Consider the following 72,089-nt stretch of genomic DNA (forward strand, 5'->3'; position numbering starts at 1 on the left):
TACATTTAGCCAGTAGTTTAGTCATGAGGAGAAAGTGATATATGATGAAACCTGGGAGAAGATCACTGCAAGTACATGTTGCATGGGGAAAAAGAAGAAAGAAAATGAGAGAAAGAGAATGAGACAGAAATGAAATCAAGAATTAAAAGGGCTGAAAGTAGAGCTGAAGAAAACTGGTGGCCATAGAAGGCTTTTTGCTAACAATGGAGCCAATGACCTGCACTTCAGACCATGTTCCCCTGCAGAATCTACAGCAACTTCTGTGAAGGTGCTTACATAACCAGGGGCAGACACACACAATAAAATAATATTGTCTTTTCAAGACTACTCTCTCACCCTAAGATTCCTTCCCTTACCTTGAGTCCCAGAGGGAAAGGACCAGGTCCTGAGATCTGGGAATCACTTTTCTTGTTGGGGGGGGGGGGGAGGGAGAGGTATGATATGAACTTAAATGACATGATTTTAAGATTATGCAGCTTGACAGTGCTGGGTCCTTTCCTAGGCTTGACAACTTTTGGTTAACATCATAAAACAATCACTACCCTGAAAATAATGAGGTCTAAAAGATCCCAGTGAAGGCTAGAGCCAGGATGGATTACATGATGTGTTATGTGCAGAGTGTTGAAGAATATAGAATACAATCTTAAATAAAAAATAAATAAGAACCCTCTAAAGTAATGGTTATGTGACAAGGCTCAATTTTGCCAGTTCCTCATGCCAGTCTCCATTACTCAGTACATATATTTGCCTCTGGTTGTTTTTGACTTACTGTTTTTCCAGTACTGCTGCCCATATAGTTCTTTTATGTCAGCAGGCACTTTGCTCCATAAAGTGCTGAAGAAATTGTTTGCCTCTTTATTTATTCCCGTGTAAAAGCTGCCCGGTTCAATGATGCTGACACTGACACCAAAAGGACGTAATTCACGCCTAAGAGGAAAATAAGTGATAAAAGAGAGAGTATGTCCTTGTGTCCTCCTTTCTCCAACTTGCCAGTTGCCTATCATTGCCCTCTTTGTGGTAATAATACGTCTTTCACATGAATGAGCCAGAACAACAGAACTGTTGGATACACTAACTAGGTTGTACCTTGTCTGGGGAAACATGATTTTACTAGGGAAAAAGCCATAAGATTGGGGTCAACCTGACGATAGGATGGGTTGTTAATGGGTCAGCCATGGTTAGGGATGCCATAACCCGGCTGCAGGCGTGCCACACCCGCTTTTGGGGTTGCTGGCACGGTCACGGTCCGGTTTCCTGCCAAAAGCGGGTCTGCCCCGCCTGCAGCCACTTCTGCCCCCGCACACGCCTTCCTTATGGTCGTGGCTGCTCATGCAGCCGGCCGGCCACCCACTTCCGCGTCGGCCTCCTCCTCCTCTGCCTCCTCCTTCTCCTCCGCCCCCTGCGCGCTCCCTCTGGCCACCAGCCACCCTTCTCCAGCCTCCTCCTCCCCCAGCACATCCCCCTGGCCTGCAGGGCTGTGCGCGGCTGGCTGGCTGGCTGGCCGGCCACCCACCTCCTCCTCTGCCTCCTCCGTGACCGCGCCGAGCAGTTGCCCAGGCGCAGCCGGCGGAAGCGCGCAATTGGCCCACTTGCCTGCCTGGGCCCTGGCCGCACACCGGCCTCAAAAGGGAGCTGGTCCCTTTAAGGAGGCAGAGCCTCAGAAGGGGAGGGAGGAGGAGGCGGAGCCGCAGGTAGGGCTAATGAGGAGGACTTCCTCCTCCTCCTGAGTCTGGGGCTGAACAGCCCACCCCTTCTCCAGGCTGGAGCCTGTGAGAGCTGGCAGGGGGCGGGGCTGTCCCAGCCCCAGTCTGCCCCCATTGGCCAGCCAGGCTCAGGAGGAGGAGCTCCTCCTCTGTTGGGCCGGGCTGCAGCCAGAAAGGGCAATTTCCTTTGCCCTTTTTTGGCGCGGAGGAGGAGGAGGTGATTGGCCATGCTTTTTATTTTTAAAGTGCATTTTTCCCAAGTGCCTTTTCTGTGTGTTTTTGGTGCTTGTAATGCTAACAAGTCTCCCTTGTTTTGTCAATGATAGTGTGGTGATGATGATGATGCAATAAGCCTCTGAAATATGCAAGAGGCCGTGTTAAGTAAAGCCACGTGAAATGCCCAAATGTGCTGTTGTGTGTGTTTTGCAATGGAGGGGGGTGATTTGGCCAGAAAGAGGAGTACATTTCTGCCATCTGTCCTCCATTTTGATCATGCCTAAGAAACATGCATTTATATTAACATTTTTTTAAAAATCATCAAATTTTTTCACATGTCCTCCATTTTTTAAAAGTCCTACATTTGAAACTTTTGTCCTACATTTGTCCCGGTTTTGAGGTCTTCATTTATGGCAACCCTAGCCATGGTTAATACTTGTATGGGAGACTGCCAATGAATACCAGGTGTAGTAGGCCATATTTCAGAGAGGAACTGATAAAATTATCTCTCTCTGCCTTGAAAAATCTATGAAATTCATGAGGTTGCTGTATGTTGACAAGCAGCTTGAACAATGATTGTGGATGAAATTATATGAATAGTGCAATATCATTTGTGTAACAACAAACTCTGCATTAAAAACAAAAATAACAACAAACAAAAATCCACAATATTTGATGATAATTTGCAGGCAGCCTCTGCTAGAGCCTGTGAATCTAATGGGTAGAGAAATCAGAGGCTGCCAATCCCTCATTTTGAATTTATTGTGGGCCAAAGCATCTCTGAAAGAGTCATAATCCTGTGATTTAGGATTTTTCTATTTTTAAATCTGCATTAGTGTTTGACCTACCTGGACTGTGTAATTAGAAGACAACATCTACTCTGGTTAGAATGCTTTACTAGTACTACTATTAAAAAAAGTTCATGTTTCCCAGTATCTGCTTTAGGAAACAGTTAGAACAGTCTACTCTCTGTATCCACAAAATTTATGTCCATGTATTTAATCATCTCCAGCTTGAAAATATTCCCCCAACAAAAAATTAAAATAATTCCCAAAAGCAAACTTGATTTTGCCATTTTATATAAGGGACACCATATATAGTGGGACTTGAGCATCCACGGATTTTGGTATCCATGGAAGGTCCTGAGACAAAACCTCCCAGATACCAAGGGTCTCCTATATATTAAAATGTGGTTCTAAAGGTGCTTGATGGCCAGGTGCTCCCAGCTCCTTATCCCTTTCCTTTTGGTAACATTAGAAGCAGAATGGAGATGATGTCTGTCCGGGGAAGGGATTTACCTGAGACTGTCAGAGAATGCTTCCAAGGCAAATTTTGAAGGACTATAGCCTCCTCCACTAAACGCAAACCTTCCAGCCATACTGCTCACATTGATCACCCTTCCTTGAGCTTTCCTCACTAAAGGCAGCAAGTGCAGTGTTACGTCGACCACTCCAAGCAGGTTGACCTCCAGGACCTTTGCAAAGTCAGCCTTGTTCAACCACTCGTTGGGGGCCAGTGGGCATGCGATCCCTGCATTGTTCACCAAGCCCCAGAGCCCTGTGGAGAAAGACCCATTTCCTCTCTTGAATAGAATGTTTCTTGAATGAGTTACAGTATTTCTTCTCATATCAGAATAACAATTGCTATTCATGCCAAAGGTATCTGTTACAGACCATGTCCTGGGGAAAATTTAGCTTAGCAGTTGCTTTTCCCTTGTGCAAAAGTGATAGGCCCATTCAACTGGTCCATCCTTAGGGACTTGGAATTTGGTGGATTATTGAGTGATCTGGAGAATTTCCTGGTTGACATGACAGGCATTCTTTTTGAAACCTGGACCTCACTATGGTTAGATGGAAAAGACCGCTGACATAGCCCATCCCAAGCACCCTCTCCAGCAACATAAAGCCCTTCAAGCTTCTGGGTTGATCACAGAGCTGAGGAGATGAAATGAGGAGGATGTCTAGAACCCAGGCGGTTGAAGTCTCATCACAACTATGAGCATACAGAAATAAAGCACATTCAGGGGACTAACTTAGGGTGATGAAGCTAATAAGGCATATTTATTTTTCTGCTGTTGTTATCACTTCTTCAGGGAGCCATTCAGCTGGTCTTTTCTTTGTAGTGAGCTGAAAGTGCGGTTCTTGATCTTCTCAAGATTTGTTTGACGGACTCTTTTCTGACACCCGCAAAAGTGCACTTCTTCCCCTGGGTGCTTCCAGGAGAAGTAAGAGCCTGTACAGACTAGCCTGTACAGGTTGGTGGAGTCTGGGCGTAGCATTTCAACAATGCATGTCATGGCTCTGCCACCAGGACACCATGATGCTGGGTGCCGCACCGCATGGTGCACCTGTCATGGTGCTCCTCCAGCGCTGCGTCCACACGATGCAGCACTGGAGTACGTATAGCCATGGGGACATGGCTATCATGCCATTTCCAGGGTGCAAAAGGAGCTGCTTTTTGCAGCTTCTTTTTGCGCCCTGGAAAGGCCAGATCAGGGCCGTGGCATGCAGTTGCCGCAGCACCAATCTAGCTGAAAAAAGAGTGGCTGGAGGCTGTTTGCACAGTCCCTAAGTTACCTTTGGAAAAGATTTGAATCAGCTGTTGGAAAAGTGTCATCTGCAAGTTACATTAGCTCCCCCCCAAGGGAGGGGGGACTTTATTTTGGTGTCCTTGGGTTACTTCGTGTTGTAACAAAGGCCTCTTTTGGCCTAACCTGAAAGCCTCTGTCTGAGCTTAGGGTTAATGAACTGAGACAGAATCCTGTAGTGGATGAAATCTGGAAAACCAACATTTTTGGAGTACTCCCAGGCTTCCTCGTGGGTACAATGGCAATGCAGGCTGGGGCCTCATGAGATTAATATCCCTCAGAAGTAACTTTCCAACCTCTTGGCTCATTCATAACTAATATGTAGTTCCAACAGCTACATGGAAGCTGTAAGTACAGACAGAATGCACATCTTTCTGAAGAGAAAGAGAGGAGACCTATTTATGCTTTGCTTATGCTATTCCCATAGTTGGACTAAATGGGCCAGTGGTGGCCTCTAACAGAGATTGGATGAAATGTAGAAACGTACAGTACCTAAATCCCACTGTGGCTAAATATCTACTCTGAGTGTCAGCAATCTATTGCCTACTTGCGCCACAATACCACCAGATGTTTCCCCTACCCATCTTGCACTCACTACGTTTGCAAGTGAGTGCTACAGTTACTGCTACCACTGCTACCACCAACAACAACCACGCTTCTTCCTTCCATGTTCTAGAATGACTTTGGGCATAATGTAGACACAGGATTTTTTTAAGAGGTAAGGAAAAAGGCAGGGCAGCTGGATTTTTGAGACTCTGTAGTCAGACCAAACTGAAAGGAGAGAAAAGGAGGAGACCTCAGAGATATCATGAACCACATGTTGACTCTTGCTTGTGGAAAAATGTGGGGTTTTCCCCCCTTTTGCGTACGTTTATAGTGGAAACATCACTGTACCTTTCTTGTCAATGCATTCTTTCACCCACTTCGTCACTGCTGCCACACTTTCTGTGCTGGTGACATCCAAAATGGTGGTTTTCAGCCGCTCTGATGTGACATTCTCTAACTGTTCTGCCCCTTTCTGGTTGAAACAAGCTGCCAACACTTGCATCCCCCGGGCATCTAGCTGCCTGGCAAGCTGGTTCCCAAAGCCAGAGTCACAGCCAGTGATGAAGACATATTTCTCTGTCAGGTTCTCCACAGTTTGTCTCTCCTGGTACCATCGGCGGAGGAAGTAAAGCCCCAGGAGGGCAGCCAGATAGAGCCACATGGCAAAAGCTTACAAAGAAGAAAATGAACAATGTGAAGGGAAATAAGAAAAATATCTCTGATCAGTTTTCTTAAATGTTTAAAAGATTCTAACACAGAGAATAAGCATTCACAATATGAGATCTAGTGTCAAATAAAACAGAAAGAACCATTATAATCTATACTGTTTACGGCTCTGTGGTACCCTTACAAGAGGTATGTTATTTTCTCCAGGAATGTACTCAATGTGATGCTGGTGTTTTATTTGTAACTATGAGTTTTATACAGAAAAGAACATTCTGATATGTGTATTTGAGCAAAAACATTTTTTGGAAACTACTCTTGTTATCCTGAAAGAATGCCTGCCAATGGCATTGGTCAAGTTCAGTTGTGGCTCTCCTTATGATCCTTCAAGAAAACTCACATACTCTTCACTGCAAAACTTATATATCTCTGTTTATTATGCAATATCAATAGTAGTGTTCTGTTTCACTTTAGAATCCTTGGGTCATCAGTTGCATACGACAGGATGCTCTTTGTATCTGTGTTTTGGTGATGCTTGGTTCTGCCCTCTTGAGCAACCCATTTTGATCTCAGTTGCCATACGAATGTTGTGACATGAAGCCTTGTTGCCTGAGTTTGCTTATGAAGATGTTTTCATGTCATTTTGCTGCTTGAGGTGGAACAACAAATGTCCCCAATCCCCAGTCAAAGGGCATTCTAGCCACTCTAGCAGAGTTTTTTTTTTTAAAAAGCAATGCAATAAATTAAATAACGAAGAACTTGCTGACCTTTTATGATGCCCTGTCATGACATTTCATTCCGACTGCAGCATCAGAATTACCTAATATAGTCTATTACAGTTTAACAGTCAGTATTGGAATGCTTAGCACTGGCAGAACAGTTACTGCTTTGTTACTTCTTTCAGTACCGTTAGATCTCAATCAAAACAGCCCTCTCTAATGCCCAAACTGGAAGGAGTTAATCAAGAATGCAAAAGCAGAGGTGGATTATTGCCATGATAAACCATGAGCTGGTAGGCTGTGGTGGGTCCCCACTCCACACCCAACACTCAACTCACGCATGACATTTGTATGTGCAGCCTGCAGAACTACACTGAGAAGTTTCCCTATGGAAAACTGAGAGCTGCACAGCAGGTTCTGCTCCTCATCTGAATGCATTCTGCACACTGCTACACCACACTCATCTATTTTCTATATGTGGGTGCATATTTGTGTTGTTTAGAGTCAGATTTTATGACATCTGGAAGCATATACAGTATAGGAGAAAAGACCTGGATATGTGACAAGTCTCATGCAGAAAACAGGCAAAGACTTTGGATGTGAAGACTTTTACACATTGCTGTTTTGACTTCTGGTAAGCTTCTGCAAAGAGAAATCAGACAATCCTTTCACATTACTGCAGTTTGCCTGGGACTGCAAATTGAAAGTTTCAAGAAAGTTTCAGTTCGATTCACTCTACCTTGGCTTGATATGTAATAGTAATTAAATGTAAATATAAATATAAATTAAATTATTTATTAATTAGTAAATTAGTGGTATCTAATAGTCATATTAAGTAGGCAAGTAATAGTAATTAATTAATTAATTAGTAATTAATCAATGTTGAATTGATTATGAACACATCCTAAGAAGGGGGTTTGGCAGACATATAAAACATAGCACTTTATAAAGATAGTAGAAAAATAACCCTTTAAATATTCTTTGACAAGATTAAAGAAAGCTTAGCAGCATTATATATGACTTCCTTACCTTTCTTTCAATTTTTTTCAAGTTCCAGTGGCTAGTGCTGTTTAAGTTTCAAAAGATTTTGATGAACTTTGAACATTTAAGTCACAATTTGAAGAAGGTGTTTTCTCATTGGCTTGATGACCTGGAGGGAGTTCACTTTTGTTCTCTGCTGGTTTGTTTAGATTCTGTAGCTGATGTGAGAGGGAACAGATTTATTTGGGGATTGTACACTGTCTCAGGAAACAGGAGGCAAGACACAGGTGATGCGCTTATCTCAGGCTCACTTTGTTCAGCTATTTTTGTGATCCCCTATCCTGCACTGGATCATTCTCTAGTATGGAATATGGATGAAGTCAGAGGTCTCTGTGACACTAACTCTGACCACAATTCCCCTCAAGCCTTAAGGTTGAAAGAAAGACATGTCCAGAACTGGCCCCAAAGGGGAGAGGTGTCCCCAGCACCTGAGTATCATAGAACTCAATCTGCCAGCCCAACAACCACCCTGAACCCAAAGATGCTTTATAGATGCTCACATAGGTGGATTTTTCACTTCCAGCTTTCATCAATGCCAACCATAGACAAGGACAAGAACCAGGGCTAATGACCTGCATCTTTGAGACAGAACGACATGAGGTCAGGGGAAACACAGGCCTTTGGGCTCATGCACATAGGCCCATTGAAATCGAAACTATAAATTGATCAGAACAGCTCTCTTAACCCTTATCCTAACCTTAAAGCAAAGTTTACTCCTTGTTGCAAAATTGGAGAAATATATCCCAAATGTTATGTTTACTCTGTCCCATAAGATGAAAAAAAAAAAAAAAACACATATGCCAAATGTGATCTTAACCCTAGACCCTTGATTATTTTTTATTTTTTGGTTATATTTACTGTATTTTCTGGCATATAAGACTACTTTTTAAACCAGGAAAATCTTCTCAAAAGTCGGGGGTTGTCTTATACAGCAGGTTTCGTCTTATAGGGCGGGTGCTGAAACTTCAGAGCCGGACTGGAGAATCTGCGGGCTTTGTATACAATCCAGCCAAGCAGGCTTTGTATACAACAAGTTTTCCTGCTAAATACCTGCATGTCATAAGCATTTGAATTAAAATTACCTGATGCTTTTTAAATTTTTATTTGGTGTGCACTGGAAGAGAGGTAGTCTTATATGGTGAGTATATCCCAAACTCTATATTTTAACTGGAAAATTTGGGAGTCAATGTATTCTTAAATATGGTATATTTATTTCTTATTTCCTACATTTTATATTTTATATTTATATATGTTATATAATATAACAATATTATTGTTATTGATATGCTATATTTATGTTCCTTCCAGCATGGGAGAAAACCTCAGTGAAGCCATGCTCTGGGGCTAATCCCCAGAGCAGGATAACCCCCAGTGAGCTGTCAACTCCATTGCTGCTCATAATTTTTTTTGTCACCCACCTGTGAATCAATCACACATGCACATGTGCATCACCCCATTGCACACTGGTAAGTCAGCAACAATTGTTGTTGTTGTTGTGTGCTTTCTGACTTAAGATGACCTTAAGGTGTACCTATCATGGGGTTTTCTTGGCAAGATTTGTTTAGAGGAGGTTTGCTATTACCTTCCTCTGAGGCTAAGGCATGTGATGTGCCTGAGGTAACCCAGTGGTTTCCATGACTCAGTTGGGAATCCAACCCTGGTCTTCAGAGTCATAGTCCAACACTCAAACCTCTATGCCACACTGAATCTCCAGAAACAATACAATGAATTAAATATTAACATAAACAAACTGGCTAGTCCAACAAGAAGCCAGGGGGGAAGGGGGGGAAGGGGGGAAGGGGGGGAAGGGGACATGTACAGGGGGCCTTCATCCTGTGCCAATGTGTCACTGGGTGTACTAGCATACCAGTAGCCCATCAGTCATGTGATCATGCCATTGAAGAGGAGGCTGGTAGGTGGCGTCCAATAAGGTGCCGGCTGGTTGGGACAAGGGAGGGAACTGGTGACTGTTCACAGGGCATCCATGTGTGCACATAGACATGTGCTTTCATCAGAAGAGAAAAGAAATTATTACCATGGCAGAATTTTATGCCATGCTTGATTCATTTTGATGGATCCATCCCTGTAGTGGGAGGGGGGAGGTGCGGACTGCCTGTCAGTTTTTGTCCCATTTTGGGAGCAGTCCATGCAGTCAGTGAGTTCTCTCTAAGGATTGGGAAAACATAGGGGTGAACTTATTTTTCCCCTCCATCTCAGTGCCGCAGTTATGCCCCAGATATTTTTTTTTTATAAATAGGCACAGGGATGTAATTGTCCCCTCTTTTCCCATTGCAACAACACTTTGCTCCACGCTGTGTCATTCACATTCACCTGCACCAGAGACAGATGGGTAGCATCAGGGTGTTTCAAAATTGATTCAGCGCTAAACAGTTTTTTCAAGATTCTCAGAGGTCAACTGGCATTCCACAGGCCATTTGAAGTTGATGCTGGGCTTAGTTACATTGGAATTTATTTTCTTTTTTGCTTCCAACAAATCAGTGAAAGGTAGTTCACTGAGCAAAGTTATGAATAAACTGTCTATAGAAGTTAGCAAAACCCAGGAAGCTTTGCCATTGCTTCCAGGTCTTGGGAGGTTCTCAATTCAGAACTGCGGACTCCTTTTCCAGATTCATTTCTGTGCCATCTATGGCTGTACAATTCCCCAGGTAGTCTAGTTTTTGTTTATGGAATTCATACTTTGACAGTTTGACATACAGTTGATTGTACAGAATTTTTTTACTACCTTTCTAACTAATTTGACATGAGTGCCCATATCCTAGGAGTACATCTAAAAATCCCAGCAAAGATTATACAAAGAGTCATGGAGAGTTTCATTTATCAAATGCATAAACACTTCAGGAGACTCTACCAGTCCAAAAGGCATCAACAAATATTCAAAAGCCTCCAAAGGGCAGTGAAAAGAGGTTTTGTAGTCATTTCCTTCTTGTATTCTTACTTGGAAGTAAGTATTTCTCAAGTCATCAGCCTGTGCTTAGCTCTTGGAGCCAGCTGCCCAAGCCTTTTCATTTCTTTATGATGCAGAGCATCACCAATGCCATTTTCAATCCCAGAGGCATGTTGCATCCAGAAGAAGGCAATACAGGCTGGATGCCTTAATAAAGGATAAGAGGATAAGAGTCTTTTGAATGCAGTTTGTGTTGTACCTTCTCACATTCAGAGTCAAATTGCAGAGGACTTTAGGAACAGAAAATCTATATTCTCAGTCAAGAAGTGGCTTGAGGTCCAGAATCTGCAACCAGAATCTGGAAGTAAATTTTTTTAAAGGCGAGGAATCTAAAGTAGTAATGGGACTCATTAAAATCAGATGAGTATGTAATAGTTTGGAAGTCAAATCTCATTTGTTGAGGCTGGGATGAAACAGTTGAGCCAAATAAAGCGGCTTCCAGACACTTTGAAGATCGGGCATTTATATGGGGCTAAAAACTGAAGAAAAAACAAGCAGGGATACTCCAACTTAGTCCAGGAAATGTGCATCTTTGCACCTGCATATAAAGGGCCCAATGTAAGTATGGAGCTGTGGCAAAGCAAAGAAATGAATGTATGGTAACTCCAATGGATGTAATTACAACATAGACAAAACAGATGGTCCAAGAGCAGGGCATGGGGTGAAGGGGGTTGCAGGGGCATGTATGGGGAGCCTCCACGATTGTGATTTGCCAATGTATCACTTGCACACTAATGTAACGGCCATGCAGTGAGATGGCATCTGGGTGGATGTGGGAGGTAATTGCAGATTGCAGGCAGTGTGTTGGTGCAATGGTGTGCATGCATGGTGAGCATGCAACAAAAAAAATTACACAGTGGCATGGCTTGATGCTGCACTCGCGCCATGGAGTTTATATGCAGCTGTGAAGATTTCCCACCTTGAGTTGGACTAGCCAGCTTCTGTTTGTTCTGGGTTTTAGCCCTGGACTGCATCTTTGGTCCAGTTTTTACTCACCTTCGAGGTATGCATAATCTAAATGCCCCACCTTCAAAGTGGCTGGAAACTGCTTTATTTTGTCCATCTGTTTCACCTCAAAGATGCTAGAACACCATGATGTGATAAAGTTCTCATTCACTGCCCTCGAAGAGCATTTTTCAATCAGTGAGTAGACCCTTTTTTGGGGCTACTGCCCCTTTTCCTCTGGGGTGACAATCCTAGCACCCCACAATGTGTATTTCTTGATACTGAGTTGACTGTTATATTGTACATTCAAAGCAACCAATCTCTGGCTTCCTCCTGCACCCCACTCCTGATGGTGGGGCTGTTGTATTTGGGGGCTTGAGCAGATGGCCAAGGAGAGCCATGCTATCGTGGTACTGGTCCTCACCCAGGTTAGTCCTTGTGTTGATGCAGGGGCAGGCAAGTGTTTCCATATCCATCTCCTGCTGATCCAGGACCTGGGACCAGTGCACCACTGACCTTTCTAGTGGGTCATCCATCTGAGAAGCTCCCCAGCCCTCCCACCAAAAAAGGAAAAAAAGAAAAGAAATAAAACTCAGTGGAAAAACAGGGCATAAAAATAAAATAACACATTAAGTAAAATATGAGATATGAAATAAAATATTAACAAAATTAAATGAAATGAAACAAAAAATAAAAATAAAATTAAATACAATAATATAAACATAAAATTAAAATAAAGTAAAAATAAAATGAAAAATAAAACAAAAAATAAAACATAAAAATGAATTATAACATATTATATAAGATAAAATATAAAACAAAAAAATGAAATGAAAAATAAAGTCAAATAAAATAAAAAATAAAATAAAAATAAAGTAAAACAAAAATGAAATTAAATAAAAATGAAATGAAAAGAAATGAAAAATAAAATAATATACAAAATAAAATGATAAATAAATAAATTCAAATAAAAAGAAAATAAAGTAAAATGAATAAAATACAACAGAAAAACAATAAAGTAAAAGAAAATTAAAAAATAAAGTAAATATAAATTAAAACAGAATAAAGAATAAAAGAAAAATTAATAATTAAATTTAATTAAAATAAAGTATAATGAAATAAAATAATAAAATTGAAAAAGAAATAAATGTAAAATAAAATACTAAATAAATACATATATAAAAGTAAAATGAAAGATAACAAAAAATAAAATAGAAAATATGCAGGAATGTGAGATACCACATTGTAGCTGCAACAGGGGAACCCTAAAGAACAAGCCAGTGGACTGGGACCTTCAACCAAGGTAAAACAATTTTTTTCTTCTTAAATTTGGACTGGATTAGTGTGTTTTACCTTTACACTTACCACATTACGTCTCCATGTAACAGGCCTGTGACCTTACAGGAATGGAGATATGCAAATGGATTTTTAATTTCTTGGACTCTGAAAAACTCCCAATGGCCAGAAGGAGGAGGAGCCAGTCTGCAAAATTTACTCTCCTCATACCATCTTAACTAAGGACAGAAACAATAAAATGCAGGCATGTTACTAACATCTCCAATTTTTCTCCTGTTTGATTTGTATCATCTTGCCTAATGAAGAAGCCGGTGGAGCTTAAAAAATCTTATAAGAAGTATATTGTACATTTTGTTTGTCCAATAAAGATATCACTGTTTGGAGGATTTTTGTTTTGAAAAATAAAATAAAATGAAAATAAAATAAAATCTGAAAATAAATAAAATATTAAATCTATAATTTCCTGTATTGCTATGTACTTTATATGTATTAGCCTACTAGCCCCACCACCTTTCCCTTCTCCTTTTATGTCATGTCTTTTTAGATTGTAAGCCTGAGGGCAGGGAAACGTCTAATTAAAAAAATTGTATGTACAGCGCTGTGTACATTTACAGCGCTTTATAAATAAAGGTTAATAATAATAATAATAATCAACTAAAATGTAACCTAAAGCAAAAATTAAAAAAATTAAAAATATAACAATATTAAAATTTTAATTAAATAACAATATTACATAAAATATAAAATAGAAATAAATAAAATAAAGTAAAAATAAAATAAAATGAAATGAAATAAAAAGTAAAATAAAAATAATTTAAAATGTAAAATCTAAAATATAACAAAATATAAAAATTACAATACAATACAAAAAACAAAAATAAAATGAACTATAAAACAAAAAAGCAAAAAACAAAAACTAGAATAAAAATGAAAAATAAAATATAAATTCAAAATAAAATTCAAAATAAAAATAAAGTTAAAATTAAATATAAAATGTAATAAAATATGAAAAAATAAGTAAAATAAAAAGTAAAATAAAACAAAAATGAAATAAAAATGAAACAATTAAAATGAAATAAAGTTAAATATTTAATATTAAATAAAAACAAAAATAAAAAATGAAATAAAATAATTAAATTCAAAGTAAATTAAAATGAAATAGAAATGATATATGGAATTAAATGAATTTAAATATAAATTAAATATAATAAATATAAATTAAAGTGAAATAAAATAAAATAAAAATGAAATATAGTATTAATTTAGTAAAAATAATTTTACTTTAAAAATATAAATACAATTTTCCATAAAATGAAAGTAAAATAAAAAATAAGTCAAAATCAAAATAGAATAAAATTAGAAATATAATTAAATAAAAATATTTAATTTATTATTTCAAATAAAATGAAACAATATAAAAATAGAATAAAATTTAAGTAAAATAAAAATGAAATGAAATGTAAAATGAAATGGCAAAATAAAATAAAAAACGAAATAAAATGTAAAATATAAAATTAAAAAATTAAAATGAATCAAAATTGTCTTGTATCACTACCATCCAAATTTTGATATTCAGTGACATGTCTTTATGGGGTGAAGCAAAAAGGAGCCAATGAAATCTGGCCCTTGGTGGTGGCCACCTTGGGACTGTGTGTAATTCTTTCATAGGTGTCCTTTCAAGTCCTTTTTTTTATAGCTGTTTTCATGACTGAAGTCTCCATTCTGATTAATGATCAAGCCAAGGTATAAAAAATCTTGAAGTATTTTCATGTCTTTATTGTCTACATTAAATTTATCTCAATCATCAGTGGTCATTATTTTTGTTTTCTTAATGTTGAGCTGTAAACATGCCTTTGCACTTTCTTCCTTGATTTTCTTCAATAAGTGTTCTAAGTCTTTGCTATTTTCTGGTAATATTTTGATATCATCGGCATATGGTGTCATCTGCTTTGAAGGCAGGGCGTTTAGACAATGATGCACGAGGTGAAAACAGGTGTAAAGTAGAATGAAGCTGCACTCTGGGGCTAAAAACAGGAGCAAAAAGAAGCACTGACATTCCAACTTAACATGGAAAATGCACATCTTCGTGACAGTATGTAAACAGCCCAGTGCCAGTACAGGGCTGCAGCAAAGCAATAAAATGAAAGTGCGACAGCTACAATGGATGTAATTACAACAAACACAAACCAAGGTGGCATGGAGTGAAGGGAGACACAGGGGGCATGTATGGGGTGCCTTCATGATTGTATTTGCGAATTTGCATATCGATGTACTGATGCATGCACCAATACTCTCTACTGGCAGTGCTTTGCATCTGTGACTGTGTGGCCAATCAGACAGTCAATGGAATGGCATCTGGGCAGACATGGGAGGTACTTGGAGGTCGCAGGTGGTATGTGAGTTGTTTTTTTGCGACAGTGCACATGCATGGTGGAAAGGCGACACAAGGGAAACAAAACAGCAGTGTGGCCTTATGCCGCACTGTGTTGACTGCCTGTGGGTGTTGGACCCGCCCTGGGAGCGGGCCATGTGGACAGAGGGGTTTCAATCCACTTTTGGAAAATGCAGGATCGATCCACGTTTTCCTGCCTGGCTGCTCCAGCCCTCAGTTAGCAGTAATAAAAATACATCTGGAAAGAACGTAGCTATTCATGTGTGTAATATTCAAACTGGAGACAACACACCAAATAAAGTGCAGTTTGTAAGTGTAATCCCACTCTCTTGCTTTTTGGTCACCTTGCAGACATGGACTATGAGGAGCATTCAGCCTCTGGGTCCTTAGTGGCTGTGAGAGAAGAGTAGAAAAATTCCTACTTCTTAGCCGACTAGGAATGGAGCTGCGTTCACTGCATAACTACTCTCTTCTTATGTGTGCAGGGCTGCCCTCTGCTGCTGACTATATTTTCTGTCTATCATTTCAGCAGGGTGTGCAAACTGAGGTTACAATATGCATCTATGCAAAGATTCTTGAAGCACTGACTGTAGCTAAACTCCTGATTTTTGCTAAATGCTCATAGGACTTGCCAGGTTAACTCTCTTGGTTTCTAAACCACCCAGGCTTGGGACAATGCCATCCTTCCTGCAGGCCTCCTGAAAGGGGGCTGTGGAGGGCTTCTCAGATCTCCAGAGTAGGTTTTTGGTACATGGGAAGTGAATGCAGTAAGGAGAGAGCATCCACCTTCTGATTCCATTGGAGTATGTAGCTCTACCAGTCCAGTGCTTGATCCTGCCCATTATCTTCTGCACAGCTTCATAAAATTAATATCTGAGGGCGAAGCAGATGTTCTGGAAGGAGTGGCCTTTGGCCATTCTGGCCTCGATTGGGTCGGGACTATGGTGACTGCATGGTCCTGAAGCGGGCTGCTGCCATAGTCCTAAATGGGCTGCCAACAGGAGTAGATTTAATCCACTCTTTTTGGGGCCAGCTGTTGCAGCTTCTGGCTACTTTGGGGGCATGTGCCATGTAAATGCCACACCAATGAAGTGGCCAGAAGCTGCTTTATTTGGCCTGTCTTTTTCAGACCTACAAAGCCTAAACTTTGAATCTCATCATCTCCCATGCTATTTGTGGATTTGCATCCTAAATAGGGCTACCCTTGTGCCAAGTTCAGAAACTTCAACTTGTACAAAATATGGCAGCCAGGTTAATTACAGGTACTCGTCGTACCGATCACATAACACCGGTTTTGAAATCCCTTCACTGGCTGCCAATTAGTTTCCAGGCAAGGTACAAGGTGTTGGTGATTACCTTCAAAGCCCTACATGGCTTGGGTCCAGAATACTTAAGAGATCGCCTCCTTCCATACTGTCCGTCCCGCACTCTAAGGTCCTCGGGGAAGAATCTACTTCAGCCAATATAATCTAGGCTAACTTCAGTCACCCAGAGGGCCTTTTCCATTGCAGCTCCGAAGCTATGGAATGACCTGCTGAAGGAGATCCGTGACATTTCTACTCTTACAGCCTTTAAGAAGGCTCTTAAGACGGATCTCTTCCGGCAGGCCTTCCCTACCTAGTTCCACTCCCCATTTACTGTGACTTACGTCACTCTGTCCACCAATTCTTCTCTTAAATTTAATGAGAAGAATTACATTAAAATTAATTAAAATAAAATCCTTGCCTCAAGAAGAAGAGCCCTCCCTCCATGACATCACCATCAGACCTGGGAGGAAATTAAAAAGAGAGGCCCAACATCAGGCCTAACTGTGAATGTACTCACTTCGCTCTCTTTAATTTTATTGTATTTTATTTATTTATTGTATTTTATTTTATTATCTTTATTTTTACTGTTGTAACCCTCCTGGATTCCTTGTGATTGGGCGGGCTATAAATAAATTATTATTATTATTATTATTATTATTATTATTATTATTAGAAAATAAACATAAACATAATTTTTTTGGTACTTATTGGAGGTACAAAAATAGGAGCCAGGCTTATGACTATTACTTTGACTTTAGCCTTGACCAACTTGGTATGGATTTGGTTTCCATCTCATTTTTTTGGACTGTGACTAAACCAATACATATTTTAAATTGTGTAGCTGTTTAAATTATGTGTTATATATGGTCTTTTGGTAGGGCCTATATACATGGAATCACCAGATCCTGCCTGTTTGTGGAAGCTAAGCAGGGTCAGGCTTGGTTTGTAAGTGGATGGGAGATTGTCAAGGAATACTAGGTGCTGTGGGCTGAATTTCAGCAGAAGAAACTGGCAAAACCAACTCTGAGTATTCCTTGCCTAAGAAAACCCTATGAATTACCATAATAGGGTTGCCATAAATCAACAAACAACATGAAGGTGCACACACACACACACACACAGAGTCTTTTGGTAGCTGTAATGATCCTGAGAAAGACATGAAACTGAAGCTATAATAAAGGAGCTTGTAGCTTCACAAAGGACAGAGGCAACTTGGATCTCAAGAAGGACATCTCTTTTTTTTTGGTCTTGCTAATGGAACTTTTTATTTCATGGAATGCCCGCACGGCCAGAAAGAGAAGGGTCCTCTTGCATGAATGTCCCTTGAATGCCACTTGAACTGAAAACAGCCACATCTTGACAAAATAGTCAGGCTTGTGACTAACATTGTTATAATATTTTTCTCCTGTATGATTTTCAGCATTTTTGCCTGATGAAGAAGCCAGTGGAGCTTTGAAAGCTTGCAGCATGTATTTTGTGCCATTGGTCCAACAAAGGTATTGCTGTTCTGTGGATTTTGGATGTTATTGTGCTTTGCTACAGCTATCGCTGGATCTGTTTTCTAAGTCTAGTCTTAGTTACAAGGTGTGGGAGGTGCTTACATTGTGCACAGAACATTATAGCATAGCCTAAACTAAACTAAATAAATAATAAAACTTTTATTTATACCCCACTTTTTGTAATAAAACAATCAAAGCGGCTTACATAGTTAAAAACATCCAACACCCAATACTTAATATTACAATACCTGCCAAGTTACAATTAGAATTAGTTTTAAAATAAACTATTAATATCAAATAAACAATGGGCAGAATGGTAGGATGATACATGGTGCGTATGAAAGTGTTATTTTACACTTAAAATACACAACATTGTAGCTAGGACTCAATGAACTATTCACCCTGCTATAGCATTTCAACAAATGCACACTGGATGCACATTTGAGTGTGGGAATCATTTCACTGCACTGAGTTATCTTCATGCATGTGCACATTTGGATAGGCTTCCCAGCATGAAGGCACATTCACCAAGTTGCCTTATCAGTCGTACTGACTTCCTTTCCCATCTGTCTGAGCAACAGGAAACTGGAAAACAGTGGTTGCAAACAGGCACTGCATGCAGTCTGAACTGAGACCATTCTCCCGAGCACCTCAACCTGCTGCATATGTAGTAGATGTGGTCTCACAACACAACTGCCTCAAGAGAGAATCACAGTCCATCCAGTTTTATTGTACACTCTCAGACCAGTTCACAGAATCATAGCCTGAGAGTAAAAGCTACTCCTTTGACCTACCATCAGGGTACTAAAACAGGGTGGGAGAAAAGAGGCCAAATAACTGCTCGCTATATTGCAAATGATCACAAGCACAATGGAAATCTTGAAGGGTTTTCCACCCTGAAGCAAACTAATCAAGGATGTCCATTTTTAATGAAACCACAGTGGTAGGACTAAGAACAGGCAATGAGTGTTTATACTTGTTAATATTTTTATTTCATTCCGTTCATGGCCCTGACAATATAACTGGAAAACATTTTTTTAAAAAAGCCATCAAACCAGTCCAAAATGCAATGTAACAAATACAGTTATCACTATTATCAGTAAATATAGAAACAGTTTAAACTGCTGAATTGAAAAGTTATTTCTTTACATTTTCCCCCAAGGCAACAAGAGTGGGAACTGATGCGAATGCTTCAGTTATCCCTTCACATTTGTGGCTTTAACATTTGCAGGTTTGATTATTTGTGGTTTTGATTAATATGACCTGTCTAGGAATCTCTAGGTCCTCCAGCACAACTCTGCCAGAAGCTGACCATAGAGTTGTGCTAGAGAGGCTAGAAGTTCATAGAGAAAACACTTCTCTAGGCATTTGTAGGTCCTCCAGCATGATTCTATTATCAATTTTTGGCAGATGTTGATCATAGAGCTGCACTGGAAGATCTGGAGATTCGTAGAGGGGTGTTCTCTTAGGTAAAAAAAAAGTGTTTTTTTTTTTCATTTGTGTTTTTTCCACATTCATGGGGGTCCTTCACTCTAACTACAGTGAATGTGGAAGGACTATTGTACATTATTCCACAATCTGAGAGCATCATAGAAGGAAATCCTCCCATATATGCCTGTCAGGTGGCCCTGTACAAATGGTGGTTTTCTCCTGGTATTTTTTTTTCTGACATGGAAGGTCTGTGTTAAATACTAGCCCTGCTCACTTTTGCCCCATATCCACCCAAGCCATCAGAGAAAGGTAGAAGGCAACAAGTACACTTGCTATCCATCTGTTAAAGGGATGAAAACAGACAACAGAATCAAGATGCCTTGCAATAATAATTCCTTGTGGTCATAATTCCTTGTGGCATTTGAGGAAATTTCTTTGTGCAGCATCTACAATCCAGAGAGAACTCCTGCTGGTCTTGGAAAATAAGAAATGGCAAAATAGTCTCCAAAGGAGGCTGGCAAAAATGAGAGAGGGATGAAGAAATATTTGGCATCCCAGCCTACAGCATAGCGGGTGCGGGGATAGCAGGAAATCAGTGCATGCTCCATGGCATTCGTAACTGGGTAGTAGTTGTTCGTGTGTGTTTTGTTATTCGTGAACATCTTCATAACTACATAAGGAAGGAAGGAAGGAAGGAAGGAAGGAAGGAAGGAAAAAAGGAAAAGTCAGCTGGTGACGTCAACTCCTGGTAGAATTTGCTTTTTGTTCAAAAGAGCTGAATATACCACCAAGCTGGTGAGTGGTCAGATGCATTGCTCCCTACTGTTGCCCCTTTCTTTTCCATCCAGGTCATGGGAGGTAGAATTGAGGGTATTTGGGGGGGGGGGGGGAAGGGAGGGATGAATTTTATTGGCTAAAGGCAAAGCTACACTTGCCTGCTTTCTGTATTTCTTGGTGGCCATTTCCCTGGTGGCACAGTGGCTAAATGCTGCAGCCGCAAAGTTCTATGTTCACAGTGTTGTAAGTTCGATCCTAGAGGGCTCCAGGGTCGACTCAGCCTTCCATCTTTTCATAGGTCGGTAAAATGAGTACTGTACTCAGCTTGTTGGGGAGAGTTGGCTTACATCTTATAAACCACTCAGAGTCTGCTTAGTTCGGTATGAAGCGGTATAGAAATGTAAATGCTATTCCTATCACTATAGATTGTTTGTGGTGAGGATTGCCATTTGTCTGCCATTCTACAACATCCTGAATGTCACTTTGTTCTAGGCCAGGGGAGGGTAGCTGCCAGGGGTGGGGAGCCCATTGCAAACTCCCACAGGCCATTGGAGCGCCACACCCCATGGCCTACACCCATCTACCCTCTGGATTGTTTTATGTATTTTCTATAAAAATGGTAAAAATGCATTCAACATACTCAGCAAATGTGTCTCTCTATGTGTGGGACAGCAGTCATTTTAGTAAACAAATAAAGAAGTGGGAAAAGCATACTTGCTAGGGCTTCTTACCATTCAGACACATCAATGTATTTCTATGGGGATGCTCGAAAAAGCAGCGGTGGTAGCTCTCAGTTTACAGCAACTGTTTCTTGTCCTAATCACCATAATGATCATGATCATGATCAAAGTCATGGTGATGATGATCATCCTAGATCTCTGGATGGATCCAGGCAGCTGGGAGCTGAAGGACTGAGTTAAGATGTGTTGTGCTTTCTCAGGAGCAGAATCACATGCATCAGAGCAGAGCTGGGAAAGTAAAGGTGCATCTACATTGTAGAAATATTGCAGTTTAAGTGCTGTAGCTCAAACCTACGGAATTCTGGGATATGTACTTTAAAAAGACACTGGCCTTCTTTACCAAAGAGTGCTGATGCCTCACAAAACTGCAAATGCTTTTCACACAGGAGGCAAGTGTCATTAAAATGTGATTAAATCGTGCTAATAGCATGGTCGGGGGGGGGGATTATCACACTCCTGTGCTCTTCTCCTGTTTGTGTCCCGTACATAAACTGTAATGGACTGGAGTTTCTGTTATTACCCAATGACACATCCATTACAGTTTATGCACAGGACACGAATGAGAGAAGCAGGCATGGGTGTGATCATTCCCCCGCCCCCCCCGCACCGATCACGCTATTAGCATGATTTACTCATGTTTTAATAATGCTTTCCTCCTCCATGTGAAAGAGCCCTTTGTAGTATAGAACCATGGCAGTTACAAGTGGTATCAAACTGCATTGTTTTTACAGTGTAGATGCATCCTCAGTCCATTTAGACTATGACTTTTTATGATTCCCCAGCAGACGTATTCCACTGTGGACTAGAAACAGAATCTGGAAAACTGTAGCATCCAGTAGCTTTACATACTATAACACTGACTTCTCAAAAGAGTTTTGCTTGTTAGCCAAGAACAGTCTTTCCAGTTTCACCATCCCAGGCTCAATGTATTTGCCCCCTTGCTTAAAAAAATATAATAATACTCACAGGCCTTGAAGTACTTTTCTCCATAGATTGCTTTCACCTCATCAGGCAGCCTGCTCCATAGCATTTTGAGGGAGTCAGGTACAGGAGCACCAATTCCTGTTTTAAAACCACCTGGCTCAATGATGCTGACTTTAACGCCGAATGGATATAGTTCACGCCTAGAATAAAAATCAGCAGTTGAAGAAGGAACAGTCTTTCCTGAGGTAGAATCTCTCCCTCCACCTCAGCACAGACACCCTATCAGAGCACTTTTAAATCAAGGGAACTGAAATATAATCCTAAATCTTGTTGTTGTTGTTGTGCTTTCATGTCATTTTTGACTTATGGCGACCCTAAGGTGAACCTATCATGGAGTTTTCTTGGCAAATTTCTTCAGGGTAGGTTTGCCATAGTCATCTTCTGAGGCTGAGAGAGACTGATTTGCCCAAGATCATCCAATGGGTTTTCATGGCCAAGTCAAGATCCAAACCCTGTTCTCCAGAGTCGTAGTCCAACACTCAAACCATTACACCAAGCTTCTAAACTAGGGAGAACTAAACTGGGCCAACCAAAGGAAGACATCCGCTGGCCTAACCTTTTCCCACACATGATGTTTAATGAGTTCTCTGCACTACTGCAAAGTCTGCAACTGGAATCTACTATTGAAAACAAATTATATGGGCTAGAGTGCAGACACATAATATGATGACCTTCTTAGACAAAAAGCAGTCTGAAAAGGATGGACACAGCCATGGGCTGAGATAGAAGGAAAATGGCAGACCTCTCTCACTCCTTATCAGCAGCAGGATTGGCAATGGTAGAAACAGAAAGAAGGGAGTGCTAAGAGGCATCAGAGCAAGAACAACTTCACTCTCTGTGGAGCTGGGTCACATGTTGAACCATGAGATGGATGGTTTAGAATAGTGAGTCCCAACATCCTCCATATATTTTGGACTTCAGTTTCCAGAATTCTTGACTGTTGACCGAACTGGCTAATGCTTCTTGGAGTTGAAGTCCAAAAACCTGGAGAGCCACAATAGACCAATGGTTAAGAACTACTGGTCTACAGTGAGAATAGGGACATCAGAGAGCTCTAAGGCTTTTACGCACACTTTTCTGGACTTGCAGCAGATCGCACCAGCTCTTCTAGCAAACCCCAAAGTGATCAGGGTATCACTTACAGTTTTTTAAAACTTGTTTTGTTTTGTGAAGGGCTTTCATGGCCAGCATCCATAATTTTTTGTGGGTTTTTCGGCCTATGTAGCCATGTTCTAGAAAAAATTGTTTCTGATGTTTCACCAGCATCTGTGGCTGGCATCTTCAGAGGATGCTGGCATGGAAGTGAGTGGTGTGTGTGTGTGTGTGTATGATGCTGGGTTGGGAGGAGTGATTTCCATGTAAGTCTGTGTACTCTTCTAGAACATGGCCACATAGCCCAAAAAACCCACAAAAACTATTGTTTTGTTTTATTTTTGCTAAAACAAGTGATGTACATATCTCATACTTTATTTTAGAAGAAAAGTCCACTCCCCCCTCCTTGAAAGTTATGGAAGAATTATCTCCCTTTACTCTTTGGATTTTGTTTTGGGGAAGAAGATATGGGTCTTTGGGTGCTGCATGCATAGGCTGGATGATTCCTATGTCTAGAATGAAGTGTTCTCTGATTCTAAACCAGTTCTGCTCACGAAAGTTGATCAAAATAGGAAATAAATGCCTTTAAAAAAAGAAAAATTGAAAAACCATAAAATTGTTCAGTTAGGGGTCTTCCTGAACAACAACAATCTTGCTGACTCTCACATAGTTTGGCTTTGGTGTCTAACTTTGTTCCTCAGCTCTGAGCCCTGAAATAAACTGTGTGATTTACCTGAGACTGTCAGAGAATGCCTCCATGGCAAATTTTGAAGGACTGTAGCCTCCGCCACCAAAAACAAGTCTTCCAGCCATGCTGCTCACATTGACCAGCCTTCCTTGGCCTTTCCTCAGAAGAGGCAGCAAGTGCAGTGTCACGTCGACTGCTCCAAGCAGATTGACCTCCAGGACCTTTGCAAAGTCAGCCTTGTTCAACCATTCATTGGGGGCCAGTGGGCATGCAATCCCTGCATTATTCACCAAGCCCCAGAGTCCTGTGGAGAAAAACAAGTCTTTAGGGATATCTACTCCTCAACCATCCATTTTCTTATAGTGAAGGAGGCTCTGTTTCATTTAAGAATCTAATTAGGCCTTTTTAAACTTGGCGCATGTAACTTTGCATTGTTTTCTAAACAAACAGGAGACACATCTCTGGATGCTTAAAACAAACAAACAAACAAACAAACAAACAGTCTTTTATTGGCTAAAAGGTCCAGTGAATTCCAGCCCACAGTAGCTCTTAAGGCCCTTTTCAGGTGTATATATAGAAAAATCACGCAAAGATACAAGTTCAAAACATGATACCTACTTGCATGAACATGGATACATTTGTACATCACTCACAGCCTATACCTATCCCCTTGAGATCAAAGCTACAGAAACCTCTGAGCTAGGAACTCCAAAACCATTTACTGGCAGAGTGAAAGTATGTGAATAGGTAGGGAGAAAATAGCGATCATGTTCAAGGGCACATAGATATATCTGGTCTAAAAGGAAATAAACTGTCTGAAAACTCTCTCTGAAAGATTTTAAATTACTGGGAGATTTCATCGGAAAGTGAAAAAAAATGGAAGTTTGGGGAAGTTTTATGAAAATAAATAATGTTAAATTCTGAAAATTTTTATAAGAGTGGAAGATCACCCACTTCTTCATTTGAGATTAATCGGGCCAAAGGTTTTAATTTCAAGAACCATTCCTCTTTTTTCAGCAGAACCCTTTCATCAATAGCATTCACTTTCGCCATTGCCCCAAATCACATGTCCATTGATTATGTTAGATGTGTAATTCCTACATTGTTCATTAAGCCACAGAGTCTGTGGAGAAAGATGCAGTGATTGTTTAGAAACACCTTCTTCTTAACCATCTCTCTGACTTCCCATGCTGATGGAGACCCGGCTTAATTTATGACTCTGCCTTATACCGGAACTACAAAGGATCTGTTCTGTTGTCTGTAAAACAGGAGCTTTCCAATTAGAAGACTTTTTTCGAACACTACTTCAATATGAATTTGGGAACTCCTGTGTGTAAAACATGTACTCATCCAGGACAGTATCACACTACTCTGTTATAGCACTATTATTCCAAGGTAATTGCTGTGGCTGCCTCCTGTGGAATTCTGGATTTTGTAGTTTAGTGAGACCTCTGGCTGAGAATTTTAAGTGTCCCTCCCTAAACTGCTGATCCCAGGATTCCACAGGAGGCAGCCATAGCAGTGGAATATTATTCCAAGTGGAATAATAACACTATGATAATGTAGTGAAAGAGGAAAAAGAACAAAGAGCTCTGTGGGACATTAAAACCAAACAAGTGTTATATGCCCAAGTTTTTGTGGCCCACAGCTCACTTCATCAGATGCATCAAATGAAGTCTATGAAAGCTTCTACCTAACAAAATGTCTTAGACTTTAAACTCCAAAACTGTTTGCTGGCAAAAGACTTAACATAGCTACCTCACTGGGCTTACAGTCATGGGTGTGCTTGTGGGGAAGGATTTTCAGGGGCAGGAGAAATTCATGGGCCTGGACCTGGAGGGATGACCACAGGGTTAATAGTAGTTGGAAAAGGTAAACTGATTGCTGACAGATAGCTGAATATGAAACAACTTGGGATGCTAAGATTTTGTGTTGGAATCAGATGCAAGATAGAAGGTCTTTTGCCTTGTAGTAGGCCAGTTTATTCTCTGTTTAGTCTCTGCTTACATATGCACATTCATTTGTGCTCACCTTGTGAGTGATGCCCTGACTGTATTGCCTAGGTTTTGATGACACTTTGTTAATCATGGCTTTGTGGATGTAGAATGGCTCTTGGATTTTACTACCTGAGGCAGGTGGAGATGGGTGTGGTGTTTTATGTTTTTATTTTAGAGTTAAAGTTAGATTGCTATACATATAACATGATAAAGCATACATATTTGATATGTGGAAAAACATAAGAAATATTTAGGGATACCTTCTTCTCAACTATCAGTCTTCCCATAGTGAAGGAGGCCCTGTTTCATTTAAGAATCTAATTAGGGCTGCTTAAATGTGGTCCATATAGTCACTGGATGCTTAAAACAAACAAAGTGTCTATAGTTTTTTGGGGGTTTCAGGCTTCAGAGAAGATGCTGGAGAAACGTCAGGAAGAAACTCTTCCAGAAAACAGCCTCATAGCCTGAAAAACCCACAAAAAATTATGGACGCCGGCCATGCAAGCCTTCAAAGAGTCTTTTACCAAGTGTAGCACCTCACCCACCTCCACCAAAATAGTAACATGATTTTATTGAATAAATAAAAGTACTGAAAGAAATGATTCTGTAAATAAAACAAAAACACTACATATCATCATGTTCTCTCATTTAAAGGAAAATAGTTTTGGAAGCACTGTCCTTGAAATCATTGTCCCTGGTCTCCAGAGTCATAGTCCAACACACAAACCACTATACCATGCTAGCTCATAGAACATGGACAACAATATTATTGTTTAGGGAACTGATGCTGTGATGATTTTCAGTGATGTGTCATAAAGTGCTCGCTGAGATGGTCTTACTCTAACCACAAGTTGCTTTAGGGTGTTTTTTTAAAATTAATTCACCAATCCATATACCTTTTTTGCCATGTAATATGTTGAAAACCAGTTGGCACCCTGAGGTTGTTGGGCTTTAACTATGTATAAATAAATGAAACAGGGAAGGGGAGAGAGATGTTTCTATTACTACCACCCCCCACCCCCAGACAGATGCATAAATATGATCTTTACAACTTTGGGGTGAAAAATATCCCAGTGTTTAAAAATGCTAAACTGGAGGGAGTTGTGAGGCTTTGGGGAGGCTGAGAAAAAACTGAGGGGGTGCAAAATAGTATTGGAGGAGAAACATGCAGCCCACCCTTGTATGATTCCTACTCCTTCTTTAAAGAAAGATTTCCCCAACCAGCTGCATTCTAGATATGCTGGATTTCCAGCCAACAATATAATTGTGGGATTTGTGAATACCTAGGAAGTGACAGGTTTGGAAGGCATTTTTAAGTGCGCTTTGTACAAGGCAACAACAACATATGGCATGCATGGGCAAGGGTGTCAACCAGAGCATTACATGTCATTCTCTCTGTCGCTCTTATAATTTCAAACATTTAAGTTTTTAGGAATTCAGCATGTTAAAACTTTCTCCATCCAACACCATCACCAATGGTTATCAAAACATGCCAAGCCATTTTCACTGATTTTCCAGAATCTGGTTGAGAGAACAATATTTGGACTGTACCTTCATCCCCTACTTGTTGTTTCACCCACTCAGTGGCTGCTGCCACACTTTCTGTGCTGGTGACATCCAAAATGGTGGTTTTCACCCGTTCTGATGTGGTATTCTCCAGCTGCTCTGCCCCCTTCTGAGTGAGACAAGCTGCTAATACCTGCAGGCCCCGAGCATCCAGCTGCCTGGCAAGCTGGTTTCCAAAGCCAGAGTCACAGCCCGTGATGAAGACATATTTCTTTGCCATGTTCTCTATGATCTGTCTCTCCCGATACCATCGGCTCAGGACGTAAACCACTAGCAGAGCAGCCAAGTAGATCCACATGGCTAAAACCTATAAGAAAGAAAAAATAATAGTGGAATTTAGAATTGGATTATTATGTATTCATCAGGGCCATGTTGATTATGAGATTCTCAAAATTTAAACTAATGATTGTAAACAAGTTTCAAAGAGTATAAAGTGAGCCTGAGAAAGGGTTTGCTGGTCCTGTGGACAAATCCTGTTTCTCCCAGTGTAGGATCACCACCCTACTAACCCACCAGGAGGAATATAATTGGTAAAGGATGTATTAAATAAAGAAAATGGTCAGGTGACCACCCCTGCTGTAAATGATGTCTGAACTAATCTAGAAAAAGTGCTTTGTGTACTCAAAGAATTTTTTGAAATACTAAGGATAATCATAAGATATAATACCATATCAGCCTAACTAAGCAATCCCTCTGATATTCTCCAGAGTCCCATTCATCTGAGAAAGTAACTGCCTTCTGTTTTAAAAAATGGACCCAAGGACAAATAATATCTGAACATGTGAGGAATACTTTCCACCTTTGACATAAATCTTGGTTGAACACTGTTTTTGACATAGCCTGGACATGTACTATGCTCCTTATCAGCAGAATGAAGCTAAACGAGTAGATCAAGTTAAGCAAGCAGAATAATGTGTGCTTACAAACTGATACTAGGCCACTGAGTGCAAAAAGTAATGACAACCAGAGAGGCTTCCTTTGTATTTATAGATGTGGATAAATGGATTGATATTCAGAGGAAAGGTCTGTGTGCATGTTTCTGGGGCCATCTTTTAATCTGAAGAGAATGCACCAAATCACAACTGCATCTAGTCTCCCTAAATGTAGATGGATAAACAAGGAGGGCTGGGGCACTGATAGGACTGATCTAATTGTAACCAAAAATGGAGTAAGCCTTTGAAAGAGAGGAGCAAATTCATGATGAGCAAAGTGGAGATGAAACTGCATTAATTTTAAACATGAATGGGTAAAAATGTGCATAAGTGAAGGAAAAAACCTTACAAATCCAATTTGTCAATGGGGAAATGACTTTATTAGCTAAAATGTTAAATACATGCATGTACAGTGGGCCCTTGGTATCCGCTGGAGTTTGGTCCCAGACTCCCAGGATAGTCTGTGGATGCCAAAATCCATGGATGCTCAAGTCCTATTGTATACAATTGCCTATTGAAATGGTGTCCCTGGTATAAAATATCAAAATTGAGGTTTGCTTTCTGGAATTTATATATTTTTAAAATATTTTCTAGCCATGGATTGTTAAATATGTGGATAAAGAATCCATTGGTATGAAGGGCTGACTGTATTAGTAAAAACCTCTCAAACAAAAATTTGTATGCGTTTCCATGTGAAACCCCACACCAATATCTTGGAAGAAGATAAAAAGCAAGGATGGGAACAAAATGCAGAAACTGAAAGATTCTCATATCTTTAACTTCAGCAGTTGTTAGTTATTGTGACTTGGGTCCCAAACACACTGCAGAAATAATCCAGTTTGGGACTGCTTTAACTGCCCCAGCTCAGTGCTAGGGAATCCTGAAAACTGTAGTTTATTGTGATACCAGACCTCTCTGAAAGAGAAGGCTAAATGTCTCACATAACTACAGTTCCCAGAATTCACTACCATTGAGCCAGGCCAGTTAAAGCAGTCTCAGAAGGGATTATTTCTGCAGTGTGTTTTGGACCTAACATGTGGAGTGTCAAACAGACTTATTTGGAGTTAAATCCCACTGACATTCTGAGGGTTCTTTGGGCTTTGTGTATATCCCCACTCTTTCCAGAAATATTTATATGTCAAAATAAACCTATACACAAAGATATGCAGAACTTATACTTATTGTATTAATATAAGTGTATAAGTATCATCTTATGATACCTGGTTGCTGGCAACAGGTGGAAATTCCTTGCCCCTTAACACAGTGGAAAAGGAGATACATTTAAAGGGTAACAATGAGAAGTTAAAGAATTCCATTTTTCCCTTACCTCTCCTGTAAAGTCTTCAGCTCCTGGTGGTGGATTTGTTTTAGTCAGCTCTACCAGCTTTAGATGGGTTCTGACACTGAAGCCTGGCTTGGTCATTGAACCCTTGATTTGTAGGGGCTGAGTGGAGTTTATCATTTCCTTATGGTCTCAGGTTTCTTCTCTGTTGCTTTTTTTGAGGCTCTGTAGATGGTGCAAGCTGAACAGGAAACCTGCCAGTCCAGAATAATAATAATAACTTTATTACGGCCAATTGGCCAGCACGGCCAGTCCAGAATTTATCTGGGTAATAGAAAAAAGAAAAGAAAAAAGAAAAGAAAAAATGTTTTAGATTTGGTACTGAACATCAGAGGAAGCATTTATGGATGCCTTCTCCATTCTGCTTCTAATGCTGCCAAAGAGAAAGGCAGAAAGGCTGGCAGCACTTGGCCATCAAGTATCTTTAGAACCATATATTAATATGCATTTTTATCATTTCCTAAAGCAGGTGCTGGAAACACTGATTTATTTTTTTAAAATTAGTAGCATATTCTAATTCTAGTCAGAGTAGGTGTTGTGTTCTAATTACACAACCTAGGAAGGTCAAACACAAATGCAGGATTACAAATGGAAAAATCTTAAACCAGAGGATGGCTTCTCTTTCAGAGAACCCTTAGCCCACCATAATTTCAAAATGAGGGAATGGCAGCTTCTGGCTTCCCAATATTCACAGGCTCTAGCAGAGTCTGTCCTGCAAATTATCAACTATTTTGGATGTTTGTTTGTTCTTATTTTAATTTTAATATACAGTTTGTTGTTATACAAATGCCATTGCACTATTCATATAATTTAATCCACAGTAATTGTATATGTACCTTCAAGTTGCCTATTGATTTATGTTATTCTATGAATTTCATAGGATTTTCTTAGGCAAGGAAGACTCAAGAGAGATTTACCAGTTCCTTCCTCTGAAACACAGTCTACAGCACTCGGGATTTATTGGCAGTCTCCCATCCCAGTGCTAACCAGGGCTGGCTCATTAACAATAACACACTCATTGCTGAACAGTGAGATCAGAATAATACTCCATTTATTCATTTTTAATTTTCATACTTTCCATAAACACTAAAGTGATGTGGTTGGCACCTACTCCTTAGCCTGGGTGACCCTGATCCATATGGCTTTTACCCTACTAAAATCCTGTTTCACTTGACAAGTTACAACCAGGGAAATGTGTCTTATAGTTCATTCACAGGAAAGATCATGGGACTAACTGCATGCACCAAAAGGCACATGTTCCTCCCAACTTGGTGTCATTCTGTATGGACAATGGAGACCAATAGTCCCAGGCTGGGATTTGCCACTCTGGATGCCAATCTGGTGGTTCCAAACTGACCCCAGCCCAAAGGACCCTTAACATGGTCTAAAAAGACCAGCTGTTTGCAATGGAGATTCCAGGAGACAACATGGCAGACTGCATGTCCCCGTACACCCCTTAACTGCTACAGCTGTTGCATCCACTCTAAAGGCCCCCACCATGGCCTGTGATGTTGGAAGGGGCTGCCTGGGCACATGGGTATAGCCAGGCACTCCATTTCAACCTTTACAGGCCATGGTAGGGGCCTTCAGAGCAGAAGTGACGGCAGCGGCAGGTAAGGGGTGCACAGCTCCACAGCTTTTCTGCCTGGGAATCGAACCGGGTCAGATTACCATGGTCTCGTGCGCCTGTGTGCTCAAATGAAAAAAAGTATGACAATCAATAGTGCCGGCAGTTGCATCTCACAGATTCCAGGGTGCATGTGCCAGGCTGCTTCCATACACTGCCTGGGCTTTACCACATTCCTGCACTCATGCCATTCTGCTTATATTCTGTGCTTATATTCTGGTGTGATGATACACATTTTCCACATTAAAGCAGAGTGTCAGGGCTTCTTTTTGCTCTGGTTTTTAGCCACAGAGCATGACTTTGTGTTGGTTTCCTCCTTGTTTGGCCCTGTGCATCATACAAACTGGTAGGCATCAAGATGGTTTGAAGCTGCTTTATTTCCCCCAAAAACTTCATATCCTATATTTAGCCTATCTAACATGATGGAGTGCAGTACAACAGCCTAGATAACTATGGCTAAACATCCATGGATAATATCTAGGGATGGAAAATTTTCTGCAGAAAAAAATTCTCCTCATATCTCTAGAAAGCATAATGCCATTTGCTGTTTCATATGATGGGCTGGTGGATCCCTACAGAAGGTGCAGATAGGATTAAAATGTACCCTGGAAAATGGACTAGTTTCTCCCAGAGCATTAAAAAGCTACCATGCGAGATGTCATATAGGACACATCTTTCCACAACAACCACTAAGAGTCTGTCTGCATGGGTCAAAAGGCCCATCTCTCCACTGGTCTCGCATTGTCCTATTTGGACAATGCAGACCAAAATCTTTGGCCTGCATTGGGCTTGATCCTGAGCTGGCTCCTGGCAGACTGAACATGGATCCTGGGCTGGATCCTGACAAATTGAACATACACTGGATTCAGCCTGATCCCAGGGAATTCAGCCCTCAATGTGGGTCAAGTTGACCCCTGGCTTGCAGTGGAGTTTCCTGGAAACTCTGCAGCAAACCCTGGCTGTTTAAATGGCTGCTACACAGTCATTGCCTTTTTGCACCATTGCTCCTACTAGGAAACCCCTGTTGCTGCGTCTGATGTGGAAACAGGGCACCTGCCCATGTGGTTGCAATCAGTGCTCCATTTCTGTGTGAAACACGGCAACGAGGAGCTTCTCAGCAGTGGTGTCGTGGATTATGGTGCGAGGTGGTTTGGGGCTACTGAGCAGGGCAAGGTCAGGGCTTCAGAACTGGAAGGGGTGGGCCTTCAGAAATGGAAGGGGCATGGCTTCCACAAGGAGGTGGGGGCAGGGGCAGCCAGGCCAAGAAGCTGAGAATGTGTCCTCCTACCCCTCCTTGCCGCAGCTTGGTTTTCCTCAGGAGAACCAGACCATGGCAAGGAGCTGGTCTGTGCGTGTGCAACCTCCTGCTCCTCCTTGCTGCAGCTCAGTTTTCCTCAAAGAACTAGATCATGGCAAGGAGGGGTGGGAGTTGCATGTGCACTTGACCTGACTCCTTGCTGCAGCCCGGTTCTCCCCTGAGAAAAACTGGGCTGTGGTGAAGAGATGGGTTGAGCATGTGCCGCGCCCCAACCCTAATTACTGCGGCAAGAAGGGGCTGGGGGCATGCCTGCACTTGACTCGGCTACTTGCTGCAGATGGACTTTCCCAAGGAAAACTGGTAAGGGCCCAACTGAGTGTCATCCCCTCTGTGATGCCACCCAGTGCGGTCCACACCCATGCACCCTGTCAGTGTTTCTCAATAGGATCAAAGGTGCAGAAAGGTACTGGGCAGATGTCCGTAGCAGGTCCCTGGGCCAGCCTAAGGACAGGTTTTTGGATACCTACCCTTTCCCGTGCCAGCCGGGGGACTTACCCAGGTGAGCACCTGGGCCAGAAAAGCATGGGCTCAGCCTGTGCTTTCCTGGCCCATCTGCTCTGGGCCTAAGTCTGTTGGAATTGATTCCTGGACACTTGTGATCTATGCCGATGTGATAGCCACTCACATATTTGCCTCTCTAGAAACCTGATTCTTTTCCCCTCGAGGGATAACTACTGGGGCTCTTTCCACTGTTCCACACAAGGACCTTTGAACCTATTTCCTGTAGTAATCTGCTTCCCCTATGATCTTACCTCAGGCCTTCCCTTTTACCCTCATCTCTCTATAAGGAAAATGTATCAGTTCAGTTGGCTCTAAGGCAATCTATAATCTAATGGTACAGGTTGGTGCAGACAGAGGAATGTTCTAGAATGACATGGGCTTTATTATCCAAGCCTTTAAAGCCCAAACTACTATCAAAGGGTACAAACAAAGCTTGTTCAAGATGAACCTAGAAATGCATTCTTCCAGAGAGCTATAATGCCACAGGAAGAAGATGGCAGTTTTTATGACACCTTATAATTAACAAATTTTATTTAGCATAAGCACACTTAAAAAAAAAAAAGATTAACCTGTTAAAGTATCTTCTTATACTAACATAATTTTATTATATGGATCAAATAATTTTAAGAGTTAGTACATTTTTTAATGAGTACGAATGTATAATTTTAAGAATGAGTAAATAAAATAAATACATCATTTCCAAGGCTCTCTTACCTGAAGGAAAATAAAATTAGAAGCACTAATTCTGTTACCACTTCAGGAAGAGTATGCCATTAAAATAAAATAAAAAAATCCAAAGAAATGATATTCAGGGATGCCCCATAGTATTTTCTCAGAGTGGGCCATTTTATTATACATAATAGTAGGCTCTCCACATTTGCCAGAGTCACTAAATGAGATGGAAATGAGGACCTGAGCAGATGGGCCAGGAAGCACAGGTTTGTGCCTATTATTATTATTATTATTATTATTATTATTATTATTTATAAAGCACTGTACATAAAAACAATTAAATCGATAAAAATGAAACCTGGCCATGCTTTCCCAGCACTTGTGCTCTCACTCGGGTTGGCTCAGGGACACAGGGGTGTTCATACACCAGTCTGCTCTCCGACCCTGGGCTCGAGATTAGCAAACTGCTCATTATTTTGCCAGCTGTGGGTCTTACTAAAAAGCTCCCCAAGCATCTGAAATGGAAACGGGCGCCTGGCTGCACCCACATGGTCAGGCACCCCATTTCCGCATCAGACATGGAGCAACCACTGGCAATATAAGGAGCACAGGGGGGCATCTGAACAATATAGTTTTGCTGGAGTTTCTTAGAAACTTTGTGCAAAACCATGAGTTAATTACCCTGAGGTGAAGGCTCAGGACATCTGATAGTGTGTATCAATGTACATCAGTCCCAATGCACACTGGTCACTTTGTTGACTCCCTTATGTACAGTGGGCCCTTGGTAGCCACTGGGGTTTGGTTCCGGGAACCTCCTTGGATACCAGAATCCATGGATGCTCAGGTCCCATTAAATACAATGGCATAGTAAAATGCTGTGTCTTACATAAAATGGCAAAATGAAGGCTTGCCGATTGGAATGTATATATTTTTGGAATTTTTTCAAGCAATGGGTGCTTGAATCCATGGATTAAAAAAATCCATAGATATAGAGGGCTGACTGTAGTAACATAAAAGCAGTCCCTTAGTAGGTACTGGGTAACAAAACTACCCAGTTCTATTTCCCACAGATGTAAATCCACTTACAGACATAAGTCCCCTACAGGATTCTGGCCTCTACTTCTGAGTTGTGTTTAAGCTAGGCCAATCATAGCAGAAGGACATCACTATCCCACATTGAACCTTGTTTTGTATTTCTTTCTTCCATTCAGTTCATGGAGCCTGGGTTAAAGAGGTTCTGGATGGTGGTGGAACTGACAACAAAGCAGAACTGGCATTCTGTCCATGCTGATGATCCATATTGGTCTCTGCTGTAGGTAAGGCGCAAGACAATCTTCCCCATTTCTTCCTCAAGAAAGGACAGGTTAGAAGACCATAGAAAGTGTAGTTGTTAGAATTAATAGGTGCAGTTGTAACTATTCAGTTTTTGATCGTAATGAATGTGAAGTTACATAAATAAATAGAAGGACTTTATGTAACTGATTGGCTTGGCTGATTGGAAGCAGAATGAAAATAATAAAAAATGGGGACATAATTTGGCATAGGAGGGCATTTGGGTTTAAGGAGCACTTTGTGTTTCTAATGATTTGGGTCCAGATCCAGCAAGCAAGTAAGCACTCAAATCTATTATTAAAGTTTGAAATTACCTGCAAAACACTGCATAAGGAAATGGGAGTCTGTAGACAGATATAAAATTGCAGGGAAAGAAAAAAGAAAACCTGCCACACAAATAGTACCAATTTTCTCCCTACTCCTGGAACATCCATTAAATTCTAGCAGCTACAGAAAGATTGTAGATTAACCATCTTGGGTTTTACTCCAAATCTTTGAACTTGCCTGTTGCTTGTCTAAAGTTACTTGACACAGCATACAAGAACTGTTTTTGGAACAGTCATATGTTGACTACTGTTGACAGCTGCCTCATGGGCTAAGCCATGTAGCTATATCTACTTAAGAAATAACTTTCCAGATATGTCTTAGTTTTGCCTAGGGATGCTCAAAAATGCTGTATTTGTACTGTAGAAATAATCCTGTTTGACACCACTTTAACTGCCATGGCTCAATACTATAGAATTCTGGGAACTTTGGTTTTGGGAGACATTTAGCTTTCTCTGTCAGAGATCTCTGGTGCCACAACAAACTACCTAGAATTCCATAACACTGAACCAGTTAAAGTGGTGTCAAACTGGGTTATTTCTGCAGTGCAAATGCAGCCTAAGTTTCTTCTTGAAGGTAGCAATGAGTAATTTCAGAAATTTTCTTCCTGCTATAAAAAAGTCTTTAAAAAAACCACACCATTTTTGAAGACTATTTGAAACTTAGTACATATTCTGTATAAAATTAACAGATGGTATTTTGTTCAGAAAACAGAATTTTCTGCACATGAATATTTCAGTGCAGAAATATTCCTATGCAGACATAGCTTGAGTCTGTGCTATCCCAGCTGCAGTAATCCCCCCAGTGAGTCTCTCTCTTACAGAGAAAGCTAAATATTTCCCAACGCTACAAATCCAATGATTCCATAGCACTGAGCCATGGCAGCTAAAGCAGTTTCAAACAGCCTTATTTTTGCAGTGCAGACAAAGCTGATGTTAAAGAGACAGGGATTCAAACCCAGGCTTTGATAAGTGGAGTGACCAAAATTATGGGGCTGAATGGACAAAACTGCCAGTTTTTTTCTCATTAAAATCTCAAGTTCTTTCCATTACTTTTATAGAGAAATTTGCAGATGTTGAATTTTTTTTATTAAGAAAGATGAAGGGACAAAAATTCTCTGTACAAAACAGGTAAATCCTATACAAATCCCTGTACAAAGTAGGTAAAGCAAGCACATGGAAAACAGAAAACTCCTCAGGACAATGAAGCTATAAATTCAAGGAGGCTAGTCAGCAAAAGGGAGAAGAAAATAGAAACAGCACCTGGTATATAAATGGCAAGGAGTCTTTTCCACAGGGGCTTGCATACGCAAAGGGCAGAGTTATTATCCTGTGACCCTGCCCCCTCTCTTTTCTTCAGCTCTACTTCTTTGGTGCCATCCAGTCCCATCTTTGGCCACATCCTTTCTTTAAACATGCAGATGCAATATTGAATTCAAATGAGGACAGTGCAACTCAAAGTGATGGTCCATGGACTGCTGTCCATCTGCAAGCCATCAGCTGATGGCCCACTGAGAGGTTCCAGGGAAGAAGGAGGGGGGGGACAGTTGTAGCTGATGGGCAGAAATTTGGTATCAGTTCCTGGCACATTTTGGGGAAAATTTTGACTCCCCACATCACATAGCCTGAAAAGCACTGGTCTAGAGTACTTGAAAGAGACAAAATTCTTATTTGTACAGTGAGTCCTTGTTATACGTGGGGGATCCGTTCCGGACCCCCCCGCATATAACAAAATCCGTGTATGCTCAAGTCCCATTTGTCCCTCCCCTCCCTCACTTCCCTCCTCCCTTCCCTCCCTGCCTCCCTCCCTTCCTTCCCTTCCCCTTACTTACCTTTCTCTCTCGTCGCAGCGGCTTGGCCTCCGCCGCCGCCGCTGCGGGGGAAGTTGGGTGGCGGCAGCGGCGGTGGAGGCCAAGCCTCGGCTTCCTCGCCGCCGCCATGAAAGGGAGCGATGGCAGTGCTGGAGGCCTCTTGGCCCCCAACAGCACCGCCACCGGGCCTTTCCCGCGCGGTGGCGAGGAAGCAGGGCTGCCGCGCCGGAGGCCTTCAAGGCCTCCCGCGCTGGCATCCGGCCTCCTCCAGGCCTCTGCCGCTGTGGAAGGGCAGGATACCGGTGCTGGAGGCCAAGAGGGCCCCAGCACCGACACATGCCCCTTCCGTGGCGGCAGCGGTGGTGAGGAGGCTGGGTGGTGGTGCTGGAGGTCTTGAAGGCCTCTGGTGCTGCTGCCCTCTGCGCCTCCGCTTCTCCACCTCCGCGCCTTTTTTTGGAAGAGGAGGCACGGAGGGCAGCAGTGCGGGAGGCCTTCAAGGCCTCCAGCACCAGCACCCAGCTTCCGCCGCCGCGGAAGGGCCGGGTAGAGGTGTTGGAGGCCAAGAGGCCCCAGCACCGATACCTGGCCCTTCTGTGGCCACGGAGGCCTGGAGGAGGCCGGGTGCTGGCGCTGGAGGCCTTCAAGGCCTCCCGCGCCGGCATCTGGCCTCCTCAAGGCCTCCGCCGCTGCCGAAGGGCTGGATACCGGTGCTGGAGGCCAAGAGGCCCCAGCACCGACACCCGCCCCTTCCATGGCCACGGAGGCCTGGAGGAGGCCGGATGCCGGCATGGGAGGCCTTGAAGACCTCCGGTGTGGCAGCCCTGCTTCCTCGCCGCCGCGCGGGAAAGGCCCGGTGGTGGTGCTGTTGGGGGCCAAGAGGCCTCCAGCACCACCATCGCGCCCTTTCACGGCGGCGGCGAGGAAGCCGAGGCTTGGCCTCCGCCGCCGCCACCCGACTTCCCCCGCAGTGGCGGCGGCGGAGGCCAAGCTGCTGCGACGAGAGAGAAAGGTACGTAAGGGGAAGGGAAGGGAGGGAGGCAGGGAGGGAGGCAGGGAGGGAAGGGAGGAGGGAAGCGAGGGAGGGGAGGGAGGAGAAGGAAATTGTCCCCATTGGCGGCGTGCGTGTACGCACGCTGCCATTGGGATCAATTTCCTGATTTGCCATCAGCGGATGCTCAAATCCGCGAATGGCAAATCCGCATATATGGAGGGCAGACTGTATTAACATAAGATCCATATAGCCATATTTTTCAGGTGGCTAACAAAAATGTGGCAATGTGAAATGTAAGGGCAACATTTGGGTAAAGGTTCATGGTGATAGTAGTTCTTGCTGCTGTCATAGCTTTATTAATATTCATAAAGACTGTCTGGAGAACTTCTTCAGCTGCAGGAAGAATTTCTAGAGCTGAGCTTTTTAAATGTGTGCCCATTAGAGGGCAGCAGCAGCTCAGGCATGTGTAGTATTTGAACAAGAATACATCAGAACTACAGGAATGGTACTTTGGTGACCACATTGTATGAGAAGGCATGAATTATTGGAAAATACAATGATGCTAGAAAAGGTAGAGAGAGGGCAGTAGAAAAAGAGGAAGACCAATATGCCAGATGGTAGAATTGAAAGATATAGCCGTGTTAGTCTGTAGAATCAGTACGTGGAGCAATCTTGTAGCGCCTTTGAGACTAACTGAAAGAAAGGAATTGGCAGCCTGAGCTTTCGTAGACTTCAGCCTACTTCCCAAATGCATCTGAGGAAGTAGGCTGAAGTCTACGAAAGTTCATGCTGCTAATTTCTTTCTTTCAGTTAGTCTCAAAGGCACTACCAGATCTCTCCACATACATGTGCCAGATGGTTAGACTCAATCAAAGAGGCCACAGGACTGAGCCTGTAGGACCTGAGCAGAGCAGTGCAGGGCAGAGGGGTCTGGATATATTTCATCCACAGGGTTGCCATGAGCTGCGGTTGACTTGAGGCCAGTTAGCAACAAACAGGAGTGGACTTGCACCTCTGCTTCCCAATAGAATCATAGAGTTGGAAGAGGCCATGCAGGAATGCACAATCAAAGTGCCCCTAACAGATGATCATCTAGCCTTTGTTTAAAATGTATTGTTAATCTGATATTGGAAACCGCTTTGATCGTCCACGAAAAAGCGGTATACAAATAAAGCTTATTATTATTATTATTAAACAAAAAACCCTTCAAAGAAGGAGACCCCATCATACTCCGAGACAGTGCATTCCACTGTTGAACAGCTCTTACCATCAGGAAGTTCTTCCTAGTATTTTGGTAGAATTTATTTTCTTTTAACCATGGTCAACTTTAGTATCTTCAGCACTCTTCTCCAGCATCACATCTCGACTGAATTTATTTTCATTCTGTTGGCTTCCTTCACTCTCCAGCTCTCACATGTGTACATAGTGAAGGGGAATACCCTGGCATGGATGATTTTAACTTTAGTGCTCAGTTTTGCACTTTAGGATCTTGTCTAGTTCTTTCATGGCTGCTCTTTCCATTTTTAACCTTCCTCTTATTTCTTGACTGCAGTCCCTGTTCTGTTCAGTGTTTGAGCCAAGGTATGGAAAGTCTTTAACTATTTCAATTTCTTGATTAGCTAGACTGAAATTATGTATTCCTTCCATGGTTCATTATTTTTGTTTTCTTCATATTCAGCAGTAAGCTGAATTAGCTACTCCTCTTAATTTGGTGTCATCTGCAAATTTTATAAGCATGCCCTCTATTCCATCAATCAAGTTGATGATAAAGCACTGGGGGCCGGGGCCAAGACAGAACCTTGTGACATCTCACTTGTCACTTCTGTCCAGGTTGAAGAGGAGCCATTGGCGAACACCCTTTGTGTTCAGCCAGTCATTCAATTACATATCAACCTCGCAGTTGCATTGTCTAGCCCACATTTTACTTGTTTTTTTTCCTACAAGAATATAATGGTGGGCCTTGTCAAAGGTCTTACTGAAATCAAGATACACTACAAACACAGAATTCTCTTCATCTACCAAGCTTGTAACTCTATATAAAAAAAATAGGTAAGAGTCATCTGGTATGATTTGTTTTTGAGAAATCCGTGCTGACTTTTAGTAGTCACAGCATTCCTTTCTAAGTGCTTACAGACTGCTTAATTATCTGCTGTAGAATCTTTCCTGATATTGATGTCAGGCTGACTGGGTAGTAATTATTTGGGACCTCTCCCATCCTTTATGAAAACAGGGACAAAATTTACCCTCCTCCAGCCTGTTGGGATCTCTTCTGTTCTCCAGGAATTTTCAAAGATTATTGCCAATGGCTTTAACTTTTGCCAGTTCTTTTAATACCCTTGGATGTAGTTCATCTGGTCCCGGAGATTTAAATTTATTTAGATTAACCAGAAATTCCTGTACTACCTCTTTACTTATTTTGTGCTGCATTTGTGTCCCCTGCTCCATTTTCTTGAGCACCCTTTTCCTTTTCTGGGAAGACTGAGGCAAAGATGTTGTTTAGTAGTTCTGCCTTTTCTCTGTCCCCTGTTATTGACAATGGTTCTGAGATTACACTTGCTATTTCTCTTAATAATCTTAAATATAGTTTATCTGGCCCTGGAGACTTGAATTCATTTAGACTTATTATTATTAGCTACGTTATCACTGTTGGTTAAGATAAGATCTAAAATAGTTGATCTCCTTGTTGTCTCTTCCACCTTCTGGACAATGAAATTGTCTGCAAGGCAAATGAGGAATTTGTTAGACCTTATATTCTTGGCAGAGTTTCACTTCCAACAAATATCAGGATAGTTGAACTCCCCCATTACTATTACATCTCTCTTTTCTGAATGTGTGGTCATCTGGTCCAGGAAAGTATCATCCAAGTTCTCAGTCTGCCTTGGAGGTAACTAGTAGACCCCCACAATGACATCACTGTTTTTTCCTCTCCCCATTTTTACCCAGATCCTGTCAACCTGGCTAGGTCTTCCGAGTCCTAGTCCAATGCTCAAACCATTACACCACACTGGCCCTACCAAATATGGAAGGGACAATGAAGCCTGAGGGGTAGTGACAGCTGATGGCTTCCATATCAGTGGGATGGAAAATCCACTGTGGGTTTTAGTCAGCTCCCCAAGCTGCCAGACCTATGTTGAACACCTCCTTTACACTTTTAATTAAAACCAGGAGTAGATTCTAGTGGCAGCTGATGATTCCTATCTCAGCGGAATGGTGAATTTACTCCATGTTTTAATCAAAACTTTAAAGATGGTATTCAATGTGCTGAAACCTATCTTCACTATCATCCCAGCATATTAGATAGCCTCTTTAAAGTTTAAACTAAAACCTACAGTGGATTTGCCACTCCATTGACAGGGGACCCTTTAGCCATTGAAGTGATTTCCCTGCTCCCTGCGGTAGACTCAGTTTTAGGTCCACCAAACCCTAAGAAGGGAAAGCTTTAAAATGTTATGATACGAGGAGGGGGATACATATTTTTATAAACCTCTGTTTGTCAGATACAGTGTGGAATCACTTGCCCCATGTACAAAATGAATCCTGTTAGTCTTGTTTCAGAAGAAGCTACTTTAACCTGTCTTCTGGAAACCAGCCCTATAATTAGGCAGAGTGAAGGAACTATCTCAGGCAGCGGATCCCAAGGAACGGCGACAGCAGTTCCATGGCTCTTCTCTTCCGTAGGAGGAACAAGTTATGTGTACCTGCACTGCATGTCCTCCTACACTGACTTAATGAGCCCACTGTCCTCATATATGGTGGAGGACATGATCCTATAATCAGAACTCAGCTTAAACCCAGCTGCCAATCAAGTTCATTTTTATTTATGAAATGGGTGGGTGGGTGTGGGCCTACTCTCCTGCTTTGCCTCAGGCACAAAAGCATCTCTGGTCAGCCCATAGCTTCCGACCTACACAGGCACCAATTAGACAGTCCTCCGGCAAATGGGCCCCAGTGCCTGACCCTCTGAATGGCAGTGGGAAGTGCTTGTTTGAAAGGAATCAACATTTCCTGGTTGAGTTTTCAGTTGCTCCTGCTTGAGTGGCAAGCTGCTATTTGAAAACTGCCTGGGAAGTGTTGGGCACAATGCTTTAATGAGGTTGGGCAATTGCTTTTTTTAGGTCCATTTCCCCCCCTGAACGGCAAGGAGGCTTTTCTTGCTTTCCTCCCTTTCCCCCCCCCAGCAGATCCTCCAAACTCTGGCTTGCTTTAATTGCTGGGTAATTAAGCATTTATGGATTGTGGTGGGTGGGAATGATTAGGAATTCTATTTCTGCACAAAGCCAACTAAAAGATGGGTCACAGGATTGCCAGAGTATTTTCCAACATGGTCTATCAGCTGCATGACAGATAGAAATTCTGCAGATGGGTAAAACTTCACCCACTGAAGTGCTACCTGTCAAACAACTATTTAAAAGGGAAGGCCATGCCTAAGTCAATGCTTCCAAAACAATCTGATGTGGAGGGCCAGCAATTATTCTGCTCCACTACCCAACATGCCAGGGATGGGTATTATATTTGTGCTCATTGGCCACAACTATTTCTCCCCCCGCCCCAGAAACATATCATGGTTGAGTCTCATGGACCAGCACTGGTCCATAGACCACTATGTACTTTGAGTAGCACTGCCCTAAACAATTAATTGTAATAGAAACTCACACACATACCTAATGCACTATATGAAGAGTTGCCTTCTGCTACCCATCTATCCTTCTATGAAAAAGTCAGCCCACCAGCACTGGAATGGGTGCACCAGGAAGATGGGTGCACCAGGAAGCTTATGGTTGTAGTTCCACAGCCAGGATAACAGACATTGCTCTCCCAGATCTTCAGTGCACACATTACTATACTCTAGAGATCCAGGAGCTGACCCCTGTTTTCTTCCACCTGTGAAGCTGCAGTGAGATGATCTTCAGATATCCACTAAACCTGGCCAGTAGATGTCCATAGGGTTAGTGCTGGAATGCTCCCATCCATAGAACATATCTAAGAGCAGCCTCTTCCTTCTACAGTTATTCACCGCCAGTTCTTCCATTCCCAAAGCTACAGAAGTGGTCACCACGGTTTAATGCCATGCATTGGCATGCAGTTTGGAATACTAGGCATGGAATACTAAGGAATTCCCCATGTATCTCAAAATGAGATGGTTGCTGCAACCTGAATTTGAAACAGTTTATCGATAAATCAGGGAGGGTATTGCATGGAGGAATTTGGCTTTAGGGTTTTTTTTAACAGAACATGCAAATCGTTTTGGCCAGTCTGACCTTGAGAATCACACATACTATAGGGGAAGGCATTGGTGCATGCTGAGTTTAGGTATGGTATGGGTTATATGGGCTTGATGTCCTTGGTCCTGCAAAATAGATAATGAGGATTTCTGAGAGTTGTCGTGTTTTCCTTCAATGCCCTGCAAGAGAACTGGGCACTCTGTAAAGCAGCACAGGAATGGTCTGCAAGAGGACACATGTGTGCATTCTCACCTCACTTCTTACATGCGTTTATCTGGCAGGCAGCAGGCATAGGGTTGCCTCATTAGTATATGGCATAGATTGGAAAAGGCTGGGGATTCTGATACCCATAGTCAATAATGGCATTTTCAAGCTGTGTCACAGTAAACATAGCGTCTGGCCATTGCCCATGTTACCCAGAGAATTCTGGAAGTTGTAGTCAAAAAAATAAAAATAAAATAAAATCTGGAACTTTTCCAAGCCCTGTTGTCTGAGCATGGGCTTGCAGCAAAGTTGGATCTGCCATTTTTCTGGATCTTTTTGAGCTCTCAGCATGCTCCAACCAGCAAAGCCAAGGAAGCCCATGTAGATGCCAAACTAATCATATTCTGCAATTAACACTCCACAGCTGGAGCTTAGTGTCTCCTGACTCTCCATCCAATAGATTAGATGCTGTTGTGGTGCCACCAGCTGAGTTCTCCTTGCCCAAGGATAGCCTGGGAGGCAGCTGTGGCAATTTTGGTGCCAGCCCTTTAAATCTGACAGCGCCATATCCTCCTTCTTCACTCTTTGATTGAACAGGAGGAAGCAACCCAATTAGCAACATCTCTGTCAGGCAGTCAGGTCCCTTCCCTAAGTCAAAATTGTCTACTAGAATGGTGTCGGGACTAAGACCTTCTTTCCTCAGTCTGTTTTTGTCTGTGTCTCTATTCATCCTAGTTTCATGTTTTTTTAACCACTTGCATTGATTCCAAGTCATGGAGAAATGGCAGCACCAATCAATTTTCTTTGGAATATTGTCTTCTATTCCAGGCATCATAGGTTAAGCTGGAAAGGATGTGAAGTGCTGCTCCAAGGAGCAGATGTGGGAGGAACAAGCACAGCATCTCCACAGTTAGCCTTGGCACCAAATGATAGGTGACCACCTACCAAAGGGGTAGGGAACTGCATTAGGGCTGGGGAGCAATTTTTCTTCTTCTGGGACTTCCCAAGTGCCAAATGGACTGCAAAAATGCTCAAAGAAGGAAGTCTGCTTCTAGTTATGAAAAACAGGGTTATTTTTTTATTATTATTACTATGAAACATCTCAAGAGCCCTGCACAACTTATTTAAAATGTGAATTGTCACTCCTGAAGGCTTCCAGGAGAAACAGTTTACCTTTTTTTGGGGGGGAGTCAGAAGGACTGCAAAAATAGCCTTGGGAGGTGGGTTGCATGGAGCCCCAGACATTTTTGGAGGATGCAGACGTTTGGATGATGAGGCTATTGGAAACATAATCAATATTTTTTTTTAAAAAAAATAACCATTACTATACTATAACCTTACTATGCAGTTGCACCCAGAGGAGGGGTTGCTCTTGTCCCACTGTCTATACAGTATTTAGTAAGGGACTATGGATACTGAACCTGGAAAGGTTTCTTTTGAGGAAGACAAATCCCAGGATACTCCAGCAGTGGGTAACTTAAGGCTGCCCGGTGAGCAGAGCCATGAATTCATTCTAGGTTTTGGATAGTTTGGAAAGAATTCTCCAAGGCGTTGAACCTCTTGGAGGGCCAAAATTCAGCACCTCAGAGAGTTCCTTTTAAAGAGAAGCTTAAACCCTGCAGTGAATTCACCACCTGACTGACATTGGAGACACCAGCTGCCACTGTACATCAGTGACTGGGAGATTTTGGATTTGTGGTCTGAAAAAGAAACTTTCCCAAGCTTTACAAATGGAGAGCTTTCTCTCAGGTTCCCCAGTGAAAACTTATCTGCATACGTCAATATTTAGACTCCCTTCATTGTTCCGATGATTGCAACCTAGCTTTTGAAGAGGCCTTTGAAAGATTCCTTTTAATCCAAATGGGAAAGTTCCCCCCCCTTCTTGACTGAAATGATGAGGTACTAGTTTGTAACGCTGACATTCATACATCTTACTGATCGGTGCTGGAGTGCGCACACATCCCTGTGAATATGCAAATAGTTCTAATGGTACATTAGTACCCCTGTTGACTGCTTATATGCCATTAAAATGATTGCAGAAATGACTGCATTTATAGAGACATTATAGCTCTCTTTGCTTTATGAAAGAATAACTGCCTGATCCAGCTCCAGCCCATTGTGCCTATGCTTGCCAAGGTATTCTGCCTGAGCAAGGCTCTCCCAATTTAGACCTGTGCTAGATTATTATGAGATGTATTTTCTTGGGGTCCTCCCACCAGCCCATCTTATCCAGCCACAGGAATTTAGGTGATTCACTTCTAGAGTTTAATACTAGTGGATTGCAATGTGACTTTTTACATCCTTTAACTTTAATCTAGCCAGTGCTAGATATATGCACTCAGTAAATAAGTTACCAATCTGGACAACCAATTATGAGGGTGCTTCCATCCCCACATCTGCTAGAATAATACTTTTAATAATGCTATATGGGGTTGTTAATTTGGGGGCAATTTGAGACCTTAGCATGTCTCAGTCCAGCTCTGCATCATGAAAGCCAGATTGCATTGGGGGGGGGGGGATGGGGGTGAGAGAGAAGTGACATGATTGCTACAGTATCTTAGTAAAAGACAACAGATTTAGATGATCTGAAGAGAAACCAGGGTGTAATTAGAGATTATCAAGAGCAATTTGTAGCCAGTTTTGAGAGCTCTTTGATTTTACTGGGAGAGTTATGCAGCTTTTTCTATGTGCAGTGTTAAGGGCAGCACAGTGGTTTGTGGCAGGGAGAGCTCTTAGGTACTAGTTTTCTGCAGGATTTTACAGACGGAAAGCTTTAAAAATTAACTAATTAATGAAAGTGGCTCCAAGTAAACATGAAGTAGAAGGACAAGCTGATTTTACAATAAAACCAGTTACTGTATATACTCATGTATAAGTCTAGAAATTTTAGTCAGCAAATTGACCCAAAAACCCTGAGTTGACTTATCCACACATCAATGTAAATACATTTGGCCCTCAATACTCACAGATTTTTCATCCATGGATTTAAGCATCCATGGATTGAAATCATTCCAAAATACATAAATTCCAAAAAGTAAACCTTGATTTTACCCTTGACTTATCCATGAGTCATATCAACATTAATACTTTTGGACCGAAAATGTGCCTTCGACTTATACATGAGATTGACTTATAATCAAGTATATGTGGTATTTCGTTATTTTTAAAAAAATAGGAAAAGATAGCAGTAAAAACCAACAGAACACTCTATACTCAATGCAAGCTGCTTTTCAAGTAAAAGGGGGGGGGGCACTATGGAAGCTAAAGCTCTTCTTCAAACCAAGATAAGGGGGCTTGAACTAAGCTTAAGGTACTACAGGGTAACAAACACACATGGATTTTCTCATGATTCAATGTGGCAAAGATGGCTGGAGACTGGGCAAGCTCAGAGAGGTGCAAGTCAAAGACAGAACAGATGAAAAAGAGGGACACAAGCCAAAGAAAGTCATAGGTCAAAGAGAGAGATTCTCTCTCTGTGTGTCTCCGTTTTTAACATCTTTCTAACTTGTGGGGCAGTCTCCTAAGAGTGTACATCTCTGGATGGAGTGAGCATGAACTCAACATATCCTTGCAAATGGGCAGAGGTGAGCCTGCTCTTCAGGTTCTGATCATGGCTCTTAAGTGGTCTGAGCCATGATCAGAACAATGGAGTTGGGCAAATCCAATCAGTATAGCCATTCAGCTTATTTCAAATCCATATGTTTGCTAGCCTGAATGAAGGCAGCACAAAACCATAGGAAGCATACCAGTCTGAGTCAGTTCGGTAGGTCTCTATTTAGCAGAGGTGGACAAGACAGTTAAGCACTGCTTTCCATCAATGTAACCATTTCCTTGCTGGGGGTGAGAAGCAAGGAGTGATGAGAGAATGCTGCAGTTTAAAATGAGGCTTGGGTTTTCCAGGGTGGACAAAATGTCCAGGTCACAGCCTTATCTTTTCCTTTATGAATTTTTAACAGTTTGTGCAGACTTTGGCAACAGACACCATAACCTTCTTATGCATCTAAGTATAATATTCATATTTATTAAGCATACCTTGTAACAGCAGCCAAAATGTTACAAAGGCAGAGGCTGAACAAATTCTGTTTGGTCTACTGCTCCAAGAATCCCTTAATCAATATGGTGGATTCTGGAAGCTGTAGGCCACCCCTTGGGTTCTCTTATGCCAAACCTGTGGAGGGCAATGGTTGCAAAAGGAGAGCATTGTATCAACTGACCCTCAGCACACTTTTTGGAAAAAGATTCCAAAAGACTTGTCAGTTTCTATGTGTGATGGAGCTAGTGACTGTGGAGGAAGGGCTAGAGAGGATTCCTTCCCCATGCATCCATTGTACAAAGATAAAGAACATCCAGAAAGGGCATTCCTCTATCTGTTATCACCCTGTACCTACCACTTGTTAACTGCCCATTAGATTATAGACTGATTTAGAGCCAACTGAACTGGTTCATTCTTCCTCATAGAAAAATGAGGATAAAGGGAAGGCCTGAGGTAAGATCCTGGGGGAATCCTGGGGGAAGCATGTTACAGCAACTAAAATGTAACGAGGGCAGAGACTGAATATGTTCTTTTTTTTTTGTCTGATGCTCCCAGAATCCCTCGATTAATATGGTGGGTTCTGGGAGCTGTAGTCCACACCCCTACCCCCTTTTCTCTCATGGACTTCAACTCTGGAGACCAGGGTTTGATTCCCCACTCAGCCATGAAACTCACTGGGTGACTTTGAGCAAGTCACATGCTCTCAGCCTCAGGGGGAGGCAATGGCAAACTTCCTCTGAACAAATCTTGCCAAGAAAACCCCATGAGAGGTGTTTCCCTTAGGGTCGCCATAAGTTGGAAATAACTTGAAAACACCCAACAACCACCTTTATAAGATTGCTTGTTTAATGTTTAAAAATCTTTTTATTGAATGATTTTTAGATGTACATTGTTTTAGTCTGTGTTGTAAGTCACCTTGGGAGAAGGAAGATATAAATAAAGAAATTTAAAATGTAAGCATTTAGTGATGAGGTCACAATTCCTTCATTTGGTTGTGTAAATACAACAAAGCAGAAGTTGCAATTTTAAGTTTGTAAAAGGATGTATGCAAACTTAGAAGGATAGAGACAAGCTGGAACATGTCCAAGGAAGGGTGACCAGGATAATTAAAAGTCTGGAAACCAAGTTGTATGAGGAATGACTTAGGGAATTGGGTATTGTTTGAAGATGAGAAGACTGTGAGGTGACACAATAGCCATATTTCAGTATTCGAAGGGATGCCATGTACAAGATGGAGCCAGCTTGCTTTCTGCTGCTCCAGAGACTAGGACATGGAGCACTGGATAAGTGGATGAATCAGGAGTGAGCATCCTGAAATCATAATGGGAAAGGACCAGGAGCATTTCATTTCAAATCTCACATTACAACTACTGACTGTTCTTGTCTCCCGTGTCAGTAGGTCAGTGAATTCTTGCTGGATTTTCAGTGGAATTTTACAGGAGATCTCCAAAACACCATAAATATTGTCAGCACTTTGGACAGCTCCTTGGAAGTTTGGAGTAAAACCCAGAGTGGATTCATTACCCCCTTCCACTGTCATGGGAGCTGTCAACTGCCACGGATTACAACTCTGCCATCTCTCCCCCAAACAACCTCCCTATCTGAGCTCATGTGGGCTGTGCCTGGTCAACAAAGCAAACACCTTTATGTAGGACAGAAAAGATCATTAGTGATTTCTGTTTATCCTCTTCCATTGAGACAGCCTCATTATGGCGGATGGTGGGAAGCTGAGAACTAATCTAGCGTGAAGCTTTCCAAATAGAAACTGGGTGTCTATTGAGTACAAAATGTCAACAAGTTGAGAAGGTGTGAGAAAACACCCAAATGCACTTCTCCTGGAGCTGCAGCAAAAAGAGGAGGTTTAAAGAGGCCATTGAGGTTGAAATGTCCCCCACCAGCACTGCAAAAGCTAAGAAGGTAGTCAGCAGAAAGTGTCATGTATTTAACTCCTCATTAGTTCTTGGTTGCAAATAAAACCATCTTTCCTATGCAGTGAATCTCTTCAGAAATGAGGCTTGTTGATGCAAGAGTCACATACAGAAGCAAGATGGAAGGGAGGGGGTTTCAGAAGACTTTTCCTCCATTTTGTCTACCTTGATTATATGATTGTATAGGAAGGGAGCAAAGTGGGGACCAGATAATGAATTATATGTCTTTCCTTATGGGCTGTTGTGTAAGGAATAGCCTAGAACAGCCTGGATCCATCTGGGCTAAATGCATTGAATCAATGAGTCAACATATACATCCCATTGAGCCAACAATGGGACTAACAAGAGAATTTGAGCCAATGTCAGATGAAATTATTTTTTTCTGAGAAATGTCTCTGGCTGACTAACTGCTGTTAAAATCTTTGAAGAATAACAGAAAATGAAGTATTTTAATTTGATGGGAGGTGTATTTTTGACTGCCTTTTGGCCAATATCTAAGTTCTTAGCACTATGTAAATGATTCAGTGTTCAAGACAGGATCTCCCCAAATTTTATTTTTCAGGTGGCTTTTTCTTCTATTAGACTGAAGGGGACCAGAGACTTTGTGTTGAATCTGGGGACCAATATGTTTCATAACACTATTTTTTAATATTAAAAAGGAAGGAGGGGTGAAGGAATGTAGCAGCACCTTTAAGACTGACATATTTCAGCATGGGCTGAAATTTCAACCTGCTTCAATACACTGATGAAGTGATGTTAATACCACAGGCATTTAAGCACAGTTAAATGTGGGACAGGATGTAATGGAGAGTAACATTTTACATATTTCTGTTTGCTTTTATACCATGTTCCACAATTATGGAACTGTGCTTCAATATCTGTGGTATGAATATGGCTCCATCAGAGCATCTGAAAGAGTGTATTGAAAAACACAGCAAATCATGCTTAAATTAATCAGTTAGTTTTAAAGGGTCTACTAGATCCCTCTCCCCTGCTCACTTTTCATTTTATAATTTAACAGACTAATGTCTATTTATTTAAAAACTGTTTTTAAAGTCAGTGCACAGTAGCTTTCAGAGATGATGTACATATTCAGAATAATCTGAAGTACTTTGCTCTTTACCTTGCTTTTCCATGGGAACTCCATTCCCCCCAGTAGGCAAATAGGTAAATTGGAAGTCTCCCTTTTAGTTCCCAGGTTATAAATGTGGTAATTGATGAGACTAACAAAAATTGGCTATAGCAGTGGGATGGGCGTAGGTGTTATATGGAAACCATTGCTGGCACAAGTTGACATGATGAAAGGTGATGGACATTCATCTTGCCTTATTCCTTTCACACACGCAGCAGGAAGCACAGGCTGCCTCCAAAGCTCTGACCTCTCATACTGACCTTTCTTTTTCTCATTTCCTACTACCTGATTGCTGCGGGGTACCACAATTTCATATCTCCAAATGGTTATTTTCCTTCCCACCCCTACTTCTCTTCTATTTTTTCCCTCTTTTGCTTTTACAAAAGTTGCTCTTTCTCTGTATCTAGGGGTACTAGTTCACACAGCCCCTTTGCTGGGCCCATCCTGGTATTAAGATTCCAGCTACTTTTCCAGGTCTCCTCTTTGGCCTTTGGAGAAGACACAAATATCTGACATGTGCAGTCAGGACTGAATCCTTCCATCACATGACACAATTATAGAAGTCTGATGCCACTTGCCATGGCATTCATTCTATAGCATTCTGGAATTTACAGTTGGGCTAGGTACTTGGGATTTTCTGCTAGAGAGGGCCAGTCCCTTTCCCTTTCCCTCTGAACCTCAGTACTACAGATTTTGAGGAGAAACTTCCAAGCATCTCACCAAGCTATCAGTCCCAGGATTTCACAGGATAGAGCTGTGCCAGTTAAAAGGGTATAAAACTGATACAAATTGTTGTGTTGAGAGACTTCTGGCATCTTTTCCAGCATGTGATTTAAATAATGAGGAGTGGGGTCTTTTGCTCCTGTGAATAAATTCTGCCCCCCTCCCCACACATCTGATTCAGGTTTTTTTCCTTTCCACTTTATATTTTAAAAGGTTCCTTCCAAGAAATTTATGATGAGAGTTACAAATTCCAGTGGGGGGGAAAACCTGAATTAAATTCTCATCTCAACTCAGGCTGAGTACTGAAGGTCTCATGTTCAGTATTGAACTGAATTTGGCACTGGCCAAATTCAACCAGGTACACTTCTTCTTGATAGGGAAAGGGATTGTATCTTGTGCTCTCAAAGATGGAAAGGCTATGAAAAAAAATCAGCACCACAAATGAGGTTGAATGAATACACAGGGAATCAAAGCTAGACTTTCATGAGCTAAGCTCTCCAACTCCTCTGCCTGGATGGGCAGACCCATCAATTTTTCTCTTTCCCACATTGGGATTTGTTTGGTTTCCATTCCTGAGTGGCTGCTTAGATGAAGAGTTCACATACCAGTCGTTATAGAAGGCTTGGAGAAATGGATCACCTCTCACCAGACACAACAGAAATGTTGTTTCCCATAACATTTGGCATAGCTAATAAATTTCCATAAGAAAATGTCCTGTTTTCCCCCCTACTTTGACCTACCTGATGTCTTCTTCCCCTTCTCCCCCCCATATATTTGAAGCACCTATTTTAAGGCAAGATTAAAGCTGCTTACCTGATTTGGATGAATCATTCTCAAGAAGATTGGATGCTAAGTGCTGGTTTTAGAATGCTTTATATAGAACCTGTCTATCAATGTCCTTGCTTGTGACAGAATGCAAAATTTTCTCTATGGTTGTATTTTTGTGCATTTCACTGAGGCATAAATAATGGTCTGTGGTGCACCTCTGGGAGGTTGAAGACCTTTTGACTTTCTTCTGCCCATCTTTTTTAGAGGCCACTTCCCAAAATGTCATCCTGATCGAACCTTTGTAGAGAAACACCCAAAATGCAGTCCAAGGCCTTGGGCTAATTTCAAAAGCCTTCTGTATCCAGTAAGTGGACAAGTCTGTCTCTTCATCAGTAGCCCACAGAGTAGAGAGGAAGTTGAGAGAGAGAGAGAGTGAAAGACGTTTATCTTACTCTTTTTTGTCTCTGGTGAAATATCAGCATGCGGTCTCCACAAATTGCTTCTGAGGGAATGTGGCCATTAATGCGTAGGAGGGAAGATGAGGGATAGAGAAATTCCCCAGGCTAACTTTGTATTTATTTATTTGTTTCATTCATTCTGCTGCCTCACTAGCCCCAGAACTGGGAATAATTTATTCAAATTGATTTGTCACCCAAATTTTGCACAACAAAGTTAAAATTCATCATTTTAATCATGACATACTGATAATGTCAATATTTTGAGAAACAATTCCAATTTCACATTAATTAAATGGGTTACTTTCTGGGAGGGGTTTGGCTGTTTTTGGTTATTTTTAGTAATTTGAATTTATGGCCAGAATTCACTAAGACAGTGATGAATGTGCAACTACCTTATTTCTGTAGCTCTGTAGTGTCTCCATGACCAACACTTTCAATTGCTATTTCTCAGGCAGGAGCTACTGCTGGCTTGTCAATTAGGAAAAGGAAGCAGTTAACTGATGTTCCCACCCCTCCCATGAGTAATCTCCAGTAGCATATATATGTCTCCACCAAATGCATCTCAGAAAGTAGACTGAAGTCTATGAAAGCTCATACTGCAATTTATTTCTTTCAGTTAGTGTCAAAGATGCTACAAGATTTCTCTGCATACTGATTCTACAGACTAACATGGCTATATCTTTGAATTCTAGTCAAGAATGTGTAAGTTTAGATTTGTTTGTCGCTGTCTGCTGTCAAGTCATTTCTGATTTATGGTGACCCTAAGGTGAACCTATCACACAGTTTTCTGGGACTGAGATTGTGTGACTCACCCAAGGTCACTCAGCGGGTTTCCATAGCCAAGTGGGGAATCAAACCCTGGTCTCTAGAGTTGTAGCCCAGCACTCAAACCACTACATCACACTGGCTCATTTATTTATTTATTTATAATGGGTTTTAGCCTACACTGTCCCCCAAAAGGCTCAGAATGGGAAATAGCATTTAGTAGCAAGTAATCAGAACATTTTAATTAAGTAAAATTGAGTATAATTACAGTTTGCGTGTGGCACAGAATACGATGAGTGCTAACATTAGCCGACTTGTTAATAAAAGCAGATTAAAAGGAGACGTGATGCGACCATGCTGACATTCATAATTAAAACAGAGACACAGACGTAAGGAGGTGCAACATCTGCCTTTAAGTCTGGAGGTCCTTTTTTCAAAACCAGATGCTACTTGTTTTCAGATTTAAAAACCATAACAAGAGACAAAAATCAAAATACCGATTTTTAAAGCCTGTCCTATCACTTAAAGAGTAATGCATGGAACTTTTAGGCACAGGTGTGATCCAAAAAGGATTACTCATCCAAAGCTCCTCTCCACAACTTGTTCCCTGTCAGAGGAAATTTGTCCCACTGAAAAAGGCTTTTCCTCCTAATGGACAATAGCTCTGGAGTAGTTCCACATAACTTTTCCAAATGATGCACAATGGCTCAGCCATCCCTTCAACTACTGGTAAAAATGTCTGTCAGTTGCATGGTAAAAGGTGCATGAAGCTGGACTGCTCACAAGATCAATTAGTCTTTTCTTCCATGGTATTTTTGTAGCCAGCATTAGTTGCTTGGGGATTTGGTGGTTTCTTCTTCAGAATTTCATGTGATGAGAGTTACTAGCTTCCTAGAAGCAAACACATTGCAAAGTCAACAAAATAAGAAAAATACATGTTTTTTAAAAATTAAAATTGTAGTATCTTGGCCACTAATATTTTGGCTGTAACTGTAGTAACATTTAGTTTATAATTGTAGTAGATGGGCTAGTGATGTTTAGATTGTAATTCTAAATTTAGTCAGGTAAGTTGTTAAGCTTTCAAAAAAGCAAATCAATTTGAAATACAGTATCTTACAGAGGCAAAGACTAAACCATAATGACTAGGAACTGAATGCATATTGTACAAGCCATCCTACTGTGAGGATCTGTATGGTTAATAAAGTCTAATGTGCATTCTTTCTCTAAAAAGAAACTGTCTACTTGAAATTCTTTTAAATTTGTTGATTTCAAAAGCCAAGCCTACTACATTTGCTTTTCTCTGACAAAACATTGACTGCCTGGATGGTGTCAGCACATGTGTCAAAGCTGAAAATGAATTCTCACAAAACTGTAGATACACCAAAACTGTAGGTATCTTCCCTCTGCATGCTTGCCTAGTGTTTTAGTAAGCTTGAGAAGCGTTAGTATTGGAATTTGTGGGAATCTACCACATCCTTTTCTTTTTGGCCTAATCTCTATTTCCGAATGCTTAACTGCAAACCTAGAAATCTGGGGAAGGAAGGAAAGTTTCACAGGCTGGGGGCAGAATAGTTGTTGGAGATGGTAATGTCTTTATTTGCCCCCCCCCCTCCCCATTGTCACTACTTTCCTGATTACCTGGGACCAAGTCCTATTTAACTCAATAGGCCTTCTTTCTGAGTAGACATTTATACGCTGGCAGCTTGTCCAGTATTTATGCTGTTGCAAGTTGAACTTAATGACATTTTAACTATTGGAATTCTCATTTACAGTTCTTGTATCATTGCAATGATCAAAACTGCTCCCCAACCTTTGAAGCCATGCAGCTGACCAAAGAAGGATTTCCAAGCTGCATCCAGCCATTTTCTGGAAGAGGAACATGATACATCATGTCTTGCTGCTGGGGAGAGCTGGATACATCATCATTCAGTCCCCTTCTCTCCAGCACATCAGAAATCCTCATAGAGGAGTGCTGCCTGGCTTCAGTGGTATATTGGGTACTGGTATTGAGAGTTGTACTGTAGCTAGACAATGACAGAACTCCATCTTCTTAGTTACATCTTCCAACGCAAGATCTTGGCCAAAGTTTTATTTTCTGTCAACACACATTAACACACATTAGCTGCTCTGATAGTGGCTGAAGGGCGGGGTATAAATACCATAAAATAAAATAAAAAAATAAATAAATAAAGAAAGAAAGACAGGTTGGAGGAGTGGACAGCAAAGGGCAGGGGAGGTGGACATGTTAGTTCAATTCGGTTCAATTTCAATTCAGTTTTTGGTACAATGCACTGCACAATGATTAGATTTTCACCTTAATTCTTTCCCCATTTCCTGCCCCAGCATAACCACTACAACAATTCCTCTTGCAAAACCTCTGGATAGAAACACTTCCACATCTCCAGAGGAATCAGCATTGCAAACAGAAGATCCTTCTAACAGAGTTTTCTGAACTGCTAGCTAAGAATGAGCAGTAGCTGGCCATGTTCATTGTTCATCAGGTCTAACTTCTGCATGAAAAGCTGGACCTGACAAAAAAAGTTAGAAATATTTTGTGCTAGTGCAGGAATGCTGCTGTCTTTAGGCAGTGATCCCCAAATAAGGACATCCTTTGCAAGAGCAGGCAAATGTCTTTTAACCTGTGGGTTCTGTGGAAATGGTCTTTCTCTCAATCTGCAAGTTGCTTGGAAAGCTACTTTTATGGGAGGAGGGACTAGAATTGTGACACTGGCTGCATTCAGATGTCATGACAATTCTAGAGATGTCTGGCTTGTTGAAGATGAAACATTATGCTAATATATGTGTTTTGTTTTGTTTTGTTTTTTGATGTTTGAACCTGGCGGGAGCTGGCTCTTGTCCCTCAAGGCAGAGAAATACTTCAGGAGATCTTAGGGTTTGTTCTTTGACTTGTTGGAGAGAAATAAGCCAGAGAACCACTACTCTGCCAGGCTCAAAAATGCAATGAATGGCACCTATAGCATAGCATATAGTGTTGAACAGCATGTCCATGGGAATCCCTGTGTTACTATGGCATGCAAACTGGGAAGGAAGCTTTGTCCACCTAGCTATGTAATGTTTGTTCTGTCTGGCAAGGAGCACTCTAGGTTCCCAGACAGAGCGCTTTCCCACCACCTACGTTCTGATCCGTTCAACAGGAGGTGCCAAGGACCTGGGACCTTCTGTTACCTTGTGCTCTACCACTGAGCTATGTGACCTCCCCATTGCTCCTGTTAAGCACAGCATTTTGCACCAGGTGACTTTAAAATTATGTTGCATGTGTCTTTAAGTTTCCTGTCAGCTTAGGGTGACTCCATGAATTTCATAGGGCTTTCTTAGGCAAGGACTACAAAAAAAAAATTTAAAAAAAGAAAAAAGAAAAAAAAAGAAAAGAAAAGAAAGAAAAGAAAAAAGAAAAGAACAAAAGTTTTGCTAGTTCCTTCCTCTGAAATATAGCCTACAGCACTGGGACTTCTTTGGTGGTCTCCCATCAAAATACTAACCAAGACTGACCCTGCTTGGCTTCCAAGATCAGATAGGATCCGGTGCTTAATGTATTTGGGTCACTTATAATCATGTTGCATGCCTCTGGAATTCTGCTTGTGACATCCTGTGGGGGCCGGCTTTTGTTCTTGTTTAAATTTAACACATCAGTGTTATTCAGGAAACTTTTGGACTCTTTTCTGCATTCTTGATATGAACTTCTATTAAAGCTAAACAGTTTTATGAGGCTCACAACTGATTCAAAGGTCCACCAAACCAAACTCCAGTCTCAGTACAATGCTTTATCTCTCATATCAAACAGGGCTCGGTTGCGAATGTTCTTTCTTCCTTCTCTAAATTACACATTTTATAATACATAATGCGTGACAACTCTTTCTAATCCAATCCAGATCTGACACCTTTTCCATTTGCTGGCAATTTCAATCCTGCCAGTAATGGTAAAATTTGCTATGAGCTCACAGTCTCCTCAATATACTGAAGGAACAAGATCATTGGGTTTAATGGCAGATAGTAATCTAGAAAGGTGGCTGAACCATCTTTAGTCCCAACTAGATATGGTAGCAGCAGGTAGGCATTCTTAAGGAGGCTCTGATCTAATCATGCTTGAAATGGGAGAGTGGGAATGGATGAGTCCAATTTTCAGATCAAAAGTGATATGCAAATGAGTGGTGCCACATCCTCTCCCTCCCTGCTTGCACTCTTCTCCTTCCACCCATTCCCCTTGACCAAGCATATACCCCCTCAATGGAATCTAAGGAGAAGAATGAGCTCAACTTTGGGCAAACTGTTGAGGCAGAATTTGCCCACTGTACCATAAAGAGGTGCAACAGGGCTGGGTAACTTGTGGCCCTCCAGTTGTTGTTGAACTTCAGTTCTCTGGAAAATAGTCAAGAGAACTAGTTGTTCTGAGGGATACTGGGACCTGTGGTCCAATACCATAACTTTCCCAAATGCTTCCCTAATGACATGTGATGGGAATAGTAGTTCATCAATTCCTGAAGGGCTGATGCTTCCCACCACTCACCCCTATATTTTTGGGGGCAAACTCACTTTTGGAGAGATGGGTCTTCTGGCATGATACTTACCTAACTTGGCCCCAAGCAACAGTTTCTGAACAAGCAGGGGTGATTTCTCCATGAGATTCCTGTTATCAGTTCACCAAATGCACTGTTCAGGTGGGGTGTTTCTCTCCCTGCCCCCTGTTAATATGATGCTGTTTTGACAAGGAGGAGAACAGTCTGTTAAAAATAAGCCCATTTTCATTGCAGGTGATGATCAGGAAAGTGTACTCTATAAATAAAACCGCATCTTTGCTCTCTGTTGCCTGCTTACTTGACTGGCATATCAGTGATGTCTATAATATTATTAACCCCTCTGCCATCGGTGCAAAGATATCAAACCCCAGAGTCCTCAATCCTTGGAGTCCATGCTCTTCTGGAAGTGTAATTTAACAAATGAGACAATGCTGTTCAAAAGGATGCTTTTATCCCCTATATACTAATATACTTTCCTTTACAACTGCCTCCTTTCTGGTCATGTGGGAATACAACTCTCACCATCCCTAGCAAACAGTGATAGTTGGAGCTGTGATGGTGGCTGGAGATTATGGAAGTTGCAGTCCAACATATCTAGGGGGCACCAGATTGGGGGAGACAAATTTGATATTTTCTTTCTACAGCCCTAGAAAGGCGTGAGTTATTGCTCCACACCAGCAGCTGCTGTTGTCTCTGATATCACTGGAGTGATGGTTTTGCTCTGGGTCTTATTGTGAATTTATATAGGAGCTATTCAAGGTGCCGAAACCTCTCCCCAAAGTAGGATCGGTATCCTGGACAGCTTCAACAAATTTCAGATTAAAATTGGGAGTGGATTCACCATTCTACTGATGTTGGCATAGCAGCCACTGCTGGACTACAGTCACCAGCCTTCCCGTAGTTGGCTATCTTCTGGATGGACTGTATATGTTTGTCAGATTGGGAAGGGTGTGCTGGGGAGGGAGAGCCATCTAGATGAGCCCAAACTAGTGGGGATGTGGCTTGGCTGACACTGACTGTGGCTCCAACTTATTTTTGGCATGTGCCCCCCCCTCCCAAATTAACTTGCTTGTTGTTGTGTGCCTTTCAAGTCATTTCCGACACATGGTGACACTACGAGGGATCTATTGTGGGGGTTTTTTGACAAGATTTATTCAGGGGGTGACTTTGCCTTCCTCAGAGGTTGAGAGAGGGTGACTTGTCCAAGGCCACCCAGTGGGTTTTCATGGCTGAGTGGAGATTTGAACTCTAGTCTCCACCTTCCTAGTTCAGTACTGAAATTCCTTTGCCATCCTGGCTCTTAACTTACCTGGTTCAATACAGTCCTTTGGCCAATTTCATGGCTAGGGCTGTGGCCTTAGTTAGGGAGTGGGAACTAAGTCTGAACACAAGCTGGATTTATTTGGGAGCCATCATGTATAGGATTATATTTCACCATATTGACATCTTGTCTCTCTTACATGTTCCTCAATTTAAAGAAAATTAAAGGAATTCTCCAGTCTCCTTGATGGGCTTTACCCATTTGGAACCTGCTCAAATCAAGTCAATGGAAATATCATCTGCCCAAAACCAAAGGAAAACTTGTAGCATAAACCATCCAATTTATTTCCTATTAATCCTAACAGTGACCAGCAAATGTTAACATTTACTAAGTTTCTGACTTCTTCTGTAATAAACACTTACATAAACTTGACCTGGTTCTCTTCAACAGAAAAGAGACATGGTGTGCTTCAGAAGTTCACAACAGTATTTTTCTGCCAGTTTTTTTTTTATGAAGCAGGCAGATCACTATAGAAGTGGGAAGTCTGTCTGGTAGCTTAATATATTCATGTGCTTTTTTGGTGCGTCCTTCATTTCTCCTCAGATATGCTGATAAGAAACAAGGGGCTGTAAATGGAACAAAAGCAATCAATTCAAAGCATCTAGTCTGCACTGGAAATGTGTAAAGTTCTTTCTGCTTCATATTTCTTCTTTCATATCTATGTTCTTAAGAACATGCTTGAGACGGCAGTAATTTTTACAAAACAGGATTTTCTTAATAGATTCTATAATGCATACATTTGACTTGCCTTAAGTATGATGTGGAGCAAAAAGTAAAGAGGTGGAAGGAGAGTCTGAAGAAACCGAAAGAACGCAGATCGGTTATTACAAGTCTCTCCCCTAACCTCCCCAAATTGCTTTTACTAATTTATGAGTGATCTTTATATACTGCTTAACATAACAAAGTCTCAAATGTTTACATAAAAGGTACTGTAAAACTTTTAAACATATGTTTTAATATTTTAATATTTAATTTTAATATGAAAAATGTTTAATTTTTTTTTTTTTACTTTAGTAGTCAATGTATTTACTTCTGTCTTTTTAAATTATTGTAACCCACCTTGAATCCCATTGTGAGAGAAAGGCAGGACAGAAATCCTTGAAGCAAACAGACTTGGTGTTAGATGCCTCAGTATTTGATAGAAGGTTTTAGGTTGTCCATCAGGTTGTAGTGCCAGGTTTCAAGCCAAAAACTGAAGTAAAAAAACAAAGAGAGGAGAAGGGAGACATAACTCATCAAGAAATAATGACAGTTGCCTCAGAATTTGACATGGTGTTTTTGATTGTTGTCAATTTACAATGTAGTTTCAAGCTGTAATTTCAAATGGGTGGCTCCCTAGAAGCAAACACATACACACGTTTTAAAGGATATTAAAGGGCACTCTCTGGGACATAGATTCCAGAAGTAAGGGAGAAATGGAAGGGGATAGGAGATGGCTAATGCGCTATTAGTAAGGCTCCTGAAGTTTACAAAAGGGTCAGAGTAAGCATATCCTACACTCTTACCACTGGATATGCAGTTTCACAAGTAATATTTAGAGGTAGGCATGCTTCAGGGTTCGAAATAACAGAGCACTAAAATGATACTAACAAAGGTCCTTGTATACTTACAAAATTATGTTACAAATTTAGATATACATTTTTAAAAATCTAACTTTTCTTTTCATATGATAATACAGTGGTCTCTCCACATTCACTGGGGTTAGGGGAGAGGACCTGTGAAAGTGGAAAATAACAAAAACACTATGTTTTTATCTGAGATACCTCTTTAGGAATCTCTAGGTCCTTCAGTGCAACTCTGTGGTCAACATCTGCCAGACATTGACCACAGAATTGTGCTTTAGGAGCTACAAATGCTTAGAGCAGTGGTTCCCAACCTTCCTAATGCCGTGACCCTTTAATACAGTTCCTCATGTTGTGGTGACCCAAACCCATGAAATTATTTTCATTGCTACTTCATAACTGTAATTAAATAAGTGTTTTCCAATGGCCTTAGGCGACCCCCATGAAAGGGTCATTCCACCCCCAAAGGGGTCCCGACCCACAGGTTGAGAACCACTGGCCTAGAGGATTGCTCTCTCTAGGAATCTCAAAGTCTTTCAGTGAAACCTTTGGTTAAAGTTGGCCACAGAGTTGTACTGGAGGACCTAGATATTCCTAGAGAGAACATACTGATACAATCCGTGAGTAATCAAATCCGCAAAAGTCAAATCCGCCAATATGGAGGGAGGATTGTACAATCAAACCAACTGCTGTTTGAAAAAGTCCTTCACATACACAGTTGACATGGGATGAAGCGGCAAATCCACAATTATTCAACTATTTCATGGCTCTTCTTCAATCAAAGAGTTTTCAGTGCAAACAGCAATTATTTTCTTCTTTGTTCTATAAACAAATTTTCTTTGTTACCATTCCTCACTGAATTACGATTAAACAGATTAAAAATTGGACCCATTATTGCTGGTATACATAAGTGAAAAGATCCTCTCACTTACCTTTCTCTTGCAGGCCTCCTTTGAGCTATAATTTCCCCAAATTTAAAGGAGAAGCTGGCATTGTGGGTGGGAACGCCCAGCGTCCCCCATCTTTTAGGGTTACAGTAGGAAAATAGGAGAAGTACTAACAATATGACAGACTTCTCTGGGTGTATAAGATTACAAAACTTGTTCTGAGGTGTCATCCTTTGTGGGCCACACACCCCACATCTTCCTAGTGACACTATTGAGGAAGGCCTCAAGGATTACATTTTTCTGCTTTTTTAAAAAAATAAATAAAAATTAGTTACATGATTGTAAAATATATCATTCAAACTTAGCTGAAATTAAGGAAAACAAATTAAGGAATTCCTTAATTTCATTTAATTCTATCACCATCCAGCATTCAGATGATATAATGATAGAATTCATTGTATAATGATTTAAATTTATTATAGAATAACTTTTAATCAGGTTGAGAAACCATAAATTTAAGTGATAGCAGAAGCAGCTGGCTGTTGGCTTATGACAGAACCAATGTTCCTGTTTCAACTCAAGAGGCGTCCTATTTGATTTAAGGTAATTGTCCCTGTTAGAAATTGCACTGTCTTGGAAAATAAAAGGTTCCCTACAAATAAAAAGCTTCTTAAGGTAATTGACTATGTTGGTCAGTTGTATTGTTAGTGCATTTAACAATTTGTCCCCAAATTAAAGTGCCAAATCACAATACTGATTTTTGATTTTTTAAAATTTTTCCTGGAGTGTTGGGGGGGGGGCACAAAAATATTAAGTGGCCACATTTGGCCCACACGTTGTACAGCGTCTTTGTCCTACAGCTTCCCTGATGTAAGAAAAACTAGTTTGCTAGGTGTCCTGCTCCTAAGTTGTTTAGGGCTGACTTACCTCTGAAGTTCAGTTGCAGATCCATAAATATGGCACCCAAACCAGTTCTTTTAACACAGGAAAAATAAGTGTAGCTGGGGACACTGAGCACTCTAGTTGTGACATATGGTATCTTTGCAACAAGGGCAACCTACTCAGAATACATTACAATGACACAACTGAGATTACTTTTATTGATTACACCTGACCATATGGTTGGCATTATCCTGCGACCAGATCCAGGCTTTGTTCAACCTGCCTATTGGTCAATGAGCTGAATACCCCCATTTTGACAGTTATGGGATTCCACATGAGCAGACACCACTGCATGATTTCCCTTGCCACTTGTGGGCATGGCACACCAGATGCCCCTCCTGAGTCAGGCATGTCTGCCACTATCCATGTTCCCAAAGTTCCTTGAGGGGACTCCTCCAACTTAAAAATGTTACCTCCCTGGATCCAGATTCCATGTATACATGTCTAAAGTGATGATAAATACATGCACAATAAAGCCTCATACCAAGGGTGGGCAGGCAAGACAAATTTCCAATCTAGACTGAACATGGTATGTTGTGGGGGGGCATGCTTATATGTTCAGAAGCTGGACCAGAAGGAAAACTTTCTGTCTTTTCCCCAGGTCACAACCAACAGCCAACAGCTCAATTCTCATTGGCTGGTGGTTCCTGCCATTCCCCCAGAGCCTTTTGGGAAGAGGATAGATCCTGGCAGCATGAAAAAAAATAGTGCTGCCTGATCTGCTGAGCTTCCTGGATTGCAAACTACCTTTTGTTGAGGTTTTTTGGGTGGTGGTGGAGGGGAAGCACACTTTTTTGGGAAGCATACACTTTGTTGTTGCATAAATTGGCCTAATTTTATTTTTTTAATATTTTTTGCAAAAACTAGAACTGCTGGCATGAACTTTTGAATGTATTAGATGTATTGTTTGCTTCTTGCAATTAGTGAGCTGGTCTTTTGGCCTTGCCAAGTTTGTATGCTTTACATTGCAAAAGGAAAAGAAAGAAGTTTTGTTTAGAGACATCTTGCACAAACTGAAGGGAAAAAAAGTAATAAAGGCTCCTGTTTTCGTGCTCTCACGACAGTCTGCTGTTTGGCCATTGTGGGAATAGAATGCTGGACTTGACAAGGCCTTTGATCTGATCCAGACTGGGAAATTCTGACATTGTTATCCTGGAATAGAGGACTATGACTTCTAAAGAATGCAGACAATGTCTTCATATCCTGCAAGTACACAAGGTACCTTCTCGGTTGCTAGCTCGTTCTTTTTCTCATTACCAGGAGCTTATTATAGGCTTTTCTGTAGCCACCAAATTCAATTCCATTTAATGACAGAGAGAGAAACAGATAGCTGTCTGGCTTCAAAATACTTCAATAATTCAGCAGGAGCCACAACTGGACAGAAAAAGGCACCTGAGTCTTTGTGTTCTCTCCTACAATCTCCTTACCATCTGCCTGACTCAACATTTTCCTTCTTTGGCTTTTATTGTTGGCTCCTACTTGGCCAGGACAGGTGCTGGGGTGGCCCTAGAGGGCTTGCCTGGTGGAAACAACAACAGAGGCAGCAGCCACAGCAGCCACAACACTGGGATCAGCACCAGGCAGTTCAGCACTGAAATTCCCATTTCCCACAGTGCCTCGGGGCCTAGGTGTCAAGCCTTCCTTCCTCAGTCCCAGCCCCTGAAACAGCTCTTGTTTTTGTTGGGTGTGTTCAAGTTGTTTCTGACGTATGGTGATGCTAAGGAGGCTCTATCATGGGTTTTTCTTGGCAAGATTTCTTCAGAGGAGTTTTTGCCATTGCCATTGTCTGAGGCTGAGAGAGTGTCACTCAGTGGACTTCATGGTTGAGATGGGATTCAAACTCTGGTCTCCAGAGTCATAGCCCAATGGTCAAACCACTACATCCTAAAAACAGATTTCTGTTAGTACCGATTTTCTTTTGTTTTTTCTTTTTTAAAGGAGGAATTGTTATGAATTGTTATGATATGTTATGGAGAGATTTCCAGGTGGTTAGTCTCAAGGAGGGAAATAATTTACTCCTTTTCCTCCTTCCTCTGTCACACACCTGCCACATTGCTCTTTCCCTCACATCGCAACTGGGTTTGAAAATAAGCTTCCATTGGTACAAATTAATCCTTTTTCCAAAGTGTTATGGTTGAACACGTGTGTGTGTGTGTGTGTGAGAGAGAGAGAGAGAGAGAGAGAGAGAGAGAGAGAGAGAGAGAGAGAGAGAGTTTGGTCTGAGTGTGAAGCTGGGGCATAAAGAGTTAAAAACTCTCCTGCCCATGACTTTCTGCCCATAGTCATCTCCAACCCACACATGTGCAGTGGAGCAAAAATGCTAGAAGCTTTTAAAATGCTATTTTATTTTTATAATCGTTTATATTTTATTTATGACTGCAAGGAGGGGAGGCAGCTGGGGTTGAAGTTGAATGGAGATCTAGGTTGTAGATATGGGGTGGGGGAATGAAGATGCTACCTCCAAATTAGAATTCTGCCCCCCTCTTCATGAAATTTGCTGTCACTTCTCAAATTTCTAGCACTTCAGTAATGTCAAACTTCAGCGAAGCACCTAGAAATATAAGTTAGGCATCCAGTGGAAAAGGACATGCAAAGTTCCCACAGAAATGCAAACACAGCAAATGCAAGAGTTCTAGGTGTGAACAATTTTCTCACTCTCTGCAATGGGGACTGAAGGAAAAATTCATGGAAGAGCAGAATTCTCACTGTGAGAGGTAATGCATTCATTTTTCCCCTCTAAGGAGAGGGAGGAAAGGAAGGGGTGAGAAATACAAGGAACAGATGGGTGTTGATGTATTTGAGAAAGAAACTGGGGTAGTTCTGACCCTGGTAACACTGTGTGTAAGTCCCAACAGATTTCTCCTGACAGAGTGCAGCACTTAGGGGTAGTTGCAGGGGAGAGTCTACACTCATTATCAAAATGAAAAAAACAAAAACAAAAAAACTTGTTTTCTAGATGAGGTATGCATATGTCAAAGCAGGAGCCATCTACATAAGATGTGGCATTTCCCTCTTCTGTTATACTTGGGATAGAAAAGCTCTTTAAAATGGGGGGTTGCTGTCAGAAGATTACTGTTATTTGAAATCTTTTACCCGACTACCTTGGGACACCCAAAACTCAGGGTGCCGTTCCTTGACTCAAGGTCTGTTACAGGACTGGGCCCTGCTGACATAATCTGCTACACATCTCACTTAAGTCCTTCCTCTGTCAGCCTTCCATCACCATTGGACCTTTGTAAGAGATACAAAGACATTGTCTCTGGAAGCACAAGTCCCACCATGATGAGAGGACAGATACATTGGTTGTTTGCCTCTCTTTGATTGGAGTACTTTTCAGTGAGTCATGCAATCAGTTGAAAATTGCCTCTTCCAAGTGCCTTTGCCACATTCAATTCCAGCTCTGCAACTATTTAAAGGCAATAGGAAAAAGATTAGGTAAGGCACAGAGCTCTCAAGCCAATCCCCATGCAAATATGAAGGAGTTGTAAATGCTGAAGACATTATGGGGAAATAACTTTTTGTCACCCCCAGATTTTCTGAGCTCTCACCCCACACCCTGTTCTCTCTCATTTCTGTTTATTATGTTTCATCTGCAACCTGAGTTACTTTCCAACTAACCCATACCATTCCCATTCAATGGGTAGATGGATACCATTATAGATGGAGCCAGTGTCACTGTTGTCACTGTGATTCATTGAGAGTCACCTTCCATGGCCAGCACCCAGCCAATTTTCATATATTTGCATATCTAACTTTATTTTTTTGATAAGGAGCCTGTGAATGTTATCACCTGGCTTTCCCTGGCTAAAAAAAGTGGAGATGGTCTCTGAAATAGTGTTGAAGAGTCCACAATGTATTGTTCATCTCATTGCCCAACCTTGCTTTAAGGACTGAAAGCCCATTCCTCCCCATTCCCAGCTGGTACCGGGGTTATCTAGCTCAGCATGAAAGGGTGTGCATGTGTGTTACACTGATGTAATGTTGATGCCCCAAATGTCAAGAATCAGAAGAGTGGGACTAGGGCCATATAGGCCAGAATACTCTGGGAACAACCCAGAGTAGTCTAGTCCTGGAGCTGTCCCATTGTTCTCCAATTACCTGGGCACTGAGTGGCTGTTTGCATGTGTGTCCTGCTCTGCTGCCCAGCATGAGTGCCATTGGCACACACCACTCACTTTGAAGTCAGAATGAGGTGTCCAGCATTGATCACATTGCTGGGTGCCTCATTCTGACTTCAGAGTGAGCAACCTGTGGCAGTGGTAGTGGCACCAGGTGCCACCTCAGGATGCATTGTAAACAGCTAGCATCACAATGGAAGGAAGATCTGGAGCAAAAAGTGAGTTTAAAAAATATTTTAAGGGAGCTATGTGGCAGGTTTGGTGCTGAACTGTCCAGACCAGGGATTGGGCCCTGCATTCCAGACTCCTCAGCAAGAGTACAAGGGGAGGATTTTTTATTTGGCTGGAATGGACAACCCCGTGGAAGAGAGGTGATAGGTGTATCAGGGACATAGCCAGGATTTTGGGAATGGGGGGGGGGGGCTGGGGGTCCAGACTAAGTGCCACCACCTTAGGCACTCTCTCTCTCTTACCCACCCACACACCCATTTTTTCTCATGGTGGCCTCAGAAGGGGGGGGGAGTCTGGACCTCACGGACCTCCCTCTTGGCTACATCCCTAGGTGCATGCATTTAGGGTAAATCATGTCATCTGGAGCAAGGTAGGGAGTAGAAGCCCAGTGCTGTGCCTCATGAGACTTCTTGTTGTATAAATCCTGGTGGTAGCAGTACAGGGATTGGGAAGGTTAAACTCCTTGAGAGTTGGCAGTGAGCCTTTCATACATTGCAACAGCAATGAAGAGCCTAGAAAATATCCACACATATCCTCTGTGGTGTAGATACGACCACATGGAATGGTGGAAAACACTGCAACTATTGGCACGTTTTGCCACTAGCTCAGTCAGTGAAAAATGTGTTGGTATTTTAATTTTTCCTTCCATGGCTCAGAGTTATCTGTGAGGAGTGACCATATAACACCAATAGGTCTGGCCTACTTACTAACTCTTCTTTGTTTTGTCTTTGTGGCATCAAAAGGCCCATTTTTATAACAGCATTAGGACCCATCCCTCTTTGCTAAAATAAAAATGAGTTTCTGATCTCAGATTTGGTTTCAAAGGGTATGTCTACAGCGTCCTCTTAATCTGAGGCCAGTTTGGAGCATTATACCCCAGACTGGCCGTGGACCAACCACAATGATGGCCACACACACTGGGCTGACTCCACTGCGATGCTGCATCATTGTGCACATAGGCCAACCAGGCCATACAGCATTGACCCTAACTGGCCCATCCCTTTGGTGCTGCCACTGCCAATGCAGCCTTGTGAGCCAAGCATCTCCCTGCATGAGCCTGACTGTTGCCATCACTTCTGCTGAGGTCAGAGTGGGGTGCCCCACCATGTGATCAACAAGGATGGGTTTGCTCTACCCGCTCCTCATTGATCACATGAGCACCCTGTTCTGACCTCAAAAGATGTAATGTCATACCAGGCAGGCTTTACATAGAGCTCTTGCTCTGAAAATAGGTCCCCAAAATAGGTCAACTCCCTTCTCTGCACTGCTCAGCATTGGGAAGAGGGATGGTGCAATTCTTGGCATGGGAACAACTGGATCAGGCCAATTTGGACTCAGTCCAGCTGTGCAATGCCAAAAGAACCTGGGGTTACTTTGGGGTTTCTGGGAAACACTAGGATTTCCCTCAACTTTGCTTCCTATCCATACTGTATTTTTAGGAAAATACAAGGAAACTGAAGATGGAAATCTCTGTGAAATTACAAAATATGGACAGGTTACGTAGTTTGGAAAAGAGAAGCTAGAGTATCTATGCTTTTTGGCTTCAGAGAATGAATTTGGATGTGTCATAATAACTCTCCTTTCAAACTGAAGGTTTGGTTTATTTGTTAAGAACCAAGAGATAAAATCAACTGTGTCTGTTGAGGAAGGACAAAAACCTCCTTGAGTTTCTCTACAGCTGTTCATGGTCAAGCCTTTTTTCAGCTCTGTCATAACTCAGCTGATCTTGTCATGGCTGTTTGGTTTTGCTCCTCAGTTGTAGCTTCCCATTGCAAGCACGAAGTAATCTTCAGTAATGAGGACTTGGTTTTCCTCCTTTCCCTGTAGGATACATAAATTAAGCTTTAGGAGGCCCAATTAATCCCCTCTTTGGTGGGAGCAGTGGGGTGCTTGGCTTGGCCACCTGATCAGCTCTCTTTACTCAGCAGCTGCTTCCCTGGGTGTATGCAAAGTTCAGTGGGACTGAGCTGGTGAGTTACCACAGAGTAAAGATCCAGGAGAAAAATGTGTGTGTGTATGTGTGTGTGGGAGGCCTACAACAACATCAGAAGGTTGATTAATTAAAAGATCTGAAACCTGATAAGGCCTCAGGAGGTGCCTATACTTCTAGCAACATGAGCCTTGCCTTCATCTGGGTCTTTTATCCATCTCCATCTGGAGAATCTTCTTGAGAACTTTGAAGACAAGTAGCTTTATGATGACCCTATGGCAGCATGAAAAAGTCATGGAAGCATTTTTCACTAACTCATGTTTCATGCTTATGACTTGTAGCATTAAACAGAGATTAGAAAGGTTACTTTTAAAAATTGTATAATTTTTAAAGTATTTTTAAAAAAAGTTTTAAAGGTTTTTAAAATAATTTTTAATTCTATAATTTTAAAGTAATCTTTCCAATCTCTTTGTAATGCTACAAGTCATACGCATGACACATGGGTTAGTGAAAAATGCTTCTATGGCCTTTTCATGCTGATGTAGGCTGCTTGTCTTCAATTTTTCCCTCACTAACTGCAGATGACAAGTGAGGAAAACTTGGGAGGCAGGTCCTGTTTTGCTTGAAGAGTGGTTTCATTTGGATTATACTTTAGGAAAATGCTACTGGGTTGTGACAAGGGATGAGAAGACCATCTCTCTTTGTATGGCAAGGTGGGACAACCTTTGGCCCATCAGATCCTTTTGACATTAGTTCTCAGAACTCTGCAGTCTGAAATGTCTGGCCCACCAAATGTCCTGCACTCCTGCTATAGTTATTTGTGTAGTTTAAAGATGCATAAGAGAGGACAGTGATGATGTTTCTAGAGACAGACAAATAATCAAACTGTGTAAGAAGGCCTTTCTGTAGATTGCACAGTTAGAAATTATAGACAGAAAATGTGTGTAATAATGGAACAGTCCTCAGCCTGGAATTTCCCCCTTTTCAGAATACAGCACTCAGAATCACCCATGATTATATCCCCCCCCCCCAAAAGCTAACATTTCCAAGTTCTTGAACAACAGGAGAGGAGCTGAAATACAGGCCTGTTACAGACTGCCAAAATAAAGCTGCTTCGGGTCTCTTTGGAGGTATGCTATTTAAATGATGCATGTGTCCTAAGAGTCCGGAGGTTGCGCCAAAGCCTCACTCCGTTCCTAAGCACTGGAGTGCAGCTTTGGTGCAGTTTCTGGATTCTTAGGACCCATGCATCATTTAAACAGCATACCTCCAAAGAGACCCGAAGCAGCTTTATTTTGGCAGTCTGTAAGAGGCCAAAGGGTATCCAATCTGTACTAATTTGTACTAAGACAAATCTTCTATCTATCTGTGACTAGGAGTTTCCCCCTTTTTTATGTTTCCTTACCATATAGACCAGACTCTTTTGTGTACAGCTTGTAAGGGCATAAGTTATCAATAATAATAATAATAATAATAATAATAATAATAATAATAATAATACTTTTATTTCTTTCCTACCTCTAATGAAGGCAGGGTACAGCCCATTAAAATATAAAACACAATTAAGGAGAAAACACATAAAACCAATAGTTAAAATATAATACTAAAAAACAATTAAAGTACACTTATAGGATCATATGAGTACAGTCTTTAAAATATACAAATTAAAAAGTCATGTTCTAAAATTGACTGGGTAGACCTGCGGGTGTCATTTATCTTCTTTCATTTTGAACAACTTTGTCATGTTAAAAATGAAAAGCAGTATAAAAACCTTGTGAAGAAAATAATAAATTTTACCAGGATGCAGAAGATCCTGATTGGGTATACCCATGATATCTTGTTTGCCCAAGTGATAAGCAACAACTCAACACAGCTTCTCCCAAAACAACAATTTTCCCCAGAGCAACACACCCTTGCCATTTTTGCCCTCAGACTGACATCTCTCCCCAGATAAATCTGTTCCAGTTGAAGTTTGCCTCTGTGATGAGTAATGAACAATCACACTTTAACTGAACAAGCACCCTTAACCTCACCATGAGAGTGTAAGATGTCTGGCATGTGCTAATGGGATGGAAATGCCTGTCCATTGTGGATGGGATTGCTCCAGGCCTTCACACCTACTAGTTCACTTCTTGCTAAAGCAACATTTGACCCCAGGCATGCTGTGTTCTAGTTAAAGGAGGAATCAACTGTTTTGCATAAAGAGGCATGTGAGGAATTGGTTGGATTTGACAAGGGGAAGGGGAGGAGGAAGGGATCAGCAGCCAGGAGTCTATCCAAAATATTGCCAGGCTACACTTTTCTTCAGATTTACTAAGAACTTGGAAAATACATCTTTGGATAGCATCTCCTAGACTGCCACAGACCGTATGGCAATGAAGGCAGGGGATTCTGGGAATTATGGGCCAAAGAAGTAACATTTCCAATCTCTGAGTCATATATAGGCACACAAGTATGTTCTCATGATCCTCCTTCTCCTCAAATCATAGAGTTGGAAGAGACCCCAAAGGCCACCCAGTCCAACCCCCTGCCATGTAGGAACACAGAATTAAAGCACCCTGGATAAAAGGCCACCTGTTTAAAGACCTCCAAAGAAGGAGGCTCCATTGGAGTGTGTTCCACTGTCAAACAGCTCTTACTGTCAGGAGGTGGAATCTCTTTTCCTGTAGTTTGAATCCATTGCTCCGGATCCTATTCTCTCCTCTCCCCTCCTCCTTTTGATTTTACTGTAAAGAGGAATCCGGACTCAATTCAGGCAGTTAGACAATGTAGATATAAAATATTAATATCCTGCATAACATTAGTACTGTGCCAAATGATTCTCCTTGAGCAGGTACTGTATCCATAGATTCCTTATCCATAGATTCAACCATCCATGGATTAAATATATTTTTAAAAAGTTTAAATTCCAAAGAGCAAATCTTGATTTTGCCATTTTTATAAGGGATACCATTTCACTACCTCACTGTATATAATGGGAATTGAGCATCTATGGATTTTAGTTTCCAGGGGGTCCTGGAACCAAACTCCAATCGATACCATTGTACAAGCAGTAGTGGCTCTTGCCTCCAATGTTAGTGATCTGCCTGGATTTTAACCCAAACTTTAAAGGAGGTACAAAGGTATCCAAAAACAGGTTCAGATCTTCACTGCTCAGGTTTGGACTGATTCGTTTAAGAAGTGACATGGTTTGGTATCCATTCTACCAACCTACTTTTGTTTCACTACAAAATACAGAGCACACTGTCAGGATATATGGAAACCTCTAACAGTGCATCTGCACTCACGTTTTTATGTTTTTATAGATGCCCAAATTCCTTAGACTTT

At 41.5% G+C, this 72,089-nt stretch overlaps 2 protein-coding genes across 2 annotated transcripts in view; both read right to left on the reverse strand.

Moving 5' to 3' along the window:
• LOC149322594 (retinol dehydrogenase 16-like) overlaps window positions 1–7,509 on the reverse strand; it is an 11,917-nt gene extending 4,408 nt beyond the window's left edge. Inside the window, exons 1-4 of the mRNA XM_089508496.1 lie at window positions 7,464–7,509; window positions 5,401–5,721; window positions 3,218–3,476; window positions 770–927 (exon numbers count right to left, since the gene is read on the reverse strand). Coding sequence (XP_089364622.1) covers window positions 770–927; window positions 3,218–3,476; window positions 5,401–5,713 — 730 coding nt within the window. The 5' untranslated portion in view covers window positions 5,714–5,721; window positions 7,464–7,509. The remainder of the gene's footprint in view (window positions 1–769; window positions 928–3,217; window positions 3,477–5,400; window positions 5,722–7,463) is intronic.
• Window positions 7,510–19,756: 12,247 nt separating this feature from the next.
• LOC149322595 (retinol dehydrogenase 7-like) lies at window positions 19,757–31,188 on the reverse strand. Its single transcript, XM_089529167.1, has 5 exons — window positions 31,173–31,188; window positions 27,140–27,454; window positions 23,637–23,895; window positions 21,794–21,951; window positions 19,757–19,980 (listed from the first exon to the last, which is right to left on the reverse strand). The coding sequence occupies exons 1-5, from the start codon at window positions 31,186–31,188 to the stop codon at window positions 19,757–19,759; spliced, it is 972 nt and encodes a 323-aa protein (XP_089385293.1).
• Between the last annotated feature and the right edge of the window lie 40,901 nt (window positions 31,189–72,089).

The sequence above is a fragment of the Sceloporus occidentalis genome, unplaced genomic scaffold (genome assembly GCF_023333645.1).
Source record: "Sceloporus occidentalis isolate IW3139 unplaced genomic scaffold, rSceOcc1.0.p SCAF_1, whole genome shotgun sequence".
NCBI lineage: Eukaryota > Metazoa > Chordata > Lepidosauria > Squamata > Phrynosomatidae > Sceloporus > Sceloporus occidentalis.

Coding starts and splice junctions, on each gene's coding strand:
- LOC149322595 (XM_089529167.1), bottom strand. Junction 21,952..23,636: donor GCATTCTCTGACAGTCTCAG/GTAAATCACACA, acceptor TTTTTATTCTAG/GCGTGAACTATATCCATTCG. Junction 19,981..21,793: donor AGAAAAGTACTTCAAGGCCT/GTGAGTATTATT, acceptor TTCCTTATGTAG/TTATGAAGATGTTCACGAAT.